General features: G+C 45.6%; 1 protein-coding gene across 2 annotated transcripts; it reads left to right on the top strand.

Annotated features, from left to right (window-relative positions):
* The first annotated feature begins 17863 nt into the window (after positions 1-17863).
* On the top strand, positions 17864-67533 carry LOC148506303 (cytochrome P450 3A12-like). Of its 2 annotated transcripts, XM_088446967.1 has the most exons (13): positions 17864-18099; positions 38382-38475; positions 45843-45895; positions 52139-52238; positions 52513-52626; positions 53990-54078; positions 54797-54945; positions 55091-55218; positions 58486-58570; positions 59881-60041; positions 61203-61429; positions 64324-64486; positions 65730-67533. In XM_088446967.1, the coding sequence occupies exons 1-13, from the start codon at positions 18029-18031 to the stop codon at positions 65823-65825; spliced, it is 1530 nt and encodes a 509-aa protein (XP_088303093.1). In that variant the 5' UTR covers positions 17864-18028; the 3' UTR covers positions 65826-67533. The 2 variants fall into 2 exon arrangements, with proteins under 2 accessions (XP_088303093.1, XP_088303094.1); XM_088446968.1 differs by lacking the exon at positions 38382-38475.
* Positions 67534-72089: the final 4556 nt, after the last annotated feature.

Genomic DNA, 72089 nt, shown 5'->3' with positions numbered 1-72089 from the left:
CAGCCAGGCTGGGGTAATATGCCTTGGGGGCTACTGGTTTACCTTGTCCGTCCCTACAGAGCCCGGAGGACTCTGGCCCACATCCCTTGGACTTCCAAATGGATTTTTCCTGAGTTGAACACAAATTTTGCATCTCAATTAATTTCAGCATATGAATTGTTTGGAAAGACATCATTTTTTCAGTTGGAGAAAACATTTTCAACCCTGCTGCCCATTTTGCAGCTTCATCGGCCCTGTTGTTCCCTAGTGACACCGGGTCATCCTCACATGTATGGGCTTTACACTTAATTACTGCCACTGTTTTGGGCAGTTGGATTGCCTCTAAAAGATGTTTTATGTGTCGGGAGTGTGTAACTGGTGTGCCTGCTGCTATCATAAAATTTCTCAGATGCCATAGAGCCCCTAAATCGTGCACCACCCCGAACGCATACCTCGAGTCAGTGTAAATGTTAGCAGATTTGCCTGCTGCCAGTTCACACGCTCTAGTTAGTGCTACTAACTCTGCCACCTGGGCTGAGTGAGGAGGACCAAGAGGTTTAGCTTCTATGATATCTGTCATTTACAACAGCATAACCTGTACATAATTCACCTGTGTCTGTTTGTCTATGACAACTCCCATCCATATAAAAAGTCACATCCACATTCTCTAAAGGTGTGTCATGTATGTCAGGTCTAGCAGTAAAGGTCTGATTCAGATATGTCATACAATCGTGCGTATTATTATGTCCGCTGAACTCACCTCCCGCCAGCAACTCGTCTCCCTCCACCCTTTGTACATCATGTTGTACATATGGTAAATACGTTGCTGGATTCAGCGTGCTGCAACGTTTAACAGTGATGTTTGTGGGTGCGATTAGGGCTAGTTCCCATTTGGTAAACCTAGCTGAAGAGACGTGTCTGGTTTGAGCTGCGGTCAACAGAGCAGATACAGCATGGGGAGTATAGACAATCATATTATGGCCCAGTACTACGTCCTCACTTTTACTCACCAATAGAGCGGTAGCTGCTACACTTCTCAAACAAGTGGGGAGTGATCTTGCTACCGTGTCCAATTGGGCACTGTAGTATGCTACGGGCCTACTGGCATCACCATGTTTTTGTGTAAGGACACCTGCAGCACAACCATCGGCTTCCATACAATACAAATCAAAAGGTTTTTCATAATCAGGTATTCCCAATGCAGGAGCTTTTGTCAGGCTATCCTTAAGATTAAGGAAAGACTGCTCTGATTCCTCTGTGTGTATGACACGATCGGGCTTTGAGGAAGAGACTAATTCCTGTAAAGGCAAGGCCAAAATAGAAAAACCTGGGATCCACATCCTACAATATCCACACATTCCCAAGAAGGTACGAATTTGCTGTTGATTCTGCGGCAGTGTCATGTTTTGTATGGCCTGGATTCTATCATTTGTAAGATGTCGTAACCCCTGGGTTATGCAGTGTCCCAAATATTTTACTCTGTATTGGCACAGCTGTAGTTTGTCCTTAGCCACCTTGTGTCCTGTTTGCGAGAGATGAAGTAACAAAAGTTTAGTATCATTCAAACATGACATAAACGAGTCAGAACATAGCAATAAATCGTCCACATATTGAATTAGATCCATTGGCAGGTTGAAAAGATTGTAAACAGTCGTGCAATGCCTGGGATAAGATACTGGGGCTGTCTATGAAACCTTGGGATAATCGTGTCCATGTATATTGCACACCTCTGTATGTAAATGCGAATAGGTACTGACAGTCAGCGTGGAGAGGCACAGAGAAGAAAGCAGAACAGAGGTCAATAACAGTGAAATGGGTTGCATTTGGTGGGATCTGCCAAAATCACTCCCACTGACATTGCTAGTGATGTCAGTGGGGCCGGCTTGAGACGGTAGGCGTTCCCATGGGAACGCCTCTGTCTGGCAGGCACATGCCCGGCACGCCCACCAAAGAGGGCGTGCTGTCAATCAACATCGACAGCACACCCCCTTTGGTGCGAGACCCGGAGCAATGGAGAGTCCGTCGCTCTCCGGGTCTCGCGCATGCGCACGACGGAGCTCCCTCCATCGTGCGCATGCGCAGTGGGGGACATCGACTCGCTTGTGAGCGTACTGACGCTCACGAGCGGGTCTGAATGACCCCCTTAGTCCAAAGGGAATTTGGGACAACATTTCATCTACCTGTGATGGATTTTCATTTAAAACTGTAGAGTGATACATTATCCTTTGAGGAGTGTCTAACATATCCCGCACCTCGTATACCATTCTCTCTGGGATATCTAAAAATACACCATCAGGGGTGCAATATATAACACATCCCATTTTACATAACAAGTCTCTTCCCAGCAGGTTAGTAGGGGTCGCAGCAGCCAGAAGAAAAGAATGTCTGGTATGCAACAGCCCAATAGTAACCTTTGTGGACTTTGTTAAAGGATAATGTTCCACTTTACCTGTTACACCCATTGTTGGTACTGTCTCGTTTGTCACCTGCAAATTAACGGGAGATTTCATCACTGACCTGGTCGCCCCTATGTCTACAAGAAAAGGATATTCAGTACCAGCTACATCAACCATCATGACCGGTTCTTACCTAGTACTTCCCGTAAACCTGACTATCTGTAGACTACAGGTATGACATGACCCCTAGCGTTGGCTACCATTCTTCAATAAAGAATTTACGGCCACAATTGGAGCTGGTGCCTGTTGAACATTTGCTGGTCTCTGTGCATATCCCTTATGGGGATATCCAGGTCTTCCCTGATTTGGGGTTCCTACTCATTTTACTGTACAGTTTCTACTTAAGTGTCCTGTTTGTTTACAATTAAAAGATGTCCGTGGATCAGGTGAAAACATGCGTTGTTGTGAGGTTTGAGCAGAGGGTAAAGGTGGTGGATATGGGTAAGGATAGGGAGGGTAAGGGTATTGTGGGGGATATGAGTATGGGACCTGTGGTTGTATTGGGTTTGTGGAATAGAGCTGTGTTTGTTGTTGTGTGGGGTTAGTGAGGGCAGGTGTAAGTGTGTGTGCAGGTGCGAGTGTGTCTGTTGGCTGTGATGTTACAGTCATTCCCTCCAGAGCTTGGATACTGACAGCCATTAGTTTTTTGCTCTGGATCTCCCTCTTTTTTGAGATGTTTTTATCATGTTCTATGGCAGACTCTATGAGGTTATCTATTGTGAGTCCCCTCCAGCCAGGCTGTGAGGTCTGAACCCGAGTCTTTCAGTTCTCCTTCAGACCATCCATGAGTACCATGACTATCATTCCCCTGTGGTGAGTGCTATCTTTAATATCTTCTATCCCAGTGTACTGGCTGATAGCCTGCAGAGCCCGGTCGCAATAGTCTTCTGCAGTTTCACTCTCCTTTTGCTTGATTGTGAAAATTTTGTTCCAGTTAATTACTACTGGAAAATATATACCCAATTGAGTCACAATGCGGGAAATGTTACCTTGGTTTACTTGGTCTGTTAAAGGAACGGCACCGTCCAATACACAATCCGTGATAAATTTTGTCACATCGGTATTGCGTGGCAGACAGGCCCTTAACACCACACGCCAATCTTTATTAGTTGGATCATGAGAACTACCCAAATTTCTCAAAAATCTTTGACATTTGGCTAGTTCCTTTTTGGGATCGGGGAAATCATTTATGATGGAATTTAGTTCTGCTCTTGTCCATGGACAATGCATTACTACTTCCCTCGTGGGCACTACACCGTTCGCATCTGCATTTCCATTCGGAACAGTTATCGTCCGAATGGGATGCAGACCGGTAGTTTTGTTATCTCTGACCTGGTTACCTGGCTGGGGGTTTAATCTGCTGCTGCTATGTATGGTATTAACAACTTCCTCTACGGGTGCAGAGTGTGTTAACACTTCCCTTGCTGTTACCGATGGAGATGGCGGCACCACTCGTGATTGTGGTGATGCAGCATCTATCATTTGCACAGCATGGGAAATGGCAAACATTACAATAGGCTCATCATCCACATCATAAACATTTGGTTATTTAAGAGGGGGTACAAATTGCTTGTTACATTTTTATGGGTATTTTTGATAACTGTACTTGTACCTCCATCCACATAAGGTGGGGGAGGTGAGCGTGAACTGCTGGCAATACTCTCCACAACGCTACCTTGTCACACATGCACGCAATTTTTCGGCTCGCCCGCATTGCAATTCAGCGTCGCGGATGTATTCTCTGGTAATGCGCTCACAACGCTGGTTTACGTTGCTTGCACATTTTTAAGCCACACATCCCCTTCATGCTGCCACAACTTTAAACATTCATAATATTTGACCTTTTTCTCTCGGGAGTGCATCAGACTGATGTGATCCCGGACATTATCTAATACATCCTTATCAAAACTACCAATTCTGGGAAACGGTCTAACACTCTTCGTCGTCATTTTAAACCATACATCACAATACCTTATTGCATAAGTACCGTACTTAGTATGCATATTACGACGGGCCGATCCAAACGGCGCTTCCATTAGCAGCACATCATTGTCTAACATCTCTATTGTTTGCATGGCCACCATTCTGAGACAACTCCTATGTTTTTCAATAAAGATTTAAACTGGTGAAAGACAGTCAAGATACTTTCACTTACCTGTGGACGATATAACGGCAGCGCCCACACACCTGTGAAGATTTGAAGAAGGCTACTCCACCCACCCGGATAAGATTTAAGAAGGCAACTTCCACACCTATGGAAGTTTTAAGTCAGCTACTTCCACGCACCTCTCTACAACAAAGACAACATGTACACCTGCTACTGTGTATAGAACGTTAAGCTGCTTACCGAGCAGCTAGCACTTAGCCCTTAAAGGTCATATGATACCTCTAACTTTAGGGAACAAGTTACCCCTACCAACAAATACTCACTGTTACACACTTTTTTTCCTGCACAGAAAAATACACTTTAACCCAGATATTGACAACAATTGAAAAGAATGTAAACCTCAACGGCTTTGTTTAAACACGTGGCAGCACGACCAGAAGTACGTATACGTTATTGTGCAACCAGTCGCATACACAATAATGCGACTACCACACAACCGTATAACAACCTTTAGCTGCGTACACAAAAGTGCGCCTTTACTGTGCGCAAAACTGCGACTCAGCCGCGTGTTCAATACTGCGGCACCCCTTTAAATGTTAGGTTCTATCAACAAAGGAAAACAAACTTTTTCCTCTCTTGTCCCTGGATTCTAGTCAGCGTCCCTGGCTCACACAAAAACGGGTAGCGATCTCTCAGCACCGAGCGGTTGCAGGTAAACCCTGCATGTGGCCACTCCACCCTTTGGTGAGAAATCGATAACCGTAAGTGCCGTGTGAGTGGGTAAGTGACTTCACTATGAGCCCCCAACTAAGGATTCTGCCTTTGAACCTCTATATACCCCTGCCTATACCTTCTAATATCCTGCCTATAAACCTCTAAGGATGACGCTAATTTGCGTACGCAGTCATACAGTAAATAAAGACTCCAGACCTAGAACCTGTGGTTCCAAAGCACAAAGTATTATTCAAGTAAAAGTACAGCAGTTACACGCTATGATCCTCAAATAATCTTAGCGCAAAGAGATTATACAGACCCAAGTACAATTATACATACGCAGCGCTCTCTGGTCCAGATGTTAGGCATCAGCAAGAAACCCCTCGTCAATCAGCATTCAGCGCGAAGACTAGGAACCCAGGGTCAGAGCACACATATTTATACCCCCCAGAAATAAACAACACAATAGAGAAGTTTGTTGCTAATACCATTGGTCCTAAAGGAGTAGGCATATGTTACAATGCATTTAACAGGTTGGTTCAAATAGACACGATCCAGCCTCTAACAACTGGTGATCTCTGGTTTCCCGCCTCATGCAAATCCTAACAGTTGTTCATATAATGTACATTTTGTTGCTTGAAGTCTCTGCGGTCCATAAGTTGAGAATGCATGTTGCGATCTCTCCATCGATATTACCGGAATACTGTTGAGAGAGTACGCATCAGTACAATACCAAACATGGCTTACTTATCACGTATAAAACCTTAGTTATGAAATAATCTTTATTTCATAGCAATTATAGTAAATGTGCATACTTGAATCTTATACCTTAAAGCTTATGGAACCTTGTATGTGAATATGTAATGTGTGAGTACGTGGGGTTTGATGTAAAGACGCTAATTAACTTGGGGCAGATGCGTGTGCGTGAAGCTAATATTCAGTGTTTTCATATAGGGCAGTGTTGGCTAACCTTGACACTCCAGCTGTTGTGGAACTATATATCCCAGCATGCCCTGCCACAGTTTTAGCATGCCCTAATAGCAAAACTGTAGCAGTGCATGCTGGGTTATGTAGTTCCATAACAGCTGGAGTGTCAAGGTTAGCCAACACTGATATAGGGTCTTATGCATTCGCTAATATGTGACTAGTTAACAGCGCAATTGTGCGTATTAATGTGTGTATGAGAACACCTAGCAGTGTGGAATGCTGAGCATTATAGTTCCATGACTTGCTCATGCCCCAGCAGCCCACACCCTTTTCATGCTCCAAAATACTGGTCTTTGTTCTCCCAGGGCCTGTGTGGATGCAAATTAGCACAGCTACAAGACCCAAACCTCAGATAACACTCTTGGCTTTGAAAGTATTTTATTGTAGGAAGCCTGCTAATGTAAGGTGCTACAAACGACCCTCTTGCTGTATTCAAGCAGGGCCACCTGGAGTGAGAGCAGACGTTATGTTCATGAAGCTTGTCTTCACAGGCTAGTTGTCACGTGGCCATTTGCTCCATTTAGCTAATGCAATCCAATCTTGACATACTGTACAGCCATTTCTGAAATATATCCTTTAGGGGAATTATAAGAGAAACCGAAAGATTGCATAAGAAAAGAGGTGTTTTAAACCTCTAGGATGGGGGCAGGCATGTATGCAAATTACTTGTTGGAGTTAGCCTATGGCAAGCAGGGGCGGGTTTGTAACAGGAACATTATATAGTGGGCTAAAAGTGTGGGCCAATGCCTCTTTGTTCCAGATTCCTCCAGGACAGGGAAGTGCATTTTGTCAGTTGTCATTTTCCTTAATAAAACTCTCTTAGTGCTTCTCCTTCTTCTCTCCTCCTTTTCCTTATTGTATTTAGTCATTCTTTTCACTTACTTCATATCATTGCTTTTACTTTTCCTTTCTGTCCTCAATCACTGTCTTTTCTGATTTCTTGTTCTGCTGGGGGAGGGGTGGCTATGTCCTGCCTAGTAATGAGCCTCCCCAGACCCTGGTCCCTGGCTCCACAGTGCCCCCATGTTATTAGGGGCTGCAGGTGTGGTTCCCCTATTGATAGTTATATCCCCCCTCAGGCTGCTGCAGCTTTGTGGAAGGTGTGTCAGTGCGGGGGAGGGGTGCTTCCCTTCAGTCCTTAATGCCCCTGGTCAATATCATCTTTGTGGCTGCAGTGGCCAGCACCATAGGCAAATGCAGGAGGGGTTTATGAACCCCCCCCTCAGCCCACACCTTGAGGACCACAATAGAAATAGCCTATAATACTAAAGTTGCGTGTTTTTTAGGATCCCCTCAGTGTCACAAATGAAATAACTAGCACTACAGTCCCGATTGATCTTTTAAATGTGTCAGCCAGTAGAAAAAGTTAAAAAGCCAGTAATGAATATTGTTGTGCACCAACTAGGAGGTCTGGAAAACATGCACTGTTCGGGGTGCACTGATATGGACCACCTATTGGATCAATTATTAATACTGGATAATACACCATCCAGTACATAAGGGGACCAATCTGTGCATCTATGTCCAGGACAGTGCATGGTTTCTTTTTCTGCCCTCCCCCAGATTCCCTTGCTCATATGATCTGTAATGGAGCCTGCACATGAAATAAAAAGATTCAGCTCAGACATGATGGCCCTACTTCTACATATAATTGCTTACTGTGTTGGCTGGTCCTGTATATGCCAGAATTATTTCATTCAGTACATTCGTATGATGTATTTTATAGCTGGTCTAAGTGCTGATTATGCCCTCTTAATGGTAGAAAACAGTTGCAGCAAACAGTGTCAGTATTATGCTGGGCATTGAGGTATCATTGGGGGAATAGAATGCTTTAGTGATGTGTTATCTGACAGTAAGGGGTAATGGCTTTGACACTGCTTTATTTATCTATAGCACCTAAGATCTAGCTTTTATCTCCTTTGAATCATTATTATCAGTCAATAGAGGAGATTGTATTATATACTGTATTCTGAGTGTTTAACTTACAAAATAGACAGAATACATGTGCTACAGTGAATTTCTACAGGGTGCACAGCTTATTATTGCAATCACTGCCCCAAGCAGCTATAACCGGGAAGCTCCATTCTCAGCTATGCTCCTACTTCGACAAATATACATTGCTGGAGGTCACGCTGCATTCGCGTCCTGCCTATGAGGGGTACAACGCGAGCAAAGCAGCTAGTTCAGTTCGTCAGGGCTAACAGCAGGCGTCTGGGGGAAAATGCTTCGCCTTTAATAATTCCACCTGTACGCAGGGACGAAAATGTTGTTTTCGTCACCTCTGCTTGTGATGTGGTGGCAACCACCCAGTTGCCAAGTGTTTCAAGGTGGGTGCCCAGCAGCAGCCTGCACAGCCAGCAAAAGGCACAAGTGCTAAGTAAAGCTCCATCCCCTGTCCGTGTCACAGCGATAGCAAAATGGTTGAGTTGGTACCCGGTTCTGCAGGACGCAGAATTTTCGTTAAAAGGCTTCAGTTTTGGTTTTCGTTTACCTATTTGCAGGGATGTCGACACATATTCGCCTAGAAATTTGAAGTCTGCCTTTGAATTGCCTCACATTCTTAGGGAAAAAGTGGCTGGCGAGGTTAGTGTAAGGCACATTGCAGGGCCTTTTGCAGAACCCCCATTAGGGATCTTGTGAATTCCCCGGTGGGAGTGGTTCCCAAGAAAATTCCAGGAAAATACAGGCTCATGCAAAATCTGTCTTATCCGCCAGGCTCGTCAGTAAATTATGCCATACCAGTTGAGGTTTCCTTGGTGGTGTACCAGTCTTTTGACGATGCTTTGGACGTCATTAGGTGTTATGGTCCTGGCGCACTGATGGCTAAGATAGATGTTGAGTCAGCTTTTCGTCTACTTCCTTTGCACCCAGAGTCATTCCAGTTTATGGGTTTTTAGCTTGGACAACGGATATTGCATAGACAAATGCTTGCCTATGGGGTGTTCTGTGTCCTGTGCGTTTTTCGAGCGTTTTAGCACCTTCCTACACTGGTGCGTGGAATTTATTTATTTAATTTTTGCGGTAGTCATGGGATAGCCCACTATCTCGATGACTTTCTGTGTGTCGGCCCTTCCGGTTCAGGCAGATGCAGTTATCTTTTGTTTTCTTTACGAGCGCTGTTTTTTCATTTGGAGTTGCCATTGCTGCGGACTAAACGGAGGGCCCTTCCCCTTGCTTGTCATTCCTGGGTATCGAGATCTGTACCTCGGCGGGTTCTTGTCGCATTCCTCTCGGTAAGCCTGTCAAGTTGCTTAATGCCATAGCGGAATGCACGGCTTCCAGTAGAATTACCCTGCGGCAGACGCAATCCCTCCTGGGCCTGTAAAGTAATTCCAATGGGCAGAGTTTTTTCACGTAAATTGGAAAGGGCCACGGCTGGTGTGACTAACCGAGACATTTGCTACGTTTATCCTCAGAGATTAAGCAGGACCTCTCTGTCTGGGTCTCGTTTCTTCAGGATTTTAATGGCGTTCGGTTGTGGATGTCTCCAGCCGCTGACAATTTGCAGCTGCAGCTGTTCACCGACGCAGCAGGCACCACGGGGTTCGGATGTTACCTTGATGGCTCCTGGTGCGTTGGCCGTTGGCTGGAAGAATGGGTGGGAAAGGGTTTGACTAAGGACTTACTCCTTCTCAAACTCTTTCCCATAATGGTTTCCTTGGAAATCTTGGGGGAATGGTTACGCAATCGCAGCATCATTATCAGGTGTGACAACCTGGGCGTGGTCCATGCGATACAATCAGCAACATGCGGCTTCCCTGCTGGTCTTGCGCTTGCTAGCGCAGCTGTGCTCACATGTTTGCGCTGTAACATCATGTTTAAGGCAAGACACATTCCTGAGGTGGAGAATGAGATAGCGATTGCGTTATCACGTTTCCAGTGGGCTAGGTTCCGATCTGTGGCCCCTGGTGCTGACATTGTGCTTTGCCCCTCTTATGTTTGGCAGGTGATCGAGCCGGCATGGAGGGCTTAGCAGAACAGTCTCTAGCCCCCTCCACGTTGCGAGCATATCGGCAGGCATGGAATGAATGGGAAGATTATTCCCGTAGCAGCAAACAGGCAGGTAAGAGTCAGCATCGTTCGATGCTTTCTTTTATTTGGAGTCTCCGTTTGGCTGGCAGATCCAGGGCTTCTGTTGCGCTCTCTTTGGGGGGCATTGCATTTTATTGTAAATTGAAGGGCCAACCTGACATTACTAAAAGTTTTCTGATTGTGAAGGCTTTAAAGGGTTGGGCATGGGTCTCCCGGCCAGTAGCTGACCGTAGGAGACCTGTGGACGCTCATCTGCTTCCGGCAGTATTAGGGGCGGTTCTCGGAGTGGCTCTTACTGTGTATGAGGCGGTCCTGATTCAAGTGGTGTTTTCGGAGGCTTTTCACGGCACCTTGAGGGTATCGGAGCTGGTGGCATCATCCAAATGGGTTGATGCCGCCATGCTCCTCTCGGATATCCTGGTCAGTGAGAGGTCTGTTCTCTGTAGGAATCGGCGGTCGAAGACCGACCAGACTGGTAGGGGTAGGTGGATCTCGTTGGGTCCATCTAGGGACGACCAGTTCTGCCCCGTGGCACTAGATATGCGGTATGAGTTATTGCGGCCGGATGTTCCTGGTTCATTACTCATTAATATGGACAGGACTCCGCTTACCAAATACCAGTTTGGTTGGTTTTTGAAGAGGTGTGTATCAGTTTTAGGCCTCCCGCCTCAAGATTTTGGTACACACTCATTTCTGATCGGAGCCGCAACTTCGGCGGCAGCTGCGGGTTTCTCGGCATCAGAAATTAAGGCCCTAGGACGTTGGAAATTGGATAGTTATAAAGGTTACATTCGACCTAGGCGTTAAGGCCCTTTGTTTAAAGTCATTTCACAGTCTGTTCTGGTTACGTTTATATTTTATGCTTGCCTGGTTTTTGTCTTGTCTCATGTACTGTCCTGTCTTGTCTGTTACCCCTGTCCGTCCTACTCGGGATTAGCTACTCGCCATTGCTGGCAATGGGAGTCTTGAGGGATTTTACAATTTTTACCTGAACTGACAGATTCAATTCGGCTATTCTCAATCATTTAATTAGGCCATAGTCCGTCCCTCAACAGGTTTTTATTTTACCTCTTGCCGAGTTCACCTGTTTTTTCCCAATTCCCCCCCACCCATTCTTCCCCTTTGTGTCTTCTGTTTGTCTCAGCCACTTTAAATAGTAAAGTCGGCGACCAATAGAAAATTTTTCTTTTTGGCAGATACTCACTTATGTTCTATCAGATCCCACTAATACACCATAAAATTTTATTGTTTTATGACAATTACTAATTTTTTATTTACTGCTTTCCTCCACCTTTAGGATTGCTCTTTGACACGCAGGACATTGGGTTATAGGCCACTCATATATTTTCTGGGCTGCTAGGTTTGAGTTCAGATCAAGCTCCAATTTTTGAATATTCAGCTAGGGTCCGTTGGATAGGTTCCAGAGGTATGAGATGGCAATCCTTTTGTCCTAAACTGTTAGAGTATGCAAGGCTTTTTGGTAGGCCACGTATTTTGGTGGCTTATTTAGGAGGCAACGACTTAGGGCAGAGGTCCACTGTAGAATTACGAGTTGATATTGTCAACGATTTGGCGAGGGTGCTATCGGCCTGGCCCTTGTGTAAATTTATTTGGTCTTGCATTGTACCTCGACAGGTCTGGCATGGGGTTAGGAGTTTTCCTGCTAATGACGAAGCTAGGAAGAAACTTAATTTCGCAGTTGCCAAATTTGTGATGGCCAATTATGGCCGTGTCATTGACCATAAAAACATTCATTTTCGTTTTAGTGATTTATATAGGGCTGACGAAGTCCATTTAACGGAGGAGGGTTTGTCATTGTTTTATTGGGGATCTTTTTGAGGAGTTGGCATTATTGGGGTAGTACTTGGTATGGTGGCGGTGCGGCGGTTCTATAAGCAGAACCTTGCTGTGGCGGGAAAGAACGGCAGGTCGCCAGTCCGGGTGCAATTATGATTTAAGGGCGCTCCCTTCGTTGACTGGTAGTTGGCTGTACCAACCTAACGGGGGGCAGTATCACCACCTAAATGGGTGGGAAGTCAAGATGGGGGTGAGCGTTACCTTTTGTTGATATGAGTTACATGGTTATGTGTATGCACTCTGGCCGATCTACGCCTGCTATGCCTTTTGTTGTTTGTGTGTGGGCATAGCAGATCTGGCTGATTTCTGGCCGTCCTTTCTTTGCCACCATACATCCTTAAATAAATAATAATTATTATTGCTCCAATAAATCACCATCAAGTTATCTGCCAAATCCACGTCTCAGTGTCTTTATTTTATCTTAGTATGATAAGTGGTTTGCACACATGACAACACCTCATCCGATAGAAGGTTTATAATACACACACTTTATCCAGAGCACCCAAACTACGTAAAGTCATGAAATGGGCTTTTGATGAATCGCCGTAACTTATGGCGATGGTCACAGATGCAATCGCATGATGCTAATAGTAATATCGCCACATGTACTAAAGTGTGAGTTTATCTAAAATGGCGCTTAGGCGGCCATTCGCAAAATGGCGTCTTGCAATCTCATTTCCAAGATGGCGTCTTGCGGCCAGTCGCAAGATGGCGTCGCTGCGATCCAATTTTAAACTGATCTTATCTCAGTCAATAATCCAGCTTCGACAGATGGTACAATGTTAGACAAACCTGGAAGTGTGTACATACTACCGACCATTCTGCCCAATACTTCTGCTGCTGCTTCCGCAGTCACAACCTTTTCAGCAGATGAAGATCACAGATTGAATGGTAGATTGTAATAGTGTATATAGATGAATCTGCATGTTCATTTGGACTTTCAATTTGTAAGTGTAATGCTGGGTACACATTGACAGATACATTGGCCGATCAATTGATCAGCTAATATATCTGCTGCCCGTCGGCCAGTGTGTACCCGCGATATGTCGGTGATCGTCGGCGTTCACCGACATATCGCATTGGCTGTGCTGCACAGCCGATGGACAGATATGTCTGCAGACATAATGAAATATAACCAAAAGTGGAACCTGGAGGGGAGCGCTGCACAATAAATCCAAAAAGTTCAAAAATAAAATACAGATTGTCAAAAAGGATAAATAGACATTGAAATCCAATATTAAATATACCACTATGTTTGCTGAGTTGACATGTGATCCTTTGGTCCTCACTCCCTCTGATGTTTTGTCAAATTCCCTCCGTGACAGGACATATCTGTCCATTGAAAAACATATAGGGGGTCATTCAGACCCGGTCGTTAGCGCCGATGCGCTCGGACCGGGTCGATGGCCCCCCACAGAGCATGCGCACGACGGCGCCGTCGTGCGCATGCGTGAGACTTGCTACGACCGACAGCGCCGGTCGTAGCGGGTCTCTATCCAAAGGGGGTGAGCTGTCGATGTTGATTGACAGCTCGCCCCGTTTGGAAGGCGGGCCGGGGGGGTGGCAGCCCAAACGGGGGCGTTCCCATGGGAATGCTAGTGATGTCAGTGGAGAGCTTCCGGCTCAGACAGAGCCAGAAGCTCTAAGGGGCTTACGACAAGTGAGACACTACCCTAGGGTCTCGTCGTAAGCCCCGATGGTCGCGATGGTCTCTGACCATCGCGACCATCACCCGAGCGGTCGTTAGAGCTGTGGGTGTTAACCCACAGGTAAATGACCGCAACAGAGGTGGGCGGTCAGGATGCAAGTGGCCGCCCAGTTTCTGAGCGACCGCTTGCATCCTCCGACTGCCTCTGAATGAGGCCCATAATGTGGAGCGCTGGTTAAAAAAACAAACAATGGTAAAAACAATATATTTATTCACAAAACTGACAATATAACAGACAATGAAATAGTTAAAATACAGATCAGGATACTGTATGTAATTTGGTGCTGAGTTCTGATCAAGCTGGAAGCGGGGTGGGCTGGAGCATATGCCTTCTGAAGAAACCAGGGGTGTTATTCCCAGAGAAATGCGTAAAGGAAAGGTGATTCTGATCCAGCTCTAATGCTCCAGCCCACCCCGCTTCCAGTTCCACCTGTACCTGTGTCCTGGCAACATTCAGGGCGGAGACGGAGACCAGCTGATGCTGAGTACACAGTGCCGCTCTGCCAGAGACACCAACAGCCTTGCCACTGCACGTGATTGTGCTCCGGCACCGTGCATATGGAGACCGCTCTATATCGAGTGCCCAGTGTCATCGTGCCAGTGCTATTGGCAGCTCCACCATCACCGCAAATATCCAGCGTTGTGAGAGTGACCGCACCAGACTACACCAACTATTCAAACCAGTTCAGAGGTGTGCCTGCACTCCCGCTGACGAGTGGTCGAGAGCACATCCTCTCCAGATTCCTACTAGTGAGTATAATTCCAGGTATTCAATCTACAGTGTTACACATGCTTGAACTTTTGACCAACCGAGTGGAACACTTTCTACAATTTATTGCACACTGAAGGTTGTAATTATACATTGGGGTTTTCATGATGGTCAAGCATTTACAGAGGAATATATAATCATCCACCACCTATATATGCCAGCAATTGGATATACCTGTCTGAGCCTTCTATTTAAGTAAAGATTGTGGAAGCTCCATATAGAGCTTGATCAGAACCCAGCACCAGATTACATACAGTATCCTGATCTGTATTTTAACTATTTCATTGTTATATTGTCAGTTTTGTGAATATATTGTTTTTACCATTGTTTGTTTTTTTAACCAGCGCTCCACATTATTTATATGTTTTTCTATTCTTGGAGCAGGTAGCAGATCCTGCTGTGGAAGCTGCTAGCTTTTAAACCTTATATAAACACTGATTGGGGAGCGCACCTATATTTCTCTATATCTGTCCATTGGCAAGTGTTCTCGGGTGGTCTGCAGACCGCCCGTACACACAGCGGCACCCGCGAGGAGGGGGGCGGGACCTGCCCCTGCCCTCGACATGCCCACCGGCCGCCAGGACCCGAGGGCACAAGCAGATGATGGCCGTTCAGTGTGTATGAACGACCATCATCTGCAGATATATCTATCAGCTGCAGTGGCGGGCTGGGCCGGGGGGCAGGGTGCCATATGCCCCGGGGCCGGTAGACTTTTGCCTCAGTGAGGGCCGGTATCACTAGTGCACAGGTATGACTGACGGCCGGGTGACAGGCAGAAAGTGCTCTCAGTTGCTCCGACTATAGCAGCATCAGAGCGGCTGGGCAGCATTCTCTGCCTGTTACCGGGCTGTCTGTCACACTATGTAGCTTGTGGCTGCACACTGAGCAGCACTGCTTCCGAGGCCGCTCCGCTGCAGGGGCTGTGCACCTACCTCTGTGTCCTCTGTCCCTTCCCTCGGGCTCCTTGCTCTCCCCGGCTAAGGCCCCGCCCCCTCACCGAGAGGCCCCGCCCCCTCTCTTACCCTGACTGACTATATTAATCAATCACCTCCCGACCCTGTGGAAGACCCCGCCCCCTCGCCACGAGTCTCCGCCCCTTCACAAGTCTATCCTGTCTGTGTCATCTCTTCCTGTACCTGGAGATCCGCAGGGACCAGAGACAGAGCAGCCTTCCAGGCAGGTAAGTGCCAGTGGCAGTGTACATGTTTACATGACATTTGAGAGGGAAGGGGGGGGGTTGGAATGCTTATGCAATGGGGGGCTGTAGTTATTTTTATCTTTGGGGGGATGGGTGTTTTAATACTGTCGGTGCTGGGGGTGATGTAATAATGTGTGTGAATGTGGGGGGGGTATTATGATTGTGTGTGAGGGCTACTGTATATTCATAATACCTGTGTTATATGTGGGTCACTGATGATTTCTGCATAATCTGGTGATTACTGCGTTATCTGGCAGCCATTGCAACGCTCCCTGATCAGGTGGTCACTGAGAACGTCCCTGCATTATATGGCAGTCACTGCGACACTCCCTGATCTGATGCTCACTGCGAACCTCTCTGCATTATATGGCAGTCACTGCGACACTCCCTGATCTGATGGTCCCTGCGAACCTCTTTGCATTATATGGCAGTCACTGCGACACTCCCTGATCTGATGGTCCCTGCGAACCTCTCTGCATTATATGGCAGTCACTGCGACACTCCCTGATCTGATGGTCCCTGCGAACCTCTCTGCATTATATGGCAGTCACTGCGACACTCCCTGATCTGATGGTCCCTGCGAACCTCTCTGCATTATATGGCAGTCACTGCAACACTCCCTGATCTGATGGTCCCTGCGAACCTCTCTGCATTATATGGCAGTCACTGCGACACTCCCTGATCTGATGGTCCCTGCGAACCTCTCTGCATTATATGGCAGTCACTGCAACACTCCCTGATCTGATGGTCCCTGCGAACCTCTCTGCATTATATGGCAGTCACTGCGACACTCCCTGATCTGATGGTCCCTGCGAACCTCTCTGCATTATATGGCAGTCACTGCGATGCTCCCTGATCTGATGGTCCCTGCGAACCTCTCTGCATTATATGGCAGTCACTGCGACACTCCCTGATCTGATGGTCCCTGCGAACCTCTCTGCATTATATGGCAGTCACTGCGATGCTCCCTGATCTGATGGTCCCTGCGAACCTCTCTGCATTATATGGCAGTCACTGCAACACTCCCTGATCTGATGGTCCCTGCGAACCTCTCTGCATTATATGGCAGTCACTGCGACACTCCCTGATCTGATGGTCCCTGCGAACCTCTCTGCATTATATGGCAGTCACTGCGATGCTCCCTAATCTGGCTGTCACTGCAAACCTCTCTACATTATTTAAAGCACACCCACATTAGGCACACCTTACTTACAGAGGCTATTATCATGTGTCTTTTCTCTATTGCAATGCGCTGGTGGAGAAATCGGGCCACTTACTTGTGTCTGCCCCCCAGGCCAAAAGTTGCCAACCAGCCCCTGATCAGCTGTGTACCCACCTTAATTGTAAGAACAATTGCATATCAAGTATGATTGTATAAAGCTGGGTAAACACTGATAGATATACTGGCCGTTCCATTGGAACGGGCAATATATCTATAGTACATCGGCAGGTGTGTACACCCGATATTTCTCAGAACAACATTGCTCAAAGACATATCGGATCAGCCCTGCAGCATAGCAGGTGGCTGATATATCTAAAAGCTATATCAGTCATCTGCTGGTGTGTACAGGCGACCCAACAATCGCCTGTACACATGCTGCAGGGACCCGTCGATGAGTGACAGCTCAATTGGGCGGGCAAATGCCCGCCCAAATGTGACGTCAAGCCTCGCACATTGGGCAGATAATTGGTAAGTGTGCATACACTAACCAATCGTCATTTAGATCGACGGGTCGGCCATCGACCTAGTGTGGACCCTGCTTAAGTAATACATACAGAGCATTATAACATCTACAACAGATTAGCAACTGCACACGCATGAAACAATAGGATGAGATCATACTCAGAGAGTTTATAATACATATATCCTACATTGTCCATGATAAGCTGACCATTCTAGATAATGTTACACATGATAAAAATAAGTATTAACAAAAAGTAAGCACAATCTCCTGTACAGTACAAGTGAATATTGCCTGTGTGATGTGTAGCAGGACAGAGAGATAAGTAACTGCTCCACACACAATGATACATGCTTCTGGCCTCCGCCCTGAACTTGTCTCTAGGTCCCACCCACAGAACACGTCACTAGTGGGAAGGTAGCAATATACTTATAGCTGCATTGTGAGAAGCCAGAGGCCTAGGAGTGCAGGAAGAGGAGAAGAAGGGACAGACCTGGTATATTAGAGAGAGAGACGACAGCCACCAAGGAAGCTAAAATATGTATTTCCTCCCGGATTTCTCTAAGGAAACATGGATTCTGCTAGTCCTGCTACTAGCACTAATCACTTAGTAAGTGCATCTGGGTTGATAATCCACTATTGCACATGTCTGGCTTCTGTACTGTGTATCACTGATGTGCGAAACTACGGGGTGGTCCGGGGGTGCACAGGACTATGTGATATGGAGGGAGGGAGAAGCACTATGTGATATGGGGGGAGGGAGAAGCACTATGTGATATAGGGGGAGGGGGGAAAAGCACTATGTGAATTGGGGAGGGGGAGAAGCACTATGTGAATTGGGGGAGGGGGAGAAGCACTATGTAAATTGTATGATTTTGTATTGTTTCTATACAGGTTGTAAACAGTAATGAGTAGCAGTGATATTTGCTTTGCTGCAGAATTCCACTTTAGCACAGTATTTACATAGTCCTAGGTCATCTGAGGTGACAGTCAGCTCATTCTGCTGTGTGCTGTGCTTGGGCTGGGGCTGGGATCACTTAGGGGTCAATCCAATTAGGTGCGAATTGCAAGTAGCGAGTTTGTTTCTTGAAACTCGTAGACTTCACATCAATGCGCGCTGCTGAGAATTCTCCAATCCTATTAAAAATGCCTATTCGCACTACTCGCAGCGCATTTTTTTTTTCTTTAATTACCTCATCACAATTATGTGGTCTGGCCGAGGAGCAGCTCCGCCCCCTGTAGTGCACTCTGACTGCTCGGTGGGTGGCTGCAAAGTGAGAGTCACGTGACATACTGATGTGACGTCGCACCCACCTCAGGGCTCAGCCTGTACAGTCCCCGACAGCATTGTTAGACAGGACAGGACGAAGATGAGCCAGAAGACAGCCTGAGCCCTGGCCAGGGTGCCTTTCACTTTCCTGCCAGCGTTGTTACAGGTAAGTGTAGCCTGCCTGGGAGGACTCTGGGGGAGGGGGGAGAAGCACTATGTGATATGGGGGTGAGGAGAAGCACTATGTGATATGGGGGGGGGAGGAGAAGCACTATGTGATATGGGGGGGGAGGAGAAGCACTATGTGATATGGGGGGGAGGGAGAAGCACTATGTGATATGGGGGTGAGGAGAAGCACTATGTGATATGGGGGGAGGGAGAAGCACTATGTGATATGGGGGGAGGGAGAAGCACTATGTGATATGGGGGGGAGGAGAAGCACTATGTGATATGGGGGAGGGAGAAGCACTATGTGATATGGGGGGAGGAGAAGCACTATGTGATATGGGGGGAGGGAGAAGCACTATGTGATATGGGGGGGAGGAGAAGCACTATGTGATATGGGGGAGGGAGAAGCACTATGTGATATGGGGGGAGGAGAAGCACTATGTGATATGGGGGGAGGGAGAAGCACTATGTGATATGGGGGGGAGGGGAAGCACTATGTGATATGGGGGAGGGGGGAGTTTTCACACCCTTTTCACATTATTTTAGTTTCACCTGTAGTTACTATAGGGCAATTGGAGTAGAATTAGTAAAATTCTACTCCAACCCCTAAGTATCACTTATTTTTAGTAAAGCGGATCACATTTCCCATAATTGTAATTGGAAATGTGATCCGACCATAGTTACTAAAAATAAATTGTAAAAAAATACCAGGGGAAGCCCTGTGATAATAACGCCACCTGGAGGTAGCGTTATCCAGGGTCTCCCCCGGTTACCGGGCTCCCACTCTGCTCTAACGGGGAGAGCAGAGCCGGGAGCCGGTACCAGTAATCAGCTATGTGTTCTAAATAGACCGAAAGCTGATAGCTGTGAAAAAAAATGAAACATTTTTTTTTTACTTACCTGACTCCAGGGACCGGTGATCGGGCGTCCGGTGATGGCTCCTCTCCGGTTAGCTGGTCTCCCACAGTGCACTGCTGCCCGGTCATCAGGTGATCGGGCCCCAGTGCAGTATGGGAGATTACCAGATCGGGAAGCCCGGAGAAGATCACCGGAGGCCAGGAGGATGCAGGTAAGTGTAATGAAGGGTGGGGGGGGAGGGGGGGTCATGGGGGTCCGCGATCACGGGGGCGGGGCTTAGCGCCAGTGGGGGGGCAGCAGCGGCGGTGGGTCGGCGCATGCGCGGGCTCTTAGTCGCGGTATTTCTACTTCAGGGTCCATAGGGGTCCACAGGGTGACCTTGGGGGTATAGCTGGATCCTGGATCCTCGGGCACCACGGAGTTAAAGCTTTCAGCTGCTCCCAGGATGCACTTGGGTCCAACCTCCCCTATACCCCGCCCCCGAGCCACAGGCACCTCAGTTTTAGATGGTGCCCGGCCGCAGTCGGGTCACCCTGCGGGGTGGGCTGCTGGAGCAGCCCCCTAAAGCTTTTAATTTTTTATTTAACTTAGTTAAATTTATTTATTTATTTTTTACTACAGTTTTTCTACAGAGCGGCAGCGCTGGGCTGTCTGTACAGACGCCCACGCTGCCGCTCCTTCTCCCTGCTGGCGCCGCGACGCCAGCACTGAACTGGGGATCGCGGCGGGGGAAGCCAGAGTCTGTACTAGCCGGACTCTGGTTTCCCCCGGGACTGCTGCCGGAAGACGCCGGGGAGATCAGGTAAGCCGCGCACCGCTGATTAGCGGCGGTGCGCGGGTTCCTTTCAAATGCAGTCCCATGCCCCCGGTTCTAGGGGACAGACCGGGGGCGCTAGCGGTGGCATACCCCGCCAGACCACTAGACCACCAGGGTAAATTAAGCGGCAAGCGGGATGCCGCCAAGCCCTGGGGTTAATATGCTAGCCAGGGGAGGAAGCCTTCCCTGTCTAGCGGCTCCTCCCCTCAGCTCAGCGCGCCTTTCAGCTCGTAGTCTGGCGTCGCTGAGCTGCAGCTACACGGCCACTCCTCCTCTGAGGTCTCCAGCGGCCATTTTCTCTGTGGCAGTGTGAATACTCTCAGGGAGCACGCGGACCGGTCCCCCTGTGTACCTCTCCCCTGCAGAAGGACAGTGTACACAGCACTATAGCCCTCCCAGACACTGAATCTGGGCAGGTTGATTGTAGTGGAAAGGTGCAGTGAGTATATCTTCCTGCATGGTATGTGACTGTTGCTAGTGCTGCCTGTCTGTGTCTTTTTTCTACTTACTGTCAGCCTATACCTATCCCTTTCCTTCTCCTACAAGCCCTACAGGTGTGCGGGGGAAGGGTGTTTCTACAGACCTCACCTATATAAATCACGTATTTGTGAGGTCCGTCACATACAGTTGTGTGCTACACGGTGCCATATTGTGGGCTGTTGTCCAGCACACGGGTGAGTGCGCACGTTTTCTTCCAACGTCATGTCCGAGGAGGAGATTGAGCACTCCGGGGCTCCGGTATTGTTCTCCTGCAGGCGCTGTTCTGCAGGAGTTGATAGGGAGGATTTGTCACAGGACGGCCTGTGCGGACAGTGCCAGGCGCTCCCTGGTATGTCTAAACCTCCCATGTCGCAGGAGCCACCGTGGGCGATGTTTACCCAGGTGCTGGTGTCCATCGCGGACCGTCTGTCGGTCCCGACTGCCACCCCTACTAGGGCGTTGCCCCAGCCTGCCATCCCCCATTTCCCGGGTGTCCCACAATTATTGCAGACTCCCCCGGGGTCTCAGCCTGTTGGTCCCTATGCAGGGTTGCCAATGTATATTCAGTCCACCCCTCTGGCACAGCAGGCTGTGGTGCCGTTTCAGGCTCCTGTGGCAACTCCTCCACCCTGGGTGGATGCGCTTTCCCACACTGTCCAAGATTTGGCGGCAACATCTTCGGCCTTTCAGTCGATGTTGCGCAGTGACGTGCCCTCCAGGGCGTCTAAACGCTCAGTCATGGCGCAGGCTGCGCATCTTCCGGATTCTGAGGGGTCCTCGGACGATGGTGAGGTGCAGGATGACTCAGCCTCAGATGCCTCAGTCCAGGAGGTAGACAGTAAGTCTTCCATCAATGTGCGGGCTTTGGTTAAGGCGGTGCGGGCCATTCTTCTGATTGAGGATGAGGCACCCGCTCCCAAGTCGAGGTATCCTAGTTTTAAAAGAGCTAAGGTTACTTCTGCAGTGTTCCCCTTGTCTGATCAGTTGACTGATCACATGGCTAGTGGCCTGGCAGACACCCAGTAAGCGTTTCCTGCCACAGAAACGCTTGGCGTCCAATTATCCATTCCCGGAGGCGCATTGTAAGAAATGGGAAACTCCGCCTGCAGTCGATTCCCATGTAACACGCCTCATCAGGAGTGCTACTTTGCCATTGCCGTCTATATCCTCGCTGAAGGATCCTACGGACAGGAAGGTGGAGACTTGTTTAAAGTCTATTTATTCTCTCTCAGGGGCGGTAGCCCGGCCGTCAATGGCTATCTCCTGGGTGGCCAAGGCCATTGAGGGGTGGGCCAACGCCTTGGAGGACGCGTTTACGGATGAAGCTCCGGACGTCCAGAGGGCGTTGTTAGGACAGATGAGAGATGCCGCCTCCTACATTGGAGAAGCATCTTTGGATGCTAGCCTGTTGACCTCTAGGGTTTCGGCGGCAGCAGTGTCTGCTCGTAGATCCTTGTGGTTGCGGTCTTGGAGAGCAGACGCGGATTCAAAGAAAGGCTTGGAGGCCTTACCTATTAATGGAGAATTACTATTTGGTCCGGACCTGGACAAAATAGTAGATACCCTGGCGAAATCCAAGTCAGCCTTCCTCCCTTCAGCTACTACACCTGCTAAGGTCCGGAGCTCGGCCTTTCGTTCCTTTTCGGGTTCAGGGCAGGGCAAAGGGTCAGTCCTTCCCGAGGCAGTCCGCACCCAAGACCGCCTCAAAGCCAAAGAAGCAAGCCTGGAGTGCTAGGCGCCCTTCTTCCAAGCCAGAAAATAAGCCTTCTGCGTGATGGGACGGGCCTCCCTCTGGGGGACCCCAGAGTGGGAGGCCGACTTCTTCAATTCGCCCAGTGCTGGCACAATACCACCACGGATGCCTGGGTGCGAGAAGTGGTCTCCCAGGGGTACACACTGTCTTTTCGGCACAGGCCGCCTTGCCAGTTTTTTTGCACAAGTCCTTCTCAGGACAAAACCAAGGCCTTGCAGGTTCAGGAAGCCATAGAGGCCTTGCTGACGGCGGGGGTCATTATACCCGTACCACAGTCTCAACGTGGGATGGGGTATTACTCTACGCTGTTTCTGGTGCAGAAACCCAATGGCTCTCATCGCCCCATACTCCATTTGAAGTCCCTGAACAGGTTTCTCAGGGTTCCCAAATTCAGGATGGAAACTTTGCGTTCCATCATTCTGGCGATGGAACCGGGGGATTATATGGTCTCCCTGGATATCCAGGACGCCTACCTCCATGTGCCTATAGCAACATCGCACCAACAGTTTCTGCGGTTTGCTATTCTCCACAACCACTACCAATTCAGGGCTCTACCCTTTGGTCTATCCACGGCACCAAGGGTATTTACCAAGGTGATGGCGGTCATGGCGGCTCACCTTCGGAGCCAGGGGATACGGTTGCTACCGTATCTAGATGACCTCCTCTTGCTGGCAAGCTCCCCGGAGGTACTGATCCAGCATCTCCACCTGACGGTCGCTTGTCTACAGGCGCACGGCTGGTTGATCAACTGGAAGAAGTCCTCCCTCATCCCATCACAGCGGATGGTTCATTTGGGGGCCCTGCTGGACTCTCGTCAGCAATGGATTTTTCTGACTCCAGAGAAGGTCTCCTCCTTACAGCTGCGGATTCACGGCTGTCTGAGCAGTGGCAGAGTGTCGGTGCACTCAGCGATGAGAGTTTTGGGGTCCATGGTGTCGGCATTCGACATGGTGGAGTTTGCCCAGTTCCATTCCAGGCCCCTGCAGGGGCTGATTCTTTCGGTATGGAATGGATTGCCACACAGGATCCGCTCTCAGATGCTGGTGTTGTCCTCGGAGGTGCGTCTGTCTCTAGCCTGGTGGCTGCAGACAGCTCATCTCCTAGAAGGGCGCCCCTTTTGGATCCCGGAATGGGTTCTGCTCACGACAGATGCCAGTCTCCGGGGTTGGGGGGCGGTGACAGGCTCCTTGTCACTTCAGGGTCTTTGGTCGGCGGAGGAAGCGATTCTTCCCATCAACATCCTGGAACTGAGGGCAGTATACAGAGCCCTGCAGTCGTCCGGCACCGCTCTTCACGGAAGGGCTGTTCAGGTGCAGTCAGACAACGCCACCACGGTGGCGTACATCAATCACCAGGGAGGGACTCGCAGTCGAGCTGCGATGTCGGAGGTGTCCCGCGTCCTGGCTTGGGCGGAGCGCTATCTTCCAGCTCTCTCGGCAGTTTTCATCCCAGGAGTCCTCAATTGGGAGGCAGACTTCCTCAGCCGTTACGACGTGCATCCCGGGGAATGGTCGCTTCATCCAGAGGTATTCCAACTACTCGTGGACAAGTGGGGGCTGCCAGAGCTGGACCTGATGGCGTCTCGTCACAATCACAGGCTGCCCATGTACGGGTCAAGGACAAGGGACGCAGGCGCAAGTCTGATAGACGCGCTGTCGGTGAGATGGCTGTTTCAACTGGCTTACTTGTTCCCTCCGATATCTCTGCTGCCTCGGGTCCTGCGCAAGTTCAAACAGGACGGAGGCACACTGATCCTGGTGGCCCCAGCGTGGCCCAGAAGGCCGTGGTACTCCGATCTGCGGAGCTTGTCCATCGACGCTCCGTTCCTCCTACCTCAACGGCGGGACCTGTTGTCTCAGGGGCCCTGTCTTCACCCGGATCTGGGTCGACTATCTTTGACGGCGTGGCTCTTGAGACAGCCATCCTGAGGTCTCGGGGCTTTTCTAGCTCCGTTATTACCATCATGCTGAGGGCGCGCAAGCCTGCTTCCGCGAGGATCTATCACAGAGTGTGGCACACTTACTTTCAGTGGTGTGAGGCCAGAAAATATGATCCCCAGGTGTTCCGGGTTTCGCGTATTTTGGCTTTCCTTCAGTCGGGTTTCGACTTAGGATTACGTCTTTCCTCACTGAAGGTGCACGTGTCTGCTCTGTCGGTGTGGTTCCAGCGCAGGATCGCTGCTATGCCGGACGTACACACCTTTTTCCAGGGAGTTTTAAGAATCCAGCCTCCCTTTGTGCCACCTGTGGCCCCGTGGGATTTGGCGGTGGTTCTTCGGGCCTTACAGGGTCCGCCTTTTGAGCCCTTGGAGTCAGTGGAGCTCAAGTGGCTAACTTTTAAGACTGTTTTCCTCTTGGCAATTGCTTCTGCCAGGAGGGTTTCAGATTTGGGGGCGCTTTCTTATCGTCCCCCTTTTCTGATTTTTCATCAGGACAGAGCGGTGCTTCGCACTCGTCCTGATTTCCTGCCTAAGGTGGTTTCCAGGTTCCACATTAATCAGGAAATTGTTGTACCAGCCTTTCAGTCGCCTGATCTTTCGGCTGGGGAGACTTCCTTAGACGTTGTCCGTGCACTCCAGGTTTATGTGGACCGGACTAGTTCTGTGAGGAAGTTGGATTCTTTGTTTATCCTCTTTGGTTTTCACAAGAGGGGTTGGCCTGCCAACAAACAGACTCTAGCCCGTTGGCTTCGTTCTGTTATTATTGAGGCTTATATGCAGGAGGGTTTACCTGTTCCAGCCTCTGTTAAGGCTCATTCCACTCGGTCTGTGCGTCCCTCTTGGGCTGCTAGACGTGGCGCCTCTGCTGTTCAGCTCTGTAAGGCGGCCACCTGGTCTTCCATTCAGACCTTTTTGAGGTTCTATGCGTTTGACACCTTTGCCTCTCAGGATACATCCTTTGGGCGCCGGGTTCTCCTATCAGCACAGGAGCGTCCCCGCCCTTAGTTGGACTGCTTTGGGACATCCCCAAGGTCACCCTGTGGACCCCTATGGACCCTGAAGTAGAAAACGAGATATGGTAAGAACTTACCTTTGTTATCTCTGTTTCTACGAAGTCCATAGGGTCCACAGGGCACCCGCCCTGACGCACCTGGCTTCATATGGGCTGTGTGACTGGTCACCGGTTTTCCGTCTCCCATTTCTGTGAGTATGGTTTCTTGTGTGTTCCAGTCTTCCTTCTCTCTGTTTCGTCTCCTCCTCCGGCCTGGGCTGCTTACCAACTGAGGTGCCTGTGGCTCGGGGGCGGGGTATAGGGGAGGTTGGACCCAAGTGCATCCTGGGAGCAGCTGAAAGCTTTAACTCTGTGGTGCCCGAGGATCCAGGATCCAGCTATACCCCCAAGGTCACCCTGTGGACCCTATGGGCTTCGTAGAAACAGAGATAACAAAGGTAAGTTCTTACCATATCTCTTGTTTTTTTCCGAAAATACCGCGACGCAGGGACAGAGCTTTATCGCAAGCTCTGTCCCTGCAAGGGATTTATAGTAAATCCCTGTGATATTGCCTGAATTCGCAATGCAAATTCACTTGGTAATATCACACTACAATCCGCATTCAATATGCGGATTGTAGTAAATAGAGCCCTATGTGATATGGGAGGGAGGAGAAGCACTATGTGATATGGGAGGGAGGAGAAGCACTATGTGATATGGGAGGGAGGAGAAGCACTAAGTGATATGGGGGGAGGGAGAAGCACTATGTGATATGATGGGGAGGGAGAAGCACTATGTGATATGGGGGGAGGGAGAAGCACTATGTAATATTGGGGGGAGGGAGAAGCACTATGTGATATGATGGGGAGGGAGAAGCACTATGTGATATGGGGGGAGGGAGAAGCACTATGTAATATAGGGGGGAGGGAGAAGCACTATGTGATATGGTGGGAGGGAGAAGCACTATGTGATATGGGGGGGGAGGGGAAGGACTATGTGATATGGGGGGAGGGGGGGAAAGCACTATGTGAATTGGGGAGGGGGAGAAGAACTATGTGAATTGTATGATTTTGTGTTGTTTCTATACAGGTTGTAAACAGTAATGAATAGCAGTGATATTTTGCACAAATTCAGTTTTGCTCCAGAATTCCCCTTTAGCACAGTATTTACATAGTCATATGTCATCTGCGGTGACAGTCAGCTCATTCTGCTGTGTGCTGTGCTTGGGCTGGGGCTGGGATCACTTAGGGGTCAATCCAATTAGGTGCGAATTGCAAGTAGCGAGTTTGTTTCTTGAAACTCGTAGACTTCACATCAATGCGCGCTGCCTAGAATTCTCCAATCCTATTAAAAATGCCTATTCGCACTACTCGCAGCACAATTATGTGGTCTGGCCGAGGAGCAGCTCTGCCCCCTGTAGTGCACTCTGACTGCTCGGTGGGCGGCTGCAAAGTGAGAGTCACGTGACATACTGATGTCACGTCGCACCCGCCCACACTGTCAGCATGAGCAGTGAGGGAACTCTGAGAGGAGCTGAGGTCTGGGAGCAACTGAGCTAACACCTGGCCTGCCGGCATCAGCATCAGTCTGCTGCCGGGGACTGGACACTGAACAGGAGTGAGCACTGGGGTGGGGAGGGGGAGCTGCCTTATGACTCCTCCAGGTTGAACTACTGCAGTCATCATGTAGCCCCGCCCCCACCTCAGGGCTCAGCCTGTACAGTCCCCGACAGCATTGTTAGACAGGACAGGACGAAGATGAGCCAGAAGACAGCCTGAGCCCTGGCCAGGGTGCCTTTCACTTTCCTGCCAGCGTTGTTACAGGTAAGTGTAGCCTGCCTGGGAGGACTCTGGGGGAGGGGGGAGAAGCACTATGTGATATGGGGGGAGGAGGGAGAAGCACTATGTGATATGGGGGGAGGAGGGAGAAGCACTATGTGATATGGGGGGAGGAGGGAGAAGCACTATGTGATATGGGGGGGAGGGAGAAGCACTATGTGATATGGGGGGAGGAGGGAGAAGCACTATGTGATATGGGGGGAGGAGGGTGAAGCACTATGTGATATGGGGGGAGGGAGAAGCACTATGTGATATGGGGGGAGGGGGGAAAAGCACTATGTGAATTGTAGAGGGGGGGAAGCACTATGTGAATTGGGGGAGGGGGAGAAGCACTATGCAAATTGTATGATTTTGTATTGTTTCTATACAGGTTGTAAACAGTAATGAGTAGCAGTGATATTTGCTTTGCTGCAGAATTCCACTTTAGCACAGTATTTACATAGTCATATGTCATCTGCGGTGACAGTCAGCTCATTCTGCTGTGTGCTGTGCTTGGGCTGGGGCTGGGATCACTTAGGGGTCAATCCAATTAGGTGCGAATTGCAAGTAGCGAGTTTGTTTCTTGAAACTCGTAGACTTCACATCAATGTGCGCTGCCGAGAATTCTCCAATCCTGTTAAAAATGTCTATTCGCACTACTCGCAGCGGATGGGTGCGAATTGACTGCCAAATGAGATAAAGGAGTGCATGAAAAAGTGGGGAGACCATCCTGGATCCCCCAAAATGGATAATTTTGTTAGCATGACCGCATAGAGGGCTGTTTGTGGGCATTAGGAAGGTACTGTAGGTTTTGAAATGGTGTCAAATGGCTGATTTCATGATTTGTGCTTTATTTAAAAAATGCAAGAAAATTATAAAAAAATAAACTTTTTTTGTTTAATCTCAAATGAATTAAACGAGAAATGAAAAAAAAAAAAAAGTAGTAAAAAAGGTAAATTTCGGGTACTTTGAGGGCACCTTGAGAAATTCTAAAAAAAATTATAAACAACAAATATTCTTCAATTAAAAAAATATTGTAATTAAATTTGGGGTGCCTAAACTAACAAAAAAGTTGATTTTGGGATAATTTGAGGACAATTTTTTTTTTTACCCCCCAAAAATGACATGTAATTATTGGACTAATGAAGCTAATTGTAAACCTAGTTAGTCATTAGGGGGGTTTCCAAGGGGTTCAGCACAGTGGGCCTGAATCAGACCCGCTCGCAAGCGGGTCGATGGTGGGCTCTGCGCTTATGCAGCAGGCGCTCTGCGCGTGCGCAAGCCCCGGAGCGAGAAAAATTCTCTCGCTCCGTGGCTCACTACAAAAGGGGTGGCTGTCGATGTTGATCGACAGCTCACCCCGTTTTGGAGGCGTGGCGGGGGGTGGCTTCGCAAACGGATGCGTTCCCAAGCGAACGCCTCCTGATTGTGGCGGCCCCACTGACATCACCATCACTAATAGAGCCGGAAGCTCTCTGGGGCTTGCGGCCACGAGACCCTACCACAAGGGTCTCGTCGCAAGCGCCGATGGTCGCGATGGTCTTCCTCTCCTCACCATATGCCAGAATATGCTTGCTCGGCATTGGGAGTGCCAGCTTCATATTGAGGCACTCCTTAAGCATGTTTAAGTAGTAAAGCAAAACATAGACTGACCTAAACAATATAAAGATACTGTACTTTGCTATAAAGTTACAGTAATTGACAACTATGTAGAGTAGCTTTTGTTTATAAAAACCTTTACTATTATACATAATTAATCTTTTAGTGTTTGTTATTTTGTTTATCAAAGCTGCTATCTCAACTGATATACAATGTAATATTCTCATTAATCATATAATAATGTACACTTGAAAACTTAAGTCCTTTACCCTATTTATTGTCAATGATTAAACCTGATCATTGAAAGAGAAAAGGTATTGTCTGCACGGGATGTAGTCAGGAAGCCGACGGTCAAAATGCCGACCGCCGGCTTCCCAACTGTCAAATCCCGGCAGGGTACTAAGCCAGGCGTCGAAATCCCGACGCCTGTCATTAGACCTACGCTGGGAGGCCGACGCCCGGCATACCGAGCGAAGGTAAGCCGAGCGCTGGGCGTGGACAGCAACGGGGGGGAGAGGGGCGGTTAGGCCCCCCGGGAGACTTAGGTTTAGGCACTTAGCGGGGGGTTAGGGTTAAGCACTAGGGGGGAGGTTAGGGTTATGGGGGGGTAGGGTTAGCATTACTTGCCTAAATCCGCTGTCGGGATCTTCACCCCTGCCGGGCTTCAAGTGTTGGGATTTGAACCGCTGCCCATGCGGCTGGCGGTAATACATCCTGATTCCGGCTGCACACTGTAATAATTAATATGGGCTTGTCATATATTAGGCCCCATATATATTCAAATTGGGCAATATTTCAAAAAGGGGGTGCAGCCCTAAATCAAATTAAGCTATAACGTAACGTAAAGAGAAAAAAGAGCTAGGGGTTGTATTGGATGGGTGCACAGAGAGAATATAAAATATTCCAAAATTACATTTTTAATTCAATTTAGATTAAAATAGTCCACAATCTTTGGGAAGATACAGTGAAATATAGAGGTTAAAAACTAGACATACATCCAAAATATGTGCAGAAAGATAGAAATTATGTAAGTATTATTAAAAAGCAGGATCCACTAGTTAGTTAGATTAATATTGGATACTGCCCTGTAGCAACAGAAATCATGGGGCCCTGTACACACTTTTTTTTTAGGGGCCCTCATCACTGGTTCTTTGGCACAGGTACAGGGGGGGGGGGTTGGCAGGAACAAGTTGATTTTAAGGCTTATACCAACTGTTCTTCTAGAGAAAATTGAATTATTGCCTCTAATAGGTGTGACTTAAAAAGGTGTGTAGTTCTCTGAGTATTATTTGGGGAGGAATAGCACTAAGGACTAGGCAGATCATGGCCGACACAGCAGGACAAAGCCAGAGCCCGCATCCATGGCTGCATCGAGGAAGTGGCTTTTGCGCCGGTCACTATAGTGTGACATCAGGCCCCCGGCAACAGTACAGCAGTGTGAGAGGTAAGAGGACGAGAGGGGAGGAGACGCGAGGGAAGGAGGGCGTTCAGACCGCCTCCTCATTCTGTGCTATGGCCCACAGCAGTGTGCTATAATGAGTCATTCTGACTAATTTTTAGTACTACTGTCAGTGGCACAGTACCACTGCGGGAACCCTCATTACCGCGGACCCCGGCCTTCATCCCCGGACTTTCCCTGACTGATTCTGTGTGCGCTGCAGGCATGTTCGGGCCCCGTTTGCCTGTGATGGACCATGCAGTGGTGGGGCCCGAACATGTCTGCGGTGCACCCTGCATCACTGCAGCAGTAGAGAGCAGGTTTGTCTGTGGGCCCCTGGAATCTTAGGGCCCGGTACGGCTGTGCCCCTAGTCCCCCCCCGTCGCCGGGCCTGAGCACAATAAATCACAGATGAAGACTAGGCTGAAGTTAGCTTCTTATTCACTTCTTATTCGAACTCCAGCTTCTTATTCAGTTTCCAGCTTCTTATTCAGAACTTGTTATATTAAAACATTTTTATCAAGTAGAATCACTAAGCTCACATTGAATAAAGAAAATATGATATCTGTTACACATATTTCAATTGGATTTTGCTTGGCCCACAAAGCTTTTGGGCATGAAATAGGGTGGTAAGGTGGGCACAGGGACCAGATTTTATACATTTGAATAAGTAGCTGTAGTTGTGCAAGGGTTAACTAGCCTTGGGCAACAAATTTGACACTTGGAATCCACAGAGGGGGGTCACTCACATATGACCCACTTGCAATTGACCTTGCCGAAAAAGGTTTTGGGCATGAAATAGGGTGGTAAAGTGGGTACAGGCACCAATTAACATATTTGAATAAGTAGCTGTATTTGTGCAAGGGTTAAAGAGCTTTGGGCAACAAATTTCAAGCTTTTTGGCATGAAACAGGGTGGTAAAGTGGGCACAAAGACCATTTGAATAAGTAGCTGTAGTTGTGCAAGGGTTAAAGAGCCTTGGGCAACAAATTTGGCACTTGGAATCCACAGAGGGTGGTCACCACCAATGATGGGCCAGTGACCCACGATCAACAATCGTGGGTCCCTATGTAGCCTGGACAATATCGTCCAGGTTGGCCTGCATTCGCAGCCGATGGACGATATTGTTATCGTCCATACATGCCCGCGCATCGCTGGTCGTTTGAGGGTTGGAAGGCACAATAAAATAAACGATCTGAACGTTAACGATATGAACGATATCGTTATCGATCATATCATCCATTAAATTCGGTCCGTGTGTACGCAACATAAGAATAGTTTCTAGTAGCAGATGGCAACAATATTACTATTTGCTGTTTGCTGGCAGTCTCTAGTACATGCTGCCTAATATCACATCAGAGATAGTAGATATTTATACTTACAACTAAAGGTGCATACACGTGTAACGATTTTTTGAACGATTTGTCGTTAACGACGTCGTTATCGTTCAAAAAATCTTACGTTTCTGAGTTATAACAATGAACGATAATCGTTCAGGCACGTTCCCGTTTGTAGTTCATCGTCCATTTCAGACTGTCCAACATAACGATTTTCATAAAGGGAAGGAACATTTTTCGTTCATCGTTGTTCACTTTTTCAAGGGAAAATCTGACAGATAATCTGACAGAAAATCGTTGGTTACAAAATCATTACGTGTGTATGCACCTTTAAAGGTGGATGACAAAAAATATATAAATAATTTAAGTGTATATTACATCAGGGCTCGACAAATCCCCGGGGGCCAGGTCGCCATGGCTACCAGATTTTGCTGCCTGGCTACTAGTTTTTGCAGTGAGGGAGGAAGCAGATCCTCATCAGCTCCTGCGGATATTCGTGCCTATAGTATTGCGGTGTTCATATCATGCACAGGAGTGCATGTGCTGAGTGTTGCCTGCGGTGACTGCTGTGCCTGTGTCCGCCCGGCCTGCGCTGATGACTCCTCTCCATCCTGGCCTGCTCTGATCCCTCTGATCTGTCCCAGTCTACGCTGATCCTCCTGTACGTCCCAACTGTCTACTGTCTCCTATCTCCAGCTGAATAGAGCTCTCCGGTAATAGGGTCTATGCTTGGACAGGGATTGTGGAGCGGCTTCAGACGGATAGTGGTGTGACCATGAGAGGAGGGGGTTTGTTGTACTTTCTGGCACCATTGTTTTATGTGAAATGTGGTCCGTTATTACTGGAGGGTGGAGCAGGGGAGCTGTTCATTTTACTGTATCCATTCAACTGAGCATTTTGTGGTCTAGTATAGTGTGTATAACAGTTGCATAACACACAGAGCTGTGCTTCTCACAGTCCTGTAATTTATTTTTTGGGGGAGGCGGTAGTCTGGCTCCTACACTTTCATCCTGGCTCCTGGAATTTAGAAAGATTTGTCAAGCCCTGTATTACATTCATCCCTAGTGGCTTGATTTCTGATAATATTATTAAATTCATTCAGGGTTCAGATATCCCCATATATTATCACAGCATAGGTGTATTGTATCCCTTCAGACTAATAACATTTGATTAGGGAATGTTCATATATTCAATAGGGAATGGATGTAAAAAGCTTCATGTGCTGCCACATGGTGGAATTGCCATGTTTTGCTGTTATCACTTAGTTTAATAAGTCACACGCCATATAACAGGATCCTACTCGTTACTAACAGTGCTGCACGATGTCAGTCTTATTTTACTATGCTGTGAAACTCACAGCTCGAGCCACCTCATTGTCAGTATACAGTACATTTAATAAACTAGTACAGGTGGTTGATATACATCATATTTCAGATCACACAGTGGACCCGCTGAAACGCCAACGCACGCATTTCACTGTGTAAACAGCTTTGTCAAGGCTGAACCCGATTGTCCAGCTCAGAAGGGTATTTAACAAAAGGCAAAAAGCCAATCGGAGTGTTGCTCCATGTCGCATGCGATCATCAGCCAATAGGAGCCTTAGTGTGTCATTGCTGCATCAGAGATCACATGATCTCCCGTCTGATGCAGTCTATTCAGATAGAATCTGTACACAAGTCCCGATCATGTGATCGGGACCATATCCAATGATAGAGGAGGTGTGCCGAGCTTCTGTTTTCTTGTAGACAGGCATCCCAAGCCAATATTTGGCGAATTGTATTACTCATTTCAGTTGACAATCATCCTGTCTATATCGTAGTATTAAGTTAGATCTTTATATATACCACCTTCATCTGTGATTTATTGTGCTACAGGGCAGTATCCAATATTAATCAAGACTAACTAGTGGATCCCACTTTTTAATAATACTCACATAATTTCTATCTTTCTGCACATATTTTGCATGTATGTCTAGTTTTTAACCTCTATATTTCACTGTATCTTCCCAAAGATTGGGACTATTTTAATATAAATTGAATTAAACATAAAATTTTAGAATAATTTATATTCTCTCTGTGTGCCCATCCAATGCAACCCCTAGCTCTTTTTTTCTCTTTACGGTATAGTTTAATTTGGTTGATTTAGGGCTGCACCCCCATTTTTCAAAATATTGCCCAAGTTGAATATATATGGGGCCTAATATATGACAAGCCCATATTAATTATTACAGTGTGCAGACAGAATCAGGATGTATTACCGCCGGCCGCATGGGCGGCAGTTCAAATCCCGATGCTGGAAGCCCGGCAGGGGTGAAGATCCCGACAGCGGATTTAGGTAAGTGATGCTAAGCCTACCTCTCCCCCTAACCCTCACATAGGGGTGCTTATTCCCACTGGACTTTTCATTGCATTATTTTTTATCATTATAGTGGTCACTGTATATCTCCTTATACAATGCAATAATAATACAACAAGTCGCATTCTAAAAAATGCTACTGGAAGACAATGGAATGCTACTCATCTGATATCATCAGCAGCAGAAACAATGATTTCCAATTCAGACACATTTACTGTATGTACATTTTATAAATGTTAAATGCAAACTGCATTTAAAAATCACCAAGTGAACAAATTCAAATGTGCAACATTCACTCCACGCACATGTGACTAGGCACTCATATCACTATTGCCTTGGCAACATCTTCTTAGTAAATAGCAATACTAACTTATTTTTGATAGCTCATAGTAGCAATAGAAAATCTTTGCCATGAAACTTGGTAATAAACAAGTAAGTCAGCTACACAAGACCAAATTAGATATAAATTGACATTTATTTAATCTACAATTTGGATGGCATTTGCTGGCTTTATACAGTATAAGTAAATGTTAATAAATAAATATCTATTGAAAGTTTTTGAGGAGCAAATATGTGAATTCAGGGCCTGATTCAGATCTGCTCGCAAGCGGGTTGATGGTGGCCCAGTGCGCACGCGTGAGCCCCGGAGCGAGCGCAAAAAGCACTCGCTCCGTGGCTCACTACAAAAGGGGCGGCTGTCGATGTTGATCGACAGCTCTCCCCATTTTGTAGGCCTGGCGGGTGGGTGGCTTCACAAACTGAGGCGTTCCCAAGCGAACGCCTGCCGTTTGTGGGTGGCCCCACTGACATCACCAGTGATGTCAGTGGGAGAGCTTCCGGCTCTATTAGAGCCAGAAGCTCTCTGGGGCTTGCGGCCACGAGACCCTACCACAAGGGTCACATCGCAAGCCCGATGGTCTTGACCATCGCGACCATCATCCTGGCCGCTCGCAATAGCTGTGGGTGGCCACCCACAGCTATGCGAGCGGCCAGGAGGCCGCTCCAAAATAAAAAAAAAAATGCCCTGACTCAGAGCGAGCGCTGTTAGTTTGTTAGTTGGTAGCAGGCAATTATAATGCAAGAACCTTTTCTAAATTGCACAGGTGGCTGTAATCCTTAAGTATACATACTGTTGAAGTCGAATGATTGCATGCGACCGCAATTCAACTGTTATCGGACGATTTGGTCGTCCGCTGCCCGATTTATGTTGGTACAATTCACGATGTAACATCGCGTGCGCATGCACCCAGTGTGCGCACGTATCCACACATTCGCACAACACTAAATAGTGAATAATATACAACACTCTCACACTGACAAACACAATATTCATGCAGGGTTTAGTTAGTAACAAGAAACACCTTCTGTATACATGTCTGAGAAAAGTAATTAAAAACAAACAAACAATACACCGGGATACTGTGAGTATTTTACATATAAATTGGGAAGCCCCGCATATAGACAAGTATGGCTGTGGCAATTGAAATATAACCCAGACATTGATATGCACAATTGAATTTGTCTGAGTTAACAATGGTCAGAGGTTTTGCTTACCAGACGCAGTGGCAACGACAATCAGCTGGGAGTCCCCACCCTGCTTGAAAGTGAACCTAGCTGCTTGTAACACCTTGCATTATAGTTTTAAAAATATGTTAGTAAGGGATAAAATATATATAAAATCCATCATAAATAGACTTGCATGCATAAAACAGACACACACATAGACTCACATGCATAAACACTGCACATTACGCACAGTTGCGCTGTTTCACTCTACGAATAAACACACCACGCATATTAGCAACTTTATGCAATATTCTTTTACACATACACAAATTACATGAAAGGTTCCCTAGTATTGAAGTGTAATATTCAAGGTTTATTCAGTGATTATTAATGTTGTGTAATAAAGGTTATTTGATATCTAAGGTTTAGTACATGGTAAGCAGACCGTGTCTGGTGTTGTACTGATCCATCTGTGAGAAGATCGGAACCTGCGTCTGCAAACTATGGACTATAGAGAGTTAAAACATTAAAAATGTACTCTGTAATGTTAGCAGCTTAGATTTGCATGCAGCAGGAAAAAGGATACAAAGGGCGGTTGGAGGCCGTTGTCTCCATTTGAAATTGTCCAATAAAGGATCCTGTAACCAAGACACCTTTAAGAAGAACCAACGGAATCATGCCAAACTTATCTATTGTATTTCCAAATCCCTGCAAGGGTATATATGTGCGCTCTCTGACCCCAGTCGGGAGTCGTCTTGCTGTGCAGTTGTCGGAGGTTTCTAATGCTGATGCCGGTATCTGGGCCAGAGCGCGTGCGCATATAACAACTGTACCTTGAGTCTGTATGATTTATTTGCGCTAATTGTCTTTAGATCACAGCGTGTAACTATCTGTACTTTTTTTGAATAATAACTTTTGTGCGTTGGACCACAAGTGCCAAAGCCTGAGAGCATTTATTGGGGTGCGCGACTGGTCATAGCGCTACTCAGCGCCATCTATGTTTAGAGGTTTATAGGCAGGATTGTTTAGAGCTTTATAGGCAGGATTGTACCAAGGTTTAATCAGGATATAACAATACAGATAATGTTGACTATGTGATTGTGGTTTATTATCCCTTCATTGTGAATGCCCAATAAATCATCTCTATGGAAGTACTAAGTTCTAGTGAACATAAGCAAGGTAATGGTGCTGTACTCTTCCCTTATTCAAACTCCATTCTGGGCCGGATTCAATTAGCCGCGAAAAGCCGTGATCGGCGAAAAGCGCAATGTTTTTGCCTCATTCCCCTGTTATGAAGTGACGTTTTCTCCTGCTTTCACAACGCGCGTCCCGTACCCGCTTTTCTCCCTATTCAATTGCAAAACAGACGAAAACGCATATGTGCGAATGCAGCGAAGAGTGAAATTAGCGAAAGGGACAGTTGTTTCTGGGGAAATCAGTCTGTACCCCCCTAACAAGCATAACTGACCCAGGGAATCAATATAGAAGTGTATTAAAAATCCTAATAAATGTAATTAGGGTATTTAAATTGAGTCAAAGGGCTGATATATGCATATTTGCATAAGTTTGGAAAATTGATTGAAAGCAATTTCTTTTGGGAAAAATTGCTGTTGTAAAATTGGGGGTACATTTACATGGGTACTAGTATATTTTTGTGTCTATAAAGTGCAGATTACATTTTTTTTTAAATACACCTGCTCCAGCCACCTGCAATCCTAAACACACCTGCCCCATCCTTACATCACCCCAAACTACCTGTCTCACACTTTACATTTTTGCCCCAAAAATTACATGTCTGTTTTGGGGTGAATTAAGATTTGTTTTGCCTAATTAGTCATTAGGGGGGCTGTCCAAAGGGTTCTGAAACAAGTCCAAACATTTGTACCCCAAAATATGGATTTTGCACTTTTCTCCTGCCTTTGGGTGGAGGAACTTTCTCACCTGCTTTTGACTATGAAGTTTTCGCCTAGGCGAAAACGTCCTGGAACTGAATAGGGCGATACTTCGGAAACAGGCGAAAACCATACATCAGCGAAATCTTTTCGCCGAACGCGGCTTTTCGCCTCTAATTGAATATGGGCCCTATAGTCTTGCTCTGTATGTAACCAATCACTATGACTTGTTACATAATTAATTACATACCTTAGTAAGGTTGAAAAGTGACTCAAGTCCATCAAGTTTAACCTTTCCCAAAATGTCTAATTTTGTTGATTAGATATGGTAAGACATATAGACCTGTGGTTGGTCAATTGGCAAATCAAAGTTGTACAGTGTGTGGGCAGCATTGAACTGAGACAAGATGCAACAGAAACAAATATTAGATGTGATTACAGCTAAGCAATTTTAAACTAATATGTGAAGTTGCTAATAATTACAGATACTGATATTTCATTTTATGCTTAATTTATATAACATATTACAGTGATATACATTTACTGGTAACATACTAGCTATAATAATGTCACATCTTTTCTGTTAATTATGAAACAGTGATGTAGAATTATAATACATACAGTAGTATATAACATTACATACATAGCTCAGTGGTTTTGTGCTCTTTCCAGCTATGCTGTGATACCTTACAGAGTGTTCATAAAACATGGGATACCCGGTCCTAAGCCTCTGCCATTTATTGGGACTTTTCTGGAAAACAGAAATGTGAGTATAAAGAAACGTCATCAGATTGTTTCCTAGTATCATTGTAATTACCAGTTGAGATTGTCTATTACCATTATTATTAATGTGTATTTAAATAGTAACTTATTCTATCGTTCCATTTAATAATGAAAAATAAGTACTATTACAATACAACAATAAACATACTGTATAGTATACTGACACATATTTGGACAGGGCCCTTTAACCGCTCATTTTGTTTCTCTCTTCCCTGTATAGCTTGTTCAGTACATTTGGTATACAGTGGGCTGGGTTAGTGCTGGGACCAGCTGACCAGCAATGATTTGTGCTTTGCATCTTTTTATTGGCAACACTATCACTTATTATTGGATTTTTTACTTGTATATTCCAAGGGATGGACTGACATGGAAACTGTATCACACTCTAGGCCTGATTCAGTTGTGCAGTCCATGCAGTTGCAGATGCTGGTGCACATGAATAGAGCGTCGTGGTGGCAATAATATGCAAATACTACTTTCAACCTCCTCCTCATGTACTAGCACCTGAATGTGCAAGCACTGAAATGCCCACTTTCAGCATCTCTGCACGCTGCAACACCACCAGTGATTCTTGACATGCCACCATTGGCGCAACACCACGTGCACCATCGACATTTGCACTATTCCTATGGCATGTACAGTGTCTCCGTCTGTACATGACACCTGTGGCGGCGGCTCTGCATCTGAGAATGCAGCCCCTTTCAGTGACACACCCGCGACACTCCCATAACACACGCACCCAGGATTGCCCATGGTTTACCCTCGCCATCTCTAATACCAACGTTCCTGTACACAACAACACATTGTGTGTACACTCAGGGTAAAGCATGCTTTGTATGGGGTTTCTGAATGTTTGTAAACTTTTCACCTCTATCAAGGATGTGTCCGAGCAATTAAAGTATGTAACAGCTTCTGGACAAGTGTACAATGTGCAATATGTGTAGTACTAGAAGATACTGATAAGTGTTTTTCCCCATCCATTGAAAGGCTGCAGGTCTTTGTGAAGTCTGAGAATTAGCAAATATACTGTAACTATCACAAATATTGATCTAACAGATTAAGGGGTAAATTTACTAAGATTTGAGATGGACCCGATTTGCAAAGTGATTAATCTTGCTGGAACTCGCCAAAACTCGGGTGATTTAATCACTTTTTTAATTCAAAATTTACCAACAGGCGATTTGAGGCTAAACGAGTTTGCCGATGGTGAAGCAGAACGAGATATCTCTCCTGAGTATCTCGTTTTGCTGGAGATTACTCACTCGAGATTGCAGTGTTTTCTCTCTGCAAATCTCTCCCGAGCTAGCAGCCTGCACATATCAGTGAGATATGTGCTTGCTGTTTGTGTGTTAAGACTTGTAAAACAGGGTTAAATGTTATAAAAAAAAAAAAATGATGTGAGGTCCCGTCCCCCCCTCCCCCCCAAAAAAGACTAACCAACCCCGGACTTGCCAGCCAGTCCTGGTTCTTAAATTTACAGGGAACAAAATGTGTAGGGTTCTACCTTAATTTAAGAATCAGCACAGAAAGTCCCCGGCTAGAAAGGATCTGGAGCTGGTTTTAAATATAGGGGTAACCAGTGCTTGAAGTGTGCCGGTATGCAACGGTATGACATACACTTTTTACAAGTTTTCAGCACTGCAATGTGCTGTTATGAAAGTAGGGGCCCGTTGTATTAGCAGTAGCAGTACTAATAATGAGTCTGTTGGACTCATTATAGCATGCTGGCTGGTCAGTCACAGCCGGCCTTAACGAACGAGGTGGCCTCTTGGGGCCACGTTCAACAGGCAGGACCTAGCACAGAGCTAGGATCCGTTTTGTGCCTTTAGCTCTGCTCCGCCCCTTACAGCTCTTCTCCCTATACGTCACATGCTTCTGCCGTCGCCGCATGGGGTGCAATGCCTGCCGGCCGGGCGGGGTGGGGTACAGCCAGACATCGGAACCACAAAGACGAGGAGGCTACAGCGTCAGGGGCGCATCCACTCAGGATCAGGAAGTGTGACTGGGGAGAAGAACAGGAAGTAATCCTGTGCGGAGAAATAGAAGGTGGGTCGCGTCTGTGGCAGCGCATACATTACAGCCAGGACTCTGAGGAGGAGCTGGACGATGGAGCGGGGCCACGGGAAAGGGACTGGGAGCAGCCACAGCAGGAGGAGGAAAAAGGTGAGTTATATATACGTATATCTAGCCTATCGCTTACTGTACACATATCAGTTACTATTCTCCCTCCCTTTTGCCCCTGTGTATATACAGTGTCCCCATGTGTGCTGTCCTCCCACCCTGTGCCCCTGTGTGCTGTCCTCCCTGTCCCCATGTGTGCACAGTCCTCCCACTTGTGCCCCTGTGTGCTGTCCTCCCTCCCTGTCCCCATATGTGCACAGTCCTCCCACCCTGTGCCCCTGTGTGCTGTCCTCCCTGTCCCCATGTGTGCACAGTCCTCCCACCCTGTGCTCCTGTGTGCTGTCCTCCCACCCTGTGCCCCTGTGTGCTGTCCTCCCTCCCTGTCCCCCTGTGTGCTGTCCTCCCTCCCTGTCCCCATGTGTGCACAGTCCTCCCACCCTGTCCCCCTGTGTGTGTGCTGTCCTCCCTCCCTGTCCCCCTGTGTGTGCTGTCCTCCCTGTCCCCATGCGTGCACAGTCCTCCCACTTGTGCCCGTGTGCTGTCCTCCCTTCCTGTCCCCATGTGTGCACAGTCCTCCCACCCTGTCCCCCTGTGTGTGTGCTGTCCTCCCTCCCTGTCCCTCTGTGTGTGCTGTCCTCCCTCCCTGTCCCCCTGTGTGTGTGCTGTCCTCCCTCCCTGTCCCTCTGTGTGTGCTGTCCTCCCTGTGCTGTCCTCCCTCCCTGTCCTGTGCTCCCTGTCCCCATGTGTGCACAGTCCTCCCACCCTGTGTCCCTGTGTGCTGTCCTCCCTCCCTGTCCCCATGTGTGCACAGTCCTCCCACCCTGTGCCCCTGTGTGCTGTCCTCCCTCCCTGTCCCCATCTGTGCACAGTCCTCCCACCCTGTCCCCCTGTGTTAGTGCTGTCCTCCCTCCCTGTACCCCTGTGTGTGCTGTCCTCCCTCCCTGTCTCCCTGTGTGTGCTGTCCTCCCTGTCTGTCCCCCTGTGTGCGCTTGAGTGCTGCAGCGGGTAAAGGAAGGAGGAAGAGGAGCAGGGGTGACATGAGACATTAAGGAAATGCTGACATTACTATTTTGAGTGGCAACACCCTCGTGACGCATGGCCACACCCATTTGTTTGTGCGCGCGACTACGGCACAGGCTACCGCCATACCCAACTTCAGAATTCCCACTTCGACCACTGGGGGTAACCTCATGCCAATTTTTTTATCCCTATATTTAAAACCAACTTTGTCCCTGCTGCCTGGTGCTGGTTCTTAAATTACAGTGGAACCCTACATATTTTGTTCCCTGTAATTTTAAGAACCAGGACTGGCTGGCAAGTCCGGGGCTGGTTAGTCTTTTGGGGGGGGGGGGGGGGGACCTCACGTAATTTTTTTTACAAAATTAACCCTATTTTAACCATTAACAGAAAGAAACAGACACAAATCTCGCAGCTCAGGGGGTTGAGAGATTGAAAAGTGATTTGGACAAAGAGTTTGCTCCTATCTCACCCAAGCTTCTCATCCCGATTCATGGTAAATTTGAGAAATGTGGGCCTGATTCAGAGCCGGACGCTCTGACAAGAGCGCTCGCTCTGAATCAGGGCCGTCCTACCTATTTTTGGAGCGGCCTCATGGCCGCTCGCATAGCTGTGGGTGACCACCCACAGCTTATGCGAGCAGCCAAAAAGATGGTCGCGATGGTCAAGACCATCGCGACCATCGGGCTTGTGACGAGACCCTGCGGTAGGGTCTCGCTGCCGCAAGCCCAGGAGTGCTTTTGGCTCAATCAGCCAAAAGCACTCCCACTGACATCACTAGTGATGGTTATGGCAAACTAAATGGTAGGCGTTCCCATGGGAATGCCTCCGTCTGGGCATCAACGCCCCTAGCACGCCCACCAAAGGGGGCGTGCTGTTACTCACCATCGACAGCACGCCCCTTTGGTGCGAGACCCATAGCGACGGCTCGGCCATCGCTATTCGGGTCTCGCGCATGCGCACTAGGGCACCATCGACCGCTTGCGAGTGCTTAGCGCTCGCGAGCGGGTCTGAATCAGGCCCTGTATGTTTTAGGTGAATAGTACTTGCGATTTGGCCCGATTGTAATATGATTCGAGATTGCTATCTCACCTGAGTTTTACGAGTGAGATGAGAGAAATCTCTCTCTAACTCACCCGACTTTTGCCTTTAGTAAATTTGCAACCAGGAAAAAAATTAATAAATCAGCCGAGATGGTCATCTCGACCTATCTCGATTCTTAGTAAATTGACCCCAAGAATGATTAACCTGAAAAGAATGCATGAATAACAATATACACAACCAATTTAAATAGAAGCCTAATTTATTGGGCAAATACAGTAATAGGCTATGCTGTTCTAGCAACAAAACATTCAGGGAGAAGCAGATATAAATGTACAGAAAATAGAAATTATCCATGAAGCCAGAAGTTTAGGAAAATGAAGGCCAGCAGCAGAATGTTTCTCCCATATACAGATTCATTAATTATTGCTTAGAAACCACATTTCTTGATGATGTTTTCAAATGTTTAAGACATCCTTGGAATGTGTTTGTCCATTTAAAAAAATCTCACGCATTCTCTTTCCATGCATTTTATATTGCTATTGGGTTGGGAGTCTCTTCCTCCAAAATAGCCATAAGAGTGATGTATAACAATAACATATGGGGGTTTATGTAATAACTTGCGACTTGCAGACGCTGCGAGAACTCCTGCGAGTTTTCCCATATTTTTAAAGCGGCAATCATTTTATGGGCAATACCTGGTTTTGCCTTTAAATTGATTGCCATTTTAAAAATATAGAGGCTCGCAGGAGTTCCTGCAGCAACCACAAGCCCCATGGTCTGGAATGAGCAACTATTTTATATCTGGAATGTGATGTTTGTAAATAAAAATATGCTTTAATTTGCCAAACAAAGTATTATACTTTTGTCCTCTAATTTAGTTTGCCATAATGTGGGAGGTTTTAGCTAATGATTACATAAATTACAAGACCTATTTAGAGTTCCTTTAAGAATACCATATGTTCAAGAATTATGGGGTTAATTATTCCTAACTGGAGTTCTCAGGGCCTGATTCAGCAAGGAACGCAGTTGCTTACACGCACGCAATTGGGCGCGTGCTCGAACCAGACGCTGTGATCGGGACTGCGGTCGCAGAGGCTATGCAGACCCATGGTAGAGTGAGTGACAGGAAGTGCCATTTGTTGGTGATGACGGGGGGTGGTCGGATGAACACAGACGTGCCAGTGCATTTCAACGAAATTGTATGGGCGAGCATACATTAGGCACTTGCGATACCAGACGCCGCCTTAGGACTCATAGCGTGCAGTGAAATAAGCAATTCCTGAGTGAGGTCTGACCTGCCTTAACTGTGCATATGGGTCCGATGTTATCGATTGTTTAGCTATGTTGTCAAAGTATATAAATGTGCGTAAGGGGAAGTGGGCGTCTATGTCAGGCTGTGATCGTAATGCAAATATTTACATATCACCGCTGATATTAGCAACTACATTGCATACGTATAAACAGAATAGCAATCCTTGCTGAATCAGGCCCTTTGCACAGTATACAGTATCATCTGTCGTGGGAAATTTCTGCAACAAGATTTAAAGTTAGAACAGTAACATTCATGTGCTGTAAAAAACTCAGTTACTATTAGTTCATATACTTGCCGACATTTATAATCTGCTCCCGGGAGATGCCGACAGGCACAGCTAGCCACTTTGGGGGGCTGGGCCGGGTTCCAAGGTCATTAGGCCAAGCCCCATCACTGAAAACTGATGCGAATTGCGGGAGCGCGAGGAGAGGGCGGGACTAAATGACACGTCATTTATCCCCAGGAGAGTAGGTAAGTATGTAGTTGCATCCACAAATTGAAGCAGCTATAATGTATCAGACCAGAAGGTTGCTGAATCCTGAGTTTGTATAAATCCCAGATTTGATAAGAACATATAGTTCATCATGCTGTATCTTTCAGCTGTATAGTTGCCACCAATCCCGCCCCCTCTTCCATATACTTAGAGTTATGCTAACTGGCCCCCAAACAAGTCAGTCTTATTCTTCAATCAGACAAAGCTGGGTATTAGACAAGTATTACTGTGCAATGTTTTATAGTGAATTTTGTGTTATTGTCTCTGCCAGTTTGTAGCGCAGGGGTTCCCAACCACGGTCCTCAAGGCACACTAACAGTCCAGGTTTTAAGGATAGCCATACTTGAGCACAAGTGACTTAATTAGTACCTCAGTCATTTTGATTTATCCATCTGTGCACAATCATGGATATCACTACAACCAGGACTGTTAGTGTGCTTTGAGGACCGAGGTTCAGAATCACTGTTGTAGCTTATAGTACACTATCTGTCTCCATATATTAAAGACTCTTCACTTGAGGTTTATGGCTATCTATTGAAAAATACTCGATGGTTTAAGTCAGGGGTGTAACTAGGTATTTGAAGGCCCCCTAGCAAACTTTTGTAAGGGCCCCTATGTACCACCCAATGATGAAAAATGTATATAACACATGTACAGTAACTGTGACAAGGAAGATGGGTCCACGTCAGCCCTGGGCCCCATGGCAACTGCTCCCCTTGCACCTATGGTAGTTATGCCCATGGTTTAAGTCTTTCAACACTTTGAGTGGAAGCCATCTGTATTCTCAGCTTAAGTAATCTGGGTTAGGGTCCCATAGAGGCAACTCCCCATATATGGGGAGTTTATGTGAACAAAAGTTTCTTAAGAGGAAAAAAACTTCTCAATCTTGCATCACTCCAATGCAGAATCCTGAGCATTAATGACGGCATTTGAGTATTAGCATTGCAGTCCCCTTGGTAACAGTGATGGTATAGAAAGCATAAATGGGGGGTTATTACTAGTACAGGTATTTTATTTTGCACTTAATAATAAACAAGTGAGATGTAACAAGTCAGATAAGTGGGGGAAAAAAAATGTAATTTATGTTTGATAGGTTGTCCTCAAGGTTGTTCTGTCGACATTATGATGTCCTTATACATGTCGACATGGTTACTGTCGACCTTTTGACCAGATACCGTCCTCCAGGCCTTTGGAATTGCTCATTATATTCACAGATAATTGAAATAGTCACTAAACTCTTCGAAGATTCCAATTTTCAATAAACATTTTGTAAAAACTGTGCTTAGATAGATTACACCCTTACTTACGCTGTGTCCTGTTTTTTATATGTGTATTATTGATGAAAAAAGCTTTTTCTCTTCAGGGAGTCTCTGAATTTGACATGGAATGCTTCAAAAAATATGGAAGAATTTGGGGGTAAGATCCTTTTTATGTTCAGTGTATGATAACAAAACATTTAAGGATTAATAATCAGGTAAGGTAAAAGTGATGTGCTATAAGGAAATTAATCACCAATATTTTTTTGCTCTACCTTTGCTTATATAAAGCAGCAGCATTAGGTGAACCTGATATAATATTATACTACAATGAAGTAGGGGTGAGCGGGTTCGGATTTCTGAAATCCGAACCCCCCCGAGCCCCCCCGATCTGAGTCAGATCCGAGTCAGGCTCGACTTTTCCCGCCTGACTCGGATCTGAAATCGAGGCAAAACGTCATCATCCCGCCTTCCGGGTCTCGCGGATTTTGGATCCTATATAAGGTACCCGCGTCGGCGCCATTTTCTCACTCGGCTGTGGACAGTGAAGAGGGAGGGTGGGAGTTAGGGCTGGCTGGGCTGTGTAGTGTAGTGTAGTGCAGAGTAGTGTTGTGCTGTGCTGTGCTGCTGTTGTCCACTACTTCAAAGTCCATAGGGGCTGGCTGTGTTGTGCTGTGCTGCTGTTGTTAATAGGGGCTGTGTCCTCTACTTCAAAGTCCATAGGGGCTGGCTGGACTGTGTTGTGCAGTCAGTTCTCCATAGGGGCTGTGTCCACTCCAAAGTCCTGTGCAGTGTCCTAGTCCTAAAGGGGTGCTGTAGTGTTGTCCAGGGGGTGCTCTGTCCATCAGGGGTGCTCCCCCCCAAGTGGTAAAAAAAATATATTTTTTCTGTGTTTGTGAATTGTGTGCGCAGTAGCCGCACGTGCATCAACAAAGTAGTGCCAAGCGTGCGCCTGTGTCATAAGTAAAGGGCCGGCTGGCTTGACCGTTAAAGGGTGCTGTAACCCCCAAAGTACACTCCAAACCAAATAACAAAATATTTTTTCTGTGTTTGTGAATTGTGTACGCAGTAGCCGCACGTGCATCAACAAAGTAGTGCCAAGCGTGCGCCTGTGTCATAAGTAAAGGGCCGGCTGGCTTGACCGTTAAAGGGTGCTGTAACCCCCAGTGTACACTCCAAACCAAATAACAAAATATTTTTTCTGTGTTTGTGAATTGTGTGCGCAGTAGCCGCACGTGCATCAACAAAGTAGTGCCAAGCGTGCGCCTGTGTCATAAGTAAAGGGCCGGCTGGCTTGACCGTTAAAGGGTGCTGTAACCCCCAAAGTACACTCCTGTCCAAACCAAAAAAATATATATTTTCTGTGTTTGTGAATTGTGTGCACTGTGGCTGCACGTGCACCAACAAAGGAGCAGTGCCAAGCGTGCGCCTGTGTCCCATAAGTAAAGAGCCGGCTGGCTCATTTCTTAAAGGGTGGTGTAACCCACAAAGTGCACTACTCTCCAGCAAAAATAAAATATTTTCTGTGTTTGTGTGCGCTTTAGCCGCACGTATATATCAATATAACATAAATGGAGGACCAAACTTTCTCTGATAAAAATAAAATAGAGAAAGATCAAGAACCACTTCCTCCTAGTACTGTTGCTGCTGCTGGGAGTTGTTCATCATCCCAGAGAGGAAGTAGGAACACCACTACTTTTACTAAACAATTGACCCTCCAACAGTCCCTAGCGATGAGGATGAAGTACGACAGCAGTCATCCTGAAGCAAAACGTATAACTGAGGCCTTGACTGCTATGTTGGTGTTAGACGTGGGTCCGGTATCCGCCATTAGTGCAGTGGGATTTAGACAATTGATGGAGGTAGTGTGTCCCCGGTTCCAAATCCCGTCTAGATTCCACCTGCATCCTCAAAGCAGCAGCGACAAGCGTGCGTCTGTCTGTTAAAGGGTGGTGACACCCTCAAAGTGCGCTCCACAAACAATAAAAATATTCTCCTTTTTTTTTATGTCTTTGTGAAATGTGTGGGCTGTAGCCGCACCTGCATCCTTAAAGCAGCAGCGACAAGCGTGCGTCTGTCTGTTAAAGGATTACATCGGTGACAGCATCCAAGTAGGCATGTCAGACAGTCCGTACCTGTACTGGCAGGAAAAAGAAGCAATTTGGAGGTCCCTGTACAAACTGGCTCTATTTTACCTGAGTTGCCCCCCCTCCAGTGTGTACTCCGAAAGAGTGTTTAGTGCAGCCGGGAACCTTGTCAGCAAAAGGTGTAGGAGGTTGCTTCCACAAAATGTGGAGAAGATGATGTTCATAAAATGAATTATCAACTCTTCCAGGGAGACCAGCCTCCAGAACGTACAGAGGGACCTGTGGTTGTGGATTCCAGCGGGGACGAATTAATACTCTGTGAGGATGAGGATGTACACAACACTGAAGAGGGTGAGGAATCGGAGGATGAGGACGACATCTTGCCTCCGTAGAGCCAGTTTGTGCAGGGACAGATTAATTGCCAGCTTGTTTTGTGGGGGCCCAAACGAACCAATAATTTCAGCCACAGTCGTGTGGCAGACCCTGGCGCTGAAATGTTTGGTTTGTTAAAGTGTACATGTCCTGTTTATACAACATAAGGGTGGGTGGGAGAACAATTCCATCTTGCACCTCTTTTTTTTCTTTGAATTATGTACTGTTTGGGGCCTAGTTTTTCAAACTGCCATCCTGTCTGCCACTGCAGTGTCACTCCTAGATGGACCACGTGTTTGTGCCGCCCACTCGTATCTCTTAGCATAGTCATCCAGCTACCTCGGTGCAACCTTTTGGATATAAAAACACTATTGTGAGGTGTGAGGTCTTCAGAATAGACTGGAAATGAGTGGAAATTAAGGTTATTGAGGTTAATAATAGCATAGGAGCAGAAAAAAACACAAATTCTGTGATTTTAGCTGTTTTTATGCTTTTTAAAAAAAAAAATACAGATCCAAAACACAAAACCCAGAACCCAAAACACGGAAGGGTGGTTTTGGCAAAACCAATCCAGATCCAAAACACGAAGAAAGATCCAGATCCAAAACCAAAACACAAAACACGAAAAGTGGCCGGTGCACACCCCTACAATGAAGTCTCATATGCAATATATACATGTCAGAATAGTGCCTTTACAGTTATTAGTAAATGCGAATAATCTCCATATAAAATGTAACTGCAAACGCCTCTAAATAGGCTCACAGGGCCTGAGTCAGAAGCAGTTGCTTCCAGTTCTATGTTTGTTGCCACGTCTGTACCTGTATGCTACTACGGTACAATCCCTTCCCCGGTGTACAGCTGTGTGTCTGCATGTGCAAGGACTGAGACGCCCACTACAAGCGTCATTAGATGCTGAAAAACCATTAGGTGCATCCACAGACTACCATCGGTAACACCATCAAAACTGGCCACCAGCCCCATGCTGCTGCAAGGTCAGATTCTCCATCAGAGTATGGCCTCCAATGTCAGAGCCTGAGTTTGCGACCATTTCAGCTACACTCCCACAATACCCCAATAACACGCCCAGAAAATGGACCATCTTTGTGTATATGAGTAGCCACCTACCGGTCACTGCCCAAAAATGCGCAATACATATCTGAGACTTTGCATCTCAATCGGTGCTGTGTCTCTGTACACACACACCGTGAGACTCATGAACAAATCAACTTTTTAGCTACTTATATGTGATTTATATGCATGCGCAGTTGAAAAACAATGACCATTTGCTTGAATATTAGCATTGCGGGATGTAGTTATTAGACCGCCAGACGAGATGCCAGCAGTCTAAATGCCGACTGTTCAAGCCCGACATGGGACTTAAGATAGGCATTGAAATACAGACACCTATCTTAATCCCAACGCCAGAATCCTGACAGAGGCCATCCCAAATTAGGTAAGTCCAGGGCATTTTAGGAGTTAGCCGCAGGGGGGAGGGTTAGATTTAGGCACCCTGGGGGGGGGGACTTAGGCATCCCCCAGGGAGCGTTAGGGTTAGGCTAGGGAAAGGGGGGTTAGGCGCCACTGGGGGAAAGTTAGGGTTAGGCAAACCCCCTGGGAGAGTTAGTTTTAGTGTGCAGGAAGGGGGGGTTAGGTTTAGGCACCCCCGGGGAGGACTTGGGGTTAGGCAGTACCCCGGGAGTTTTAGAGTCAGGCACCACCAAGGGAGAGTTAGGGGGGGAGAGGGGTTAGGATACTTACCAGTCGGCGTCGGGATATCCTCCAGTCAGGCTTCCACAGTCGGGATTTGACTGTGGAAGCCCGACAGTATTTCTGAACAGCCACCGGTATTTCAATCCCATTCCCAGCATAGCATCTGACTCAGAATCAGGTCCCCAGTGTGTAGATGCATTTAACAACACAAGTTTTGTTGTAAGCCTACTAGTGATACTAGTACACACTACATTACAACTACATCCTACTATTGCTACGTATATAATTACTTATTGATGTGTCACAAGCTTGGTTAGTGTCACAAAACTAGACTCTGACACTTTTTCAAATCAAATTTTTTTGTCTGTAATAAAATCAGAGTCTAAAAACTATAGAATGGCTACTAAGCTTTTACAATTCTAGCATCTTCTCTGTAGCGCTATTTTTTACAATAACGCAGTAGTAGTTGCACCTAGTGAATGCCAGGCGTAACAAGTGAGCATACTTACACCCCACAATAGTGTAGAGATGACAGAGGGATAGCTGACAGGTCTGGCTTGACAATTTTATTAATCAATGGCAAATTGCATTAACCTATTTGTACACAATATAATAACATTATGAAGTATATAAACAAAAGAGAATGGTGGCTTGACAGCAAAAAATGCATGTTCCATATAAAATGTGATTAAATACAATCAACTGTTACATTTCCCTTAATGGAATAAAATAAGAATATTTTTTGCTGCAGTAGTCCAAATAGAAATGTCTGTATGTATAAGTAATGCAAACAAACAGCCACTGTTTTACTGTATATAATATTACTGCAACAATAATGAATTAAGTACTATCAGCTGGAGAAGTACGACACAAACAGCCCAATTGAAGCAGCTTAATCATCTTCAAGACACATCGTTGCTTGCACCAGTCCTCTGGAACAGGCATTCATCTGCTGATGCGTCCATATCTAAATTAGAGATGAGCGGGTTCGGATTTTCCTGCCAAAAATTGGGCAAAACGTCATCTTTCATGGACAAACATCATCATTCCTGGACAAAAGTCCAGGACAGGGCAGGACAATATCATCAAGAAATGCCTTTTCAGAGATTTGGCAGGATAACTGCACTGAAAGATATCTTATCAAAGATATATTTCAGTGTGTACACCCAATATCGTTTGTCCCTCACTACAGAAAGTTCAAGGGAAATCTTTCGCCAATATCGTTTATACAGCACATTGTCCCGTGTGTATGAGCCTTTAGGTTCGGTTACAAAGAATGATTTTGCACAGAATTTAATGGTGGATGATGTTTGCTGAGATCTTAAGTGTACTCTGTCCATCCAAAATAAGTTTAAGCCATGCGCTGGTTTTCAATATGTTTCATACATAAGGATTATTACCAATTAAAGTGTATATAGAATAAGGGATTGGCATTCCAACAATCAATACAACCAATGCACAGTGGGTGTTTTAAATTATCTGAAAATGTTGGATTGGAATGTTACACTGAAAGGTTCCGTCACCATTTTGATATTGGTATTTTTTATATATACTTTCCATGCATGGTCTTTATTCTTCAACACATATTGTAGGAACAATGGGATCCGGTGAAGAGGTAGTGTGTAGGGAAGGTGATGCAGGCTAAACTTAGTGTATGTCATGGTTCAGTTGGTTGCTACCATTTGATGCCTGGGGCTCCAGAAGGACCATTGTACCTTTCTGTCATTTGACCTGTAAGACCATTGATGGATGATATGGACTATAATCCACTGCACATGTAAAGATTTCAGAATTTTGTGTACATGTGCACATGTTATAGATATGCCCCTTACTCATTGTATGTATTTATTGTATTTCTTTCTTTCTTAAAGGTTACTGATCCTACCTCTGACTGAGTGCAGTGGTCCGGTAATCTGGTGATCCATGTTGTGTCTCAGTCATCTTCCACCATGGCTAAGTGCGATGGACTTAAAATGTGTTTTATTTGCAAAGCAAATGGGACACACAAGCAACTTACGCTGATTAAAACAATATGCGGCATGTCTATATTCTGTGTGCGACTGCGGTTATAGCTGCATGCAAAATGCTACGTTACAGTGTCAGCAGATCCTTAATGCGCACTGAGTATGAGGATAATAACTTGTTTTTCTTTGTAGTGCCTTAGTTTTTATTTTTAATCTATTTTGTATATGTAATAAAGCCTTTTTTGTACTGAAGAATATTTTTTTCTTCAGGTTCTACGATGGTAGACAGCCAGTTCTTGCCATTCTGGATCCTGTAATCATAAAATGCATTCTAGTGAAGGAATGCTACAGCTTATTCACTAACAGAAGGGTGAGTGACAGTCCCTCAACCTAATGCCTGTATCTTGCTTTGAGTGTGACCATTAACAGTTTCTAGTATTTAGGCGATGGATGTTTTATAATGAAAACGCTATGTTACATATGTCACGCTTCTACTTTGATCACATTGATTAGAGTCAATTTTAAATCTTAATTCTCTTGTCTTAGAACGTTTTCTATGCCTCCAACTTGTTCTTATGGCAGATTGTCTGTGCAGTCTGGATGCACAGTCACAATGCTGACTTGTACTTTTTGGTCTCTGCTAGAATTTTGGTCTAAATGGACCCTTAAACTCTTCAGTGTTGATTGCTGAGGACGACCAGTGGAAGAGGATACGAACTGTGCTGTCCCCTACATTCACCAGTGGTAAACTAAAGCAGGTAAAGTATATAGGTATCAGGTATATGTGTACTGGAGCAAACCTTTCATGGCATAACTAAAACATAAAGACGCTACATCTGGGGAGGGAGGCTGATGCTGAGCAATACGTATATCTATATTTATACATTGCTACTTCTGTACTAGCTATACATAACATAGTCAAATGAGGGCTTCTTTGTCTGTGTAGATGTAGAGCCTGATTCTGAGTCAGAGGTCTTGGCTGGATCTCTCTTTTGCTAAAATGGGCATCTTGCTGCAGGAGCTGGGCAGCAACGTTGCGGTCACACGCAAGATATCCTTTTTGTGGGAATGTCATGGGAACAGTGGTGGATTTTGCCTAGGGGCTGCGAGGCTGCAGCCACCCCCAGCAAAATCCACCACCTCGGTGTAGTCAGTGCAGTCCGTGACTGCACTGGCTACACTGTGACTGGCAGTGGCTTCCTATTGGAAGCGCCATCTGCCAGTTACCTGCCGCTGGGGCTGCCTGTTGGATATGTATCTCCTCCCCCTGGGACTGCCAGTCCGGGCTGCTATTAGCAGAGAGCGGCTTCCAAGAGGAAGCCACTTCTCTGCCTTTCCGCCAGCCCTAACCGGTTCCTTGGGTCTGCAGACAATGCAGCCCTTTGGAAGCCGGTGATATGCACATTCGTGGCTCCACACTGCTAGTACGCATGTGCCGGTCCCGGCACCTGACAGATCAATTGCGCAGGCGTCAGGACCCGGCCAGGAGGAGGCAGGAGCCGGTGAGTGACCCTGTCGTTTTTTAGCCGGCGGCAGCCCCCCTGATCATAGAGGCTCGCTGCATGGGAGTATAGCTTATTTGCATTCTATGCTATTCACGTACAGCAAAGGGAAGCCTGCTTCTCATGCACCCAGTATAGGCCAGGTGCAAGTGCCAATACTAATGATGAAGTTGCAGCTGTGGGCGGAGCAGCTTCCCACTTAAAACCCTGCGGATCCTCACATTAGCCCTACGGAAACTCACACTAGAATAAGGTAGTAAATCTGGCTTCCATGCCCATACAAAACACAATAACAGCCACCTTTTTGTCTGGCTCAGAATCAGCAGCTTAATCTCATCACATAGCACAGCTTTTCAATAGATATTTAAGTTTTCTTGTCATTATTAAAAATGTCTTTATTAAACAGCTTTATATAAAATAGCATCTGTAGAGTTGTTTTATTTATGTAGGGATGTACAGTTCTCATTCCCTTTGTGGTACAGTATTTATTTTTTTTCTTTAAGAATTACAATTTTCACTCTCTATTAAGTAAGGATGTGATATATTAATCTGATATTCTTGTTTAGCTCCATATTTGAGTGATGGAAAGTTTAATAAAAATGATTGGTCTTCCTTTCAGATGTTTCCAATAATACAAAGTTATGGGCAACTTTTAGTGAAGAATGTTTGGAAGAAAATAGGTAACAAAGAGTCTATTAACATGAAGCAGTAAGTATGGGGTCTATTGTCCGTTTCTGTGCAACCTTCCCTGTTGTGAAATCAAATTCCTCGGTGCAACGCGGTTTAGTTTGTATCCTCTTTTAAAGAGATGTATTAAAAAAGTCTATGCTGTGCTATAAATGTACCATATACCCTATATTATAAGGATATTACAGGCCTCTGAATAGTTCTCTGACCATGTAAAGGCAATGTGCTGCAGGCAAATCCTTTCTAGGGGCCATGGATCTCCGTTGTAACTAATAATGTCATCACTTATAATAATACACAATGATAACTTACTAAATGAATGAAATGATGACATCATAACTCACTGATCAGGAATGATGGCATCAGAACTCACTAAAGATATAATATACAGGAGTTAATACAAATATTAGCATCTCTTGGGAATTACAAAGAGTATAATCTACACGCCCCACAGAGGGGCATGGTCACAGCAATCAGAGCCCAAACAGTCTCCTGGCAGACCTGCACTAATAACATGGGGGGTGAGTTATTTATATTTTTGGAAGTGAGTTTGTGCACAATCACAGTATTGGGTAAACAATGTGACATTATTTAGCTGAATTAATTTGCATGACATCAATATAGAAAAGAAAATTGTTGGAGGAAAGGTAAGGAGCTTGGGATGGGTCAGTGATTTGCTAAGAGCGAGCTTTCAGTAACTTCAGTTTATTTATTGCTATCTTACTATTTATCTTCTCAGTATCTTTGGCAGCTACAGCATGGACATTGTTCTGAGCACATCATTCAGTGTAAATGTAGATTCACTGAACAATCCCAACGATCCATTTGTGACCAATGGAAGAAAACTTTTCACCTTTTCCTTTCTCAATCCTCTGTTCTTAACGACACGTAAGTTATTGAATGAGCTTCTCACAAATGTTTCTCTGCTGGGATCTGTAGTTAGTGTTACCAATTCACAGTACAGGTGATCTTCATTTTTCACTTGAAATTACGTATTTGCCTAAGTACAGAATTCTGTATACTTTTCTTGCAGTGCTGTGTCCGTTCCTTATTCCTCTCCTGAACAAACTGAACTTCTGTTTTCTTCCTGTGAGTGTTCTCAACTTTTTCCAGGAAGCCATAAAACGCATTAAGGAAAGCCGGCAGAAAGGAATTCACACAGTAAGTAAGCGCTTATTGGGGAAATATTTTTGAGTTGAAGATATCAGGTGGTGGAACAAGCCTGAGGGGACCCCAGTACAGCAACACTTTGTGGGTCACTATCCTCTAACAATTTCACAAATGGGTGCAATACAAAAGCCTGAGAGTTAAAGATAGACTTGTTTTTATTATTCTCTAATAAATATACGGAAATAGAGAACACATTTATCATGACGTTTTGTGTCCTAAATTACAGTACTCCAGCACATGATAGCATTGGAGTATTTCTTGGTAGTTTTTATAAAAAAAAAAGAAAATACATCACAGACGACCTTTACCTTTAGTTGGGATGTAGTTACATTATCACCGCCCAGGAATGCTGGCCTTCGGAATCCCGACAGTGGAAGGCCCAACCCGGGACTAAAGATAGGTGTTGGAATCCCAACGCTTATCTTTAGCTCGGTGACGGAATCCCGATGGCCGGCGTCCCGAACGAAGGTAGGCGGGGTTAGTTAGCACTTATCTGCGGGGAAGGAGGGGGGGTTAGTTTTAGGCATCCCCAGGGAGGCTTAGGGTTAGGCACCCACCCTGAGAGGGTTAGGCACCCCCAGGGGGAGGTTAGGGTTAGGCATCCCCCCTGGAGGCTTAGGTTTAGGGTGCAGAAAGGGGGGTTAGGGTTAGACACCAGCGGGGCTGGGGGGGGATTAGGGCTTGGCACCCCCCCAAGGAGGTTAGGGGTTAGGGTACTTACGTGCCCCTGTTGGGATATGTCTCCATCGGGCTTCCAGCGTCGGTATGAGAACCGGCTGCTACTCAGCCGTCAGTATTTCATACCGATTCCCTTTAGTTACCTTTCTTGCAATGCCAATAAGCAGACTAATATTTTTTTCTGAAAATCAAAGTCACCTGAAAGAAAAGATAAAAAAACAAGTATACTTTATGTGGTTACTGAATAATAAAGTTACTGATGTTGGAATATGACCAACTCTATAAAAGGTTGACTGCCACAAAAGGCTTAGTAACCCTCAATGTGAACGAGTTAGAATAGATATATAAGCAGAAATATATTTGCAAATAAATATATATAACATCCACCATTTACATGGAGCTTTCCTATAGTAGGACAATCTCATTAATGAGAGTGTCAACATTGGACCACAAAGTCAGATTTTAAATTAGGAATAAATGTTATCAGGGAGGTACCCCAAACATTCATATAATACTTCCCAAAGACTGACCAGACTTCCCTAAAAAAAATGAAGAGACTCAATAAATTTATAAATAGAAAAATGATAATAAATTAGCATGAAGCACATGTAAAAAAAATCAGGTTATAAAATTAGAGAAAGAGAAATCCTCTGCTGCTATTCACTGGGGCATTTCCAAAGAACTCACAAACCACACAAAACAGAACGGCACTGGATCTCAAAACAAACCAGAATGTCATATTAATTCATAATCATCCTAAAAGACATAAGCAAATATTGGTAGGAACAATTAATATGAAGATTTGGATTAAACATTAAATATTGTTTTCTACATAATTAGCATGCCTACTATTCATCCATCTCAGAAAGGTCTGTAGTGGGCATGCTGATGAGGGTACTGCCAAGTCTAAAAGAATAAGTGATCATGATTCACAGTCATTTGGTCCATATGTTACAGTAAATGATTTTCTACAGCCCATTTATTTGATTATAGTTAACGGCACATAGGTAACATATATAATAAAGAACACAGAATATTTTATCCCTATGAACTTCAGAAGTCACAGCAAAAAATACAGTTGATTTTTATTAGGCAAATAAATTTGCTAAGAGCATGACATAGGCTGGAGAAGTCAACAAGAAGAAGCGTATTGCACCCCTCCAAACATTTAGTCCAACTGGACCACTCTTTATGTGCCTGCAATTTGTATAAATATGGGATTGTGACCATGTTCAGCCCAGGACCTAATGCTTCTAAAGCACCAGGATTTTCCTGGCTCCATTTCCTCCCCCTAAACACAACCCTTCAATGCCACCATGTGTACCAACACCTGCTAGAGGGGCAGCCCTGCAACTGTCCTGGAAATGTCCCCTAAAATCAGGCAGTTTGGGTTATGGTATGGGATACTACTGTCATTTCAAAATATGGAGCTAAGAAATTACATCGTACTGTACACATACTAAAGTGTTTTGGGGGAAGATATATCAACAGCTTAAATACTTCTGCACTAAGATACATCCGGTATCAACACTTATTGCAGTGATACCAGTTGTCATAACACAGCAATGTATTAGTAATTCATTCTCCAGAGGGGTCCCGCGGTAAGTGACCCCCTGGCTTCTCCAGGGATCTTCGTTCTTCTGTATTGCAACAGCATAGTGATGTTGTGACATGTATGCAGATGAGCGAGATGTTACCGCAGTGCAAACTGACTTTGTGGTCTATTAATGTAGATGTGCGGTGCTGAATTACTACTTTTCACTATAGATCGCATCAGTTCGAAGCGATTTATAGCTTTGCAACCTTTTATGTGATGCGATGCAGTATTCCTTGGTGCGGCGGTCCGGTCTTCTCAGATTCTTCTGTGTCTTTTCAGAGTTTTTTTCCCTAGTACTTTTCCGCACATGTGCCGTTGAAAAGCTCTGTTATCACTGATAAAGGGCTTTTCACTACTACATGAATAGACTCCATTGTGCAAACTACAGTATGCATGTGCAAGCTTATACAGCCAAGCATGTGTAACAAACAGTATACACAGGAGCGTCCAGAGCCATGGAGTGACTATAGGAAAACATAACGTTATTTGACATGCGACGAACAGTTATGCTGCCATTGCTTGGTAAGTAGCCAAAGCAGTCTTCCTCCATCGTGGCAGCCAAATAACACCAAATGTTAGGCCTGCTGGAGAATTCTCTGATGTCTCTACAGAATGCTTTATTAGATTTTGACATCTGACCTTTAGGGACATATGTATCAAAGCCTGATGTGAGATAAAATTGTGAGATATATATCACCAACCAATCAGCTTCTAACTTACATTTTGAAGGCTGTGTATAAGAAATGATAGTTTGGAGCTGATTGGTTGGTGATATATATTTCACAATTTTATCTCACATCAAGCTTTGATACATATGTCCCTAAATCTTAAGAGCGCAAGGTTTGAAGAATCTGGGACATTTTGTAACGTAGAATGTAAAGGGTTACTTGCATCCATTTTGGTCACAGCACTTGTTGGGCTTCCAAAGTGACAACATAATCATCCTGTATATCTCAGCTCACCTCAGCAATTCGCCTTTTCAGGACCGAGTAGATTTCCTACAACTTATGATGGATTCTCAAACTACAGACAACGATACATCAGGGGAGGAGAGTCCTAATATTAAAGGTAAAAAGCTTTATTTATACACTCTGCTCAGAGAGATATACCAGCTATTATAGACTGAAATTCACAGCACAATAGAGGTTCTCCTATGTAAGCTATTTCCTATAGAAAATGAGATTCTATAAGCAGTGGAGAAAGAGCTTTATTTTTACGAAGCAGTGGCTTTCAGCCTCCCGGCGGTTTCGCAGGAGAAAATGTAAAATGACACCCACAGTTCACTGTAAAGCCTGGCATGCTCTACACTGGCCATGGGTGCCGTTTTACATTTTTATCTGTAACCCACTGGGAAGCAGAGGCTTATCCCTGCCAGTGCTTTGTAATTAAAGCCCCAAACCTTGTTCACAGATGGGCAAATAAAAAGAGGAGCAAAGAAGGAGCAATCTGCACCATTATAAAATCATGTTGCACTACAGGTGGGGCAGATTTAAATGTGCAGGGAGATTTATGGGTAATGTTTTTGTATTTGCTTTGTTTATTCTATTTTTGCTGTCTATTTGTTACTGCTGCTAATCCCTAGGTTTTGAGAGATTTACCTCATTTTGGGGGTATGTAGTCAGGAAGCTGGCGGTCGAAATGCCGACCACCGGCTTCCCGACAGTGAAATCCCGGCATGGGACTAATGATAGGCGTCTAAATACTGACGCCTATCATTAGCCCCACGCTGAAATCCCGATGCCCGGCATACCTATCGTAGTTAAGCTGGGCGTTTAGGTTCTCCCGTGGGGGATTTAGGGTTAGGCACCCCCCCCCGGGAGGGTTAGACTAGGGGAATGGGGGTTAGGGTCAGGCACACCTGGGGGGGAGGTTAGGGTTTGGCACCCCCCTGGGAGAGGTAGGTTTAGGGTGCGGGGAGGGGGGTTAGGATTAGGCACTAGGGGGGGAGGTTAGGATTAGGCACTAGGGGGGGAGGTTAGGATTAGGCACTAGGGGGGGGAGGTTAGGATTAGGCACTAGGGGGGGAGGTTAGGATTAGGCAATCCTAAGGGAGGGTTAGGGGGGAAGAGGGTGATGGATATCCTTTATACTGTCGGGAATTCCATATGCCGGCCTTCCAGCATCAGTATTTCATCTGCCAGGCTGACGTCCGGCGGTATAACATACCAATTCCCGTTTTGGGCACTTGTTTGTGAACCTTCATTTTGCAATTTGATTGTATGGTGTTTTTTTTACTACCATAATATTGCACTTCTGTAATGGTGTTCTGATTCCTTTGGATTGGTCCAGAAATCATAATGGTACTATATCATAATGAACCATCATAAATCACCTATAAATAGGGGAATATTATTAACAACTTTCTATCTATTTCATAGCGCTGACAGACACTGAGATTATGGCTCAGGGACTTATCTTCATCATGGCTGGCTACGAGACAACCAGCACTACACTAATGTTCCTGTCTTACCATCTGGCCACTAAACCTGATGTCCAAACTAAACTTCAGCAGGAAATAGATTCCTTTCTCCCAAACAAGGTAAATAGAATATTTCCTAACATGTAAGTGTGTTCTACTGTAACTGCTTCCATTGTGCATTCCATTTTGCAGCACTTCCAAACTGAATGACGGCCTGAAGAAAGTGCTGCTGAAAGGTTGTTTCTTCAGCTAGTAAGACTAATACTAATGAGAGTGTTGGATCCCTCCTACTGGTTTCCTGAGCACATAACATTCGACAGACAGGAACAGGCCAGAAGCACTTCATTTCTTTTCGGAAAAGAAACTAAGAAACAAGCGAAGGCTTTGTTACTCATTATGCTGACATAAAGTTAGGGGAGCTGTAAACGACAGCACTTTCTCGTGCAGCAGCCAATTAACAGCACACGAGACCAGTTCCTTTGTACAAGTGCCCGAGGCTAATTTTATTTAGCATCACAAAAATAAAGTAATCATAAAAATGAATCCTGGGCTGTCCGCAACTAACTAAACACAGGTAGGAAGGACCTAATGTCCAACTCACAAAACAGAATGTAAATACAGAACTTATAGTCACTAGCAACAGTGCCTCTTAACAAGCCTGCCAGCCTGATCCCCTGGTAGTGAGACCCAGACTAGCAAACTGACACACCTTTTATTAGCCTCTCACAGGTAATCTGCTAATCAAGTTGCTCATTAACTGTAAAGCTGGGTACACACGGTACGATGTGTACCCAGGGATGTGATCCGACGGCCGACATATCGAGCGGTCCACACACACGGAGCGATCCGGTGCCCAACTGCCAAATATGCCGGCCCCCCTCCCCCCACATAGACCAGCATGGGATCTTTCCTCGATTCTCCAGATCTCTTGTGCATACAGAAAGATCTGGAGGAGTGACAGATGACCCCACAAGAGCACTGCGGATGATATCATGCCCACACACGGAACAATATAGCTACGATATCGTTCCAATCTGTGGGATTGGCCGCTATATTGCTCTGTGTGTGAGGGCCTTAAGATTTACCAGACAGAAGTTAGGAACCTGGGCATACATACCTCCCATTAATAACTTCCCCAGTGCTTTTGTCACATTACCTAATTCAAATTAGTAGTTATTTGCTTGAAAGGAGAATGAATCATGTCAAATAGTATACCATATATTACATTATGAACATGAATAGCATGTTGCATGATACTGAAATTGTGCTCATTGCCCACAGGCTCCACCAACATACGATGCTCTGGTGCAGATGGAATATCTTGATATGGTAATATCTGAAACCTTGCGCCTGTACCCTCCATCTGGGAGACTTGAGCGCGTGTGTAAGAAAACAACTGAGATCAATGGAGTAACTATCCCAGAAGGAGTAGTGGTGGTGATCCCAGCATTCGTGTTGCACCGTGACCCTGACATATGGCCAGATCCAGAGGAATTCAGGCCTGAAAGGTATCGCAGTATGAGGGCCATTTATTTGGGAGTAAGTGTGACTTTAATGCCATAGGATAGCTGTAATTCCTCCTAATAGTTTAATACATAAAAAGCACCATTTGTATGCAACAACTGATGTATTGATTACATTTAAGTATATTTTCTATTACATGAGAAGCAATATTTTATATAAGTGACCTAATTTTTTGTAATTGGTTAGAGGTTAGGACCTGTTGCTAGGTAGAGTGTTTGGTTCGTTGGTATCGATTGGTCAAAAGAATCGGCTTATGAGTAGGGTATGGGGCATATACTTTTGAAGGGGCTATTTAAGGAGAAATTTGAATATAGTACTGCCTCTTTGGAAGTCCCACCAACCCGCCCAAAGCTTTTAAGTTATCTGTTTGTTTGTCTTACTAACCTTTAGGTAAAGTTGAGTCAGAAGGCGGAATGGCGCTACTAGCCAGCGGCCACGTGTGGCATAAGTGGTCGTTGTGGGGCACTTACCCTTTTGAAAGACGGCGAGTGTGTCCTACCCCTGCGGTAGAACAGCGGGCGTTTCCTTACGGAGCGTCCATACTGTGCTAGAGTAAAGGGTGGTGAGTCCTTCACAGCGTAGGTTATGCCGTTATAGAGGGGGGGCATTTTAGTCATTCCCCAATTTTTTATGAGAGTCAATTGGCTACAGCTGGTTCTTGGTAGCGTCCTTCTTTGCCACCCTTATTGAATTAAAATTAATTTAGAAGTAATAAATAAATAACGTTGATCTTTAAACCAATGCAGTGGTATCATTGTCGTTATTTATAGTGTTAAGTTAGCTTAATGGTTTGTATCCATGTGTTATTCGCAATAAATTAATGGCCGCCTTATATTTAAAATGATTCAGACTGTCATGGCTTTAAAATGATCCATTTCAGGAGCTGGCAGTGGGGAGTATGTGACAAACTTTGCTATTACTCCCACTAAAGGGAAGATCCAGTTAAGCCTGGACTAGTAGGAACCTTGCGCTATGTGCTCCTGTGCGCATTTCCGGGTATAACAGTACTGTAAACAGCACCTATTATTGAGTGCGTGCAAAAATAGACAATGTTTCTTACCAGTAAATAAATATCCCCACGGAGTCTCATCGCGCGTGCTTAATTCAATCTGCCACCAAAGCAGTTTTTTTACATAATACATAATATGTTATTATAGTATTGACCCTTCTACTTACTAAAGGTTGTAGTGTTTCCACATTCACCCACATTTGATATAGTGAATGTATCCGTTCAACATTTATTAAATGTAATTGTCTGCAGCATTTAATAGGAATGCTTTTTTTAAGTATGTATGCACTAATTTTGATCAGTATTATTAATTTACTTTTACCGCAGGTTTTCAATTATGGGATAACTTTCAAAGAGTTATCTAATCTAAAATATAAGGTTATTAAATAACTTAATGATTAATAATAATAATAATTATAATTTTATGTGCTCTTCAATAAATGTGCTATAACCCATAGTAACTAATCAGAATATAATTTGCAATTTTATAACTACAGAGAAAATGAATAAATAAATTATAATCTAACTGGCTTCTATGGGTTACACAGAGGCATATTAGGAACTAATTCAGCAAGCAATGCACAGGAGAGAACGCTCGCACTTGGATGATGGTTTTGTACTGCGCATGCGTATACATCACACGGCGCTTGCGCAAACTAGCCAGTGCAGTCGAGTAAGCGTACGCAGACTACACGCAGCGTGAACGTAGATCCCTTCCGATATTGATTGACAGGAAGTGCCGTTTGTGGGTGGTGATGGGGGGTAGTCGGGTGAACGCAGGTGTGCCTGTGCATTGGGACGCCGTTTTAGGGGCGTGCATAAATTAGCCACAGCTGTGCCGCACGCAGTGATGAGACTCCGTGCACACAGGAAGTTGCAAAGATCCTGCGTGAGGTCCGGTCAACCTCCACTATGCAAATGCGGTCGATGGTTTTTGATGATACTGATGTTTACGCTATCTTGCGTACTCATCAGGCTTTGAGTAAAGGGAGATGGGCGGATTAATATAGGGCTGGGTGTCTGCATCTTATGCTGATTAGCATACCCTTGCAGCGGCCGGGTGCGTGCGTCTGCTAGTGTGCGTCCCTTGCCGAATCAGACCCTAAGGTCCCACCATGAAGCGTGACCCCTTCCCGTACCTGATATAATGTGCCCCTCCGTGTGGTGCACCAACTCCCTATACATCTCACATGGCGTCATCTTTCCTGTGAAAAAAGTTGGTGCATGCGCAGAAGAGAGCAAAGACTGGCACAGTGCCAGAATCTTTGCTAGCTCCTGTGAGGCGCCATCTTTTTGAATACATCACTAGCGGGACAGAGTCTGATGTAAATAAGTAATCAGTAACTGCAGAGTGTTGGCAGGGAATCGGTATCGGATGCCGGCGCTTGTGATCCCGGCAGTTAGAATCCTGATGCCGGCATCTCGAAGAGGTTAACATACCGACACTAGTTGTTTGGAATGCTAACCCTCTCCCTACCCTAACCCTAACCACCATCACCCCTTTTTGGTGCCTAACCCTAACCTCCCCACTAGTGCCTAACCCTAACCTAACCCCCCCTAACACCCCGATACTTACCTTTGGTATCCCGGCGGTCGGGATGACGGCGCCGGAAATAGGAGTGACGGCATCCAGACCGCCGGGATACCGAACACATACCATTGGCAGTCTAAAAATATAGTTAATAATAATGGAGTGTTTCATCGTTTTCTTACAAAGCATGTAATAAAACATACAAGTCTAGGATTCCATACATTTAAATGAGACTCAGTAGTGGGCCACCTCAACCATATTTCCCTGTAATCAGTCATGGCCATGTCTAACACTGTTGCTAGTCTAGAAACACTAATATTGTTTCTTTATATTCACAGGTTCAGTAAGGAGAATAAAGATTCACAAGACTCATATACCTTCCTTCCTTTTGGAGCTGGACCACGTAACTGCATAGGGATGAGATTTGCTTTGATCAACATGAAATCAGTCATCGCCTTACTACTGCAGAACTTCTCTTTCCGCTCGTGCAAAGACACTCCAGTAAGAAATCACAGCAGCTGCTCTTCTAATGTGTTCATTTAGCGGTGCTGTTTTATTGGTCTGGTCACAACTTCCAGGATGTAGTTAGTAGACCAGCGGCCGGGATGCCACCGGTCTAAATCTCGATGCTAGAAGTCCGACACGGGACATAAAATAGGCATCGTAATACCAACGCCTATCTTAATCCCGACGCAGGAATACAGACAAGACGCCAGCCTGAACGAGGTAAACCGGGGGCATCTTAGCTGTTAGCCGCTCAAGGGAGATGAGTCAATAACTATTAACGTGTAGCCTTTGAGCATTTTTTAGAAGTTCTCTTCAGGGAAGAACCTGTTAATGGCTAGCACCGGGCACACTAAGTGGCCCATTTATTAATTTTGCAATGCGATCAGGGCATGTCAGTACCGGCCATGTTAGCATTGCAAAATGCGATCATAACGGCCGGATGTATTATCCGGGACATGCAGGGACACAGGCTCCAAAAGGAGCCCATCCCTGTGATGTCTCCGGAGAGCTGCTGGCCAGTGCTGGGGCTGCTGTGCTTGCGCAGTCCCGGTGACTGGCTGCCATTGCCGGGGGAGGGTTCCGGAGGAACCTTCCGCCAGCTAATTATGCGGTGTGTAGCCATAGGCTACAGCGGCTAACGCCATCTTCAGATGGCATTAGCTGAGGGGGGCCAATATCGGGAATGCATTGCATCCCGGATATTGGTAAATCTGGCAGCATCGCATCCCCCATGGAAGCCTATGGGGGAGGCGGCTGCCTGCGGGAATGGAGGGATTACAGCAGGTAGCAGGTACCTGCTGCGGTCTCTCCATAATACATCCAGAGATACTTAATATTTGACGTAAATCCCTGAAAACGGGTGTTAATGGGGCCCAGAAAGAGTTAGTTGCGACTGTGCTCTATTTATGAGATAACTATTGGATATTAGTGATTACTATAAGGCGCAGTATTTTTTGTTGAAGAGGTTTAGAAAATATTCAGCACCAATTTTAAACAGGGCTCTAGGGAATCGAAGGGGACCCGTTCTGCCCAATGTGCAATGCTGTGTGCCCAAACATTCCAGCAATTCTCATAAGTACCTAATACCAAAATACATGGGAATTTTGGGAGCAGCCTGTACAGGTGGGAACATGTCTAGCTAAATAACTTTTTTAAAACAAAAAAACAAAAATACTCTTTGCTTTTAGTTGTTGAATCCAACTCATAGGAAATATTAACATTCATATTTATTTATCAGATCCCACTGGGAATTGACACACGAGGTTACTTAAAGACTACAAAACCTGTCATACTCAATCTAGTGCCTAGAGATGGGCAGAAGCCAGAAGACTAGATGAGGAAGTCACCAATGGTCGTACATCATGTGACTCAGACCAACCCTGATACAGTATCTTCTGTATTTTCCTTGGGAAAAGCAAATACTGGACATTGCATTTCATTATATTACTCATGAGCCAAAAAGGAATAGTAGCAGTTGTTATTTGTTACATAAGTCTGAAAACTGCTTTGCAAAGTTCAAATAAGAATTCTGCTTACATCTATGAAAAATGCTATTTTTGGATTATAAAAAACAACTTGTTTGTTTTAAAGGAGAACTGTCATCAAAATCTAACTTTTCAATATGTTGTTTAAAATAAAATATTGATCTTCTGCTATATAGATTTGGTTAATTCTATTGCTTTGATATAATACACTGTCTGCTATGGTGGGTGTTTCATTACTGACAACAAATAAAAGCTCTTGAAAGTCAGCAACAGTGACGCCAACCGGCTATTACACAGTACTAACAAACATATTGTTATGTAGCGAACTAACAGTATATACAATCAAGTATGGCTAAAGTCAGTTATATTTAGTTTTGCCCAAACAGATTTTAATGATGTTTAGAAGGAAACTAATTGTGCCCCACATGTATGAACCTACATTGTCTTACCCCAGTACAATGTAAGTAAACAAAGAGTACATTAAGTTACCTGAATGCATTTATTTATGATTGATAAAGTGATCACATTTTAATCTTCACCATAATCACCATTGTAAAATTCTCATCTATTTTTCACTTCTGAGATAGACTGTATGGGGGAGATGTATGAACCACCGTAGCGGTTATGTGCGCTGATACCGCTTTTCCCCCATGTACTGTTGGGGGGCTGGCAGTAAATGACATGCGCTCCTGTCATTAGCGATGCTGCTATCTACAAGATAGCAGCGCCGATAAGCTGGGCAGTGTATGAACGGTCCCTGCTGTGGTGGCTGCCGACTTCGGGGGCTGTAGGCGGGACCTCAAGATGCTTGCGAGATCCCACACATGTCCAGTGGAGCCGGCTGGGAGTGAGACACAGCGCAACAGCCCTAGGCTGTGTGCTCACCTGGGGATCGCCGGAGGGGGAAGTTTTCACTTCCCCACTCCAGCGGATGAGTCGTTAGTGCATCATAAGAGCTTCCTGCTTTTCCTCGGTAAGAAGGTGAAGTAGGAAGAGTTATAGCGGCACGATATGTGCTGCTATAATACATCTCCCCCATATGGCTAATACACTAGTTGTGGCTGCAGCCCCTAGCTAAATGTCAGTAAAAATAAGTAATTAACCCGGTAGGGGTTAAGTTAAAGTTTTATTAAAAGGAAATAGCGTAACAAATGGAAGTTATGATACAGTATATTCAGCCACAAAGGGCTATAAATCAATTAGTCCTAAACCTTGGCACACCGTACTTACTAATACCTTGGATTTACTAAAATTAACAAGTTAAGCAATGATTACTATCAATAATGTTGCACTTACCTTACAATATATTTACAATACTATAGACTAGGTTAATGAACACATAAAAATATCTTATTGCAGTTTTTCATTAGTATTATATTCCATCTAATTTAATCATATCATTGAATACCCTGACTCCACATTACCCTTTAATCTACACCCTTAGTAAGTGATAGAACAATTAACCCCAGTTACAGCTACTCTCAACCCAAACACACTGTAATTTACTGTATAAATGTAAATATGTAAACAACAATAAATTTATACTTAAGTCTTTGAGTAATGACCATAATTACGGTGGTGCATTTATCAACTCTAATGTTCGAACTGGGTTTGAATATTTACAACATGTAATATTGGGCCTGATTCAGCAAGGATCGCAGTTGCTAATACGCACGCAATCGTCCGATTGTTACGTACTGCGCATGCATATGCATCGCAATGTGCGCATGCACGAACTAGCTATTGCGAGCGGGACTGAGATCGCAGCGGCTACGCAGACCCATTGCAGAGTGATTGACAGGAAGTGCCGCTTGTGGGTGGTAACGGGGGATGGTCGGCCGAACGCTGGCGTGCCAGTGCGTTTGAACACCATTGCAGGGGCGTGCATAAATTATCCACTGTGATGCCCTAGGCAGCCTGAGGCCTGATAGCGTGCGTAGAAGTTAGGTCAGGGCTTATACAAGTGTGCGTGAGGCCAGGGCAGGATTAAGGCTTGTGGGGGCCCTGGGGCAACTAAGTTGTGGGGGCCCCCACCAAGCCACATGGAGCCTACCCCTTCCCCCGCCACACGTTATACACGGACACACACATATAATACATATGTAGCAAACATGTTTTCTATAACATACATACTAACACACACATGTACAGTATACACAAACACATAAACACTAACACATATACCTACACAGTATACACACACTAGCACATACTGTATATACATATTAACACATACATACACACTAACACATACACAGTATACACACACACACACTAACACATACTGTATATACAATAACACATACACACTAACATATACAGTACTGTATACAGTATACAATAACACATATATACACTTAAACACATACATATAGACTATAGTAAACTTACATTCTATGCAGGCTGCTGCTCACTTCATTAGGCCCCGCCCCCTCGCGCTGTACTGCCGCAAATCTCGGGTCATATGCTGGATATATGGACTATGCTTTTTAATATAAATATATATCAGAGTAAAGCCATTGAATATTTTTTCTGACTGTCACCAAGGAATTGGACAATGGCTTTACTCTGATATATATTTATATTAAAAAGCATAGTCCATATATCCAGCATATATTGTATTTAGATTGGGAATGTCCAGTGATGGTTAGTGATAATGATATTAGTAGTCTGTGTTCCGGATTAGAAAGGTTTTTAGACCTGAACAAATTTTAGTCAGTAATTAGGTCCATTTAGTAGTGTTAGTAAAAAACTTCATCCTATGCGCTTAGTTAGTACATATTTATATCGTATGCAAGGCTCATTTAAAAGGTCCCCCTTCACATCCGCTTAATATTTATAAATATAATATATATAATAAACAGCTATGTATTTAAATTCAATTGCTGCATATAAGGCACAGAGTCCTATCCGTGGCAGACTTGCATTTCCTCATCTGAGGAAGTCGCTGATTACTATTGGAGGCGGAGAAATGCGTCATCTACTTGTGATCCACGCTTCAGGATTTAAACGCTATATTTTTAATAAGGTACCGGTACCCGCAAATGCAAATCTGCCACGGATAGGACTCTGTGCCTTATATGCAGCAATTGAATTTAAATACATAGCTGCTTATTATAAATATTAAGCGGATGTAAAGGGAGACCTTTTAAATGAGCCTTGCATACGATATAAATATGTACTAACCAAGCGCATAGGATGAAGATTTTTACTAACACTACTAAATGGACCTAAGTACTGACTAAAATTTGTTCCGGATTAAAAAGGTTTTTAGACCTGAACACAGACTACTAATATCATTATCACTAACCATCACTGGACATTCCCAATCTAAACACAATATATGCTGGATATATGGACTATGCTTTTTAAAATAAATATATATCAGAGTAAAGCCATTGAATATTTTTTCTGACTGTCACCAAGGAATTGGACAGACGACTTTCCTTTTTTCATTTAATAATTTATTTAATTCTTTTTATTGAGTGTTTAAATATTGTGGATCCACAGTAATATTACAAGGTTTTTATTATATGTGCTAATCTCTATATGTTATTGTGACACTACAATTAATTATGTGCCCCTTTTTTATGTGATTAAATATGGATTAAGCAGCGCTATCTCATCAGAAGGGTTTATCTTTCTAAAATATTGTTGTGACTTGTCTATCTCTATAGCCTATACAGAGTGTGCTATGTTGTGTCTCTCTGAGAAGTCTCAATCTGTGCAGCAAATACATAATGTATAACTAGCTATAACTTAGCATATGCGGATCAGTTTATGTTAGCGATGGGTAGTTCACAAATGATCAGTTCAAAATGAACTAATCTTCTACCTATTTAGTTCACAGTTCTGTCAAATATTATTTAATCAAGTCCGAGGAATTAGACACAGTGAGATAGAGGAACAGCAGCTTCATCAGGCTCACTCACTGTCTCAGGTACTACTGCTCTCTGCTACTGGACCCCACACTGTGCTAAATATTATACAGGGTTTGTGGGTGCTATGGCAGCTGCACTGCTATTCAGCTCTCTCATACATTCACAATCAGTCATTCTAAAATACCACACGTGGCACTGCTGCACTCAGACATATACAGTGTATGGAGCTGATTGAACAAGATTGTCATTCTGGCATAGTAGCTCACTAGTCCATTTAGTTCATACGTGACATGATACACTCCCTAGTTCATTTAGTTCAGGACACAGGGGGAAAGGGGAGATGTATTGAGGGGTGATAGCTCTGAAATCGATAACTGCACATGTTATATGCTGCAGTTACTGCTTCCCTGCATGTAGTAATGTGACATGTTACATCATACACAGTGATGTCACTGTTTTGGTAGAAAGGTCACCACTTTGTAGATAACTGTCAGTTATCACCTGAATCTGCTGATATGACCTGTTACAATATAAGGCAGGGCCGGACTGGCCATCGGGCACTTCTGGCGAATGCCAGAAGGCCCGATGGCCACAAGGGCCAGTTTGACGGAGCGCAGGCGTACCCGGGAGAACAACCTCCCGGGCGGCGCCATTCTCTGTAATGCGCGGCCGCGTCATTGCGTAATGACGTCGTGACGCAGCCGCGTCATGACGTTATGACGCGGCCGGCAACGAAGCCCCATGCAGACAGCATCCACCCGGTAGGTGGATCGTAGTTAGACAGCTCCTGCGGAGCTATCAACATGCAGGGTTACTCAGCAGCCCTGCTTCGTCACCTATTGTGTGCGGCCACGTCTGGGCCGGATAATAGGCAGGGCAGTCGTCCTGGGGCCCCCTGACTGGCTCCCGTGAGCATCATGCAATACTGACCATGGCTGACTGTGAAAGCCCCGACCATTTTATTACGATTTGAGGGTGAGTAGGGGACGGGACCTTATGCCTCGAAGTGCCCGCCCCCTTTAGGAAAGCTGGAACCTGAGGTAAGTGCTATCGAGAGAGCGCACACACACACTCCTTTCCTCCCTCTCAATCTCTCTCTCTTCCTCACTCCCTCCACTTCCCTCTCTGTCCCCTACTCCTGTCCCCCCTCCCTCTCTCTTCTTTTATCTCACTCTCTGTCTCTCTCCTTCTCTCTCACTTTCTCCCCTCTCTCTTACCCTGTCTCCCTCCCTGTCCCTTCCTCTCTCTTCTCCCTCCCCACTTTCCCACTTTTAGGGGTCTATTTGATGTTAATTATCAGGGTCCTGATAATTAACATTCTAATGCTACGCGAGCGCCGGAGCAATTCATCATTGCTCCAGCACGGAGACAGCTGATCTGAAAATCAGCTGTCTCCCCAAAGTGTGTCACTGCTCCTCTCAGAGGTGACAAGTGCGCATGTGTGACCTACGGGTCACACATACGCACAAGAGCGTATGGGGACAGCGGGCCATTCCTCAAGAGGAAGGTAAGCAGGAGATATCTGATATCTCCTGCTTTACCTTCTTGATGAATGGCCCAAATACTTAATTTCTACAATTGCAGGTGAGAATGTTAATTTTCCTCTGCTTTTGTAAAAATTAAGTGACGATGAATAGGCCGCTATATATCTCACTGCCTGTCCTTCTTTCTCTCTCCCTCTCCCTCCACTTCTCTGTCTCTCTCCCTTACTCTCTCCCCTCCCTCTCTTTCTCTCTCTCTCCCTTCCCCCCTGGCAATTTTATTGACCGGGCCCCCCACAAGTCTTAATCTGGCCCTAATCCACGTCATTACTTAGTGATGTGGCTGGCTATGAGATGCGTGGTGGGGGCTGGGCCCGGAATTAATCTGGGAGGAATGGCTGGACAGCATTTTGACAGCTTCTGTGAGCTGCCTGCAGGATTGCCCGGTGGCACCATGCTGAGGACCTGGTGGAGTCACTGGAGTGTCACGTGCAGCCGCGGTGATGTCATGACGCAGCCGGCTGATGGATGAAAAGCGCGACGCAGGCGAGAAGCTGGCTGAATGGACTGGATGCCATCTTTGGACACCTCATGATCTGCTGACAGACGCCATCTGCAGATGCCAGGGTATTCCTGTGAGTGGCATAATGTTTTAAGGACATTATTGTGTGTGTCATAATATATAAGGGGCATTACTGTGTAGAATAATGTATAAGGGGCACTACTACTGCATGGTATAATGTATAAGGGG

Source organism: Taudactylus pleione, unplaced genomic scaffold, assembly GCF_031769625.1.
Source record: "Taudactylus pleione unplaced genomic scaffold, aTauple2 ptg000408l, whole genome shotgun sequence".
NCBI lineage: Eukaryota > Metazoa > Chordata > Amphibia > Anura > Myobatrachidae > Taudactylus > Taudactylus pleione.
The sequence above is the reverse complement of the archived record's forward strand: the minus strand, read 5'-3'. Positions and strand labels throughout refer to the sequence as shown.

Bases quoted from the DNA above. Each gene is read 5' to 3' on its own strand.
- LOC148506303 (XM_088446967.1), top strand. From the start codon at position 18,029: ATGTATTTCCTCCCGGATTTCTCTAAGGAAACATGGATTCTGCTAGTC. The intron at 52,239-52,512 runs GTGAGTGACAGT...GGTCTCTGCTAG, and splicing joins GCTTATTCACTAACAGAAGG to AATTTTGGTCTAAATGGACC. The intron at 64,487-65,729 runs GTAAGAAATCAC...TTTATTTATCAG, and splicing joins GCTCGTGCAAAGACACTCCA to ATCCCACTGGGAATTGACAC.